The sequence below is a fragment of the Castanea sativa genome, chromosome 6 (genome assembly GCF_040712315.1).
Source record: "Castanea sativa cultivar Marrone di Chiusa Pesio chromosome 6, ASM4071231v1".
NCBI classification, from domain to species: Eukaryota; Viridiplantae; Streptophyta; class Magnoliopsida; order Fagales; family Fagaceae; genus Castanea; species Castanea sativa.
Genome location: NC_134018.1, coordinates 60,745,532 through 60,817,620, shown reverse-complemented (window position 1 = coordinate 60,817,620; position 72,089 = coordinate 60,745,532). Strand labels below are relative to the sequence as shown.

Sequence of the window (72,089 nt, the reverse complement as noted above, 5' to 3'; positions counted from 1 at the left end):
AAAGTATACATACATACATTATGACCTATACCATCATTTTTTTATATTTTTTCATGAGATTATTGCATTCATAGTACTATACTGATCTAGCAAGCTAGAAATTCTCAAATATTTTGAGTAGAGAATATTAATAAAGATAATGTATGTAAGAGGAAAAGGTACGGAAATAGAATTGACATTTCTATTTGAAATTACCTCTGCTTGCATCTCTGCAAGTTCTTTTACAGTCTTTGATACAATTTTTTTAGCTCTTTTGTCAATCAAAATGAATGTTGACTTGGATTTGTATCCTATAGTTGTTTCAGTTGCCAAGTTTTTAGTATAATGTATATTTATATTGTGTGTGCGTTTGTAAATTTACAAATAAACTTTTTCGTTTACCTTGGGACTGTAAATTTCAATTATCAATTATGCTATATTGAAATTGTATGAATCCCTTTGATACCTTTATCTCTAAGCTCCACTCCAAGTCCTTTATTTTCGCTATTGTTTTTCATTATGCAAGGCAAGTTCTCCATCCAGTACTTCACGTAGTCCCCTTAGAATAATCTGTGTAACATTTATGTCCATTGTGGTGTTTAATCTATGCATCAACATTTAACATGATTTTCTGTTAGTTTGCTAAATATTTAATTTTCTTATATTTAAAAAAAAAAAAGAAAAAAAAATAGCATGGCAGTAGTTACTTGTTTTGAATTTTTGTGAGTTTGGGAATGTCAAGGTTGACGTTGAGCTTTGTTGCAAAAGTGGATGATAGTTGATAGTCACCTACAAAAAATTGTAAAAAGTCTATTAGGATTTCTAATACTAAATGCTATATTCTTGCTAAATTGTTTAGTGGAATGTTACCTACAATCCATATTCCATCATAATTTAACTCTCCAAAATTCCATCAAGATTTTTCCAAAATGCATATTATTCACACATTGCAAGGACAAAAGCAAAACAAAAGAGAGACCACCACACATTGATGGGTGGCTGTTGGACTAATTTCCTAAAACAATCTTCAGTAACAGGCTGGCAATTAAGGATCGTTTGTCAATACATCAAGGAAATCTTAATCCTGGCATAGAGGCAATAATGTACTTATTTTACTGAGTGTAGACTGGTAAAACTGACACCTCAACTTGCCAGAACTGATCTAATCTATCACATATGAGATCATGTTCTCTTCATAAAATAAGCTTATCTACAATCCCAAAAGCTTATAGACACAATAAAATCAAAAAGGCCTATTAACTATTAGGGGAATGGTAAGAGAGAGTTAAGAGCTCTTGCACTTATATATACAATATTCTCTAAACAACTTCCTTAATATACTAATGGATGAAATCACGAAACCCCATTGACTCATTTTATAACCCGTTGATAGATACCTTTTAAGTAGAAAATCAATCAGACATATAGATCATGATAGCATATTTCAATATCATAGTTACAAAATCAAAAGGTCCCAAAATATTTTCACCAACCAACTTAAAGGAAAAAAAAAAAAAAAAAAGAACCAATACAAATTATGTTAGGTTCAAACAGTAATATAACAAACGGTAATTTACTAACATCTTACATAAAAGATGGTAGAAGACATCTTAATTGAATTCAATTGAGTTCACATAAGTGACAATCTAACTTATATTATCAACAATTTCAAAATAATTTTAATGAACAGTATGTATTACGTCTAGGTAGACCATTCAATATTTCTTTATATACAATATTAACATGGCAGGTTTAACAATAAAAACAAATGATAAAAAATATAAGCAAAGCTAACAACAACAACAACATTAAAAAAACCTTGCCAATAATCTGAATCTAATAGCCTGAGCAGTACAAAAATTAATAGAATCCAAGTCTAATAGAACAATTTGGAATTATATGACAAATTATTCTTAACGCAAAGGACCAAGAGTAATTTTAATGACTTTTTTAACACAACCACAATATATGTAACAAAATCATAAGATACCACATACGGTTTCTCCAAAGGAACCATAAAGTAAACAAAGTTGAGCCAATCTCCAAGCATGTTTGATAATATTTAAAAGAAATTAATAAAGTACCAAAATATAATGTTATGTTGACCTTAGGTATATGCAAAGAAGAAACGGATCTATTTATGACTTGGATGATATTGTAAATCTACTCATGCATGCACATATCTTGAGCATCAATGTCTAAGTTCTACCAGCAAAGTATAAACAACATTTTTGCTTAAATATTCACATAGCCAACAGTATATCCTGCATACATATTTAAAATTTTTGGAAAAAAACAAATATAAAGCATAAGACATCAGGAAGAAATATGGTCTAATTTAGGTAAATACAAATTTATAAATTACATTTTTTTATAATGCTTATATAATGACAAACTAAAAGTTCTAAATGAAATACTCAATGAGATTAAGTTGGTGTGCATTCCAAGTCTGATAAGCCAACTCAATGGTAGAAAAATGTTCTTTATAAAATTAGATAGTAACATATTACAAATGGGGGAAATTTTTTTGTAAGTCTCTCTTGTTGCTCATATTCTGCAATATACAACAAAGTGATTTATCTATCTAGGTACAATGGCCAATAGCATTGTCTGTTTTTAAGCACAATTCAATACAGACAAATGAGATAGAAAAGAAAAATAGTAACATAACAAATACAAAAAGTACCATTGTTCCAGCCCTCCAAAACTCCATAAACAAAGCCCTTTCCTAGCCCAAAAATACAAAAAGTTCCCCCCTTTCCCACAAACCTGAGAGGGTTGAGACCACCAACAACTCCCCATAGTAGTCAGACCAACATCTTAAAGAAACCTAAAGAAAGCATGACCAAAAACATATAAAGCTTTCTCCTTTTTCTTATTGAACCAAGAAACCCAGTAAAGACAGCTCCTTTTCCCATTCACCCTCAACAACCAACAGAACAACCAAAAGCAAAAACATATACGGCAAAGCAAGCGGCAAGGAATGGGAGCAAAAGTAAAAAAGGGGATATGAATAAAAAGCAGGTTAAAGAAAAGAGAAGAGAAAGAAGCAGCGATGACCCAATAACATTACCCCACTTCATTCTTAGTTTCCTTTGTTTCTTCTCTATATTCAACCATTGATGATTAAATATTAAGTTCCAACAGATATGAAAAATGTTTTTTAGATTTATGTATCCATTTTTTTTAATATTATTTTCAATTTTAAACTTACCTCTTTGTCAACCAAAATCATAGCAATAATGATCAAATCATGGTTGTTTGCTATGTTAATTGCATCCCACATTCACTGATATCTGCTTCAAAGTTTTGTACTCCATTGTAATTTGAATCTGTAATATTTGAACATTCTAAACATCAGCAAATAGCAGAGTACTGGAGTTGTTCTTCCATGACATCTAAAGACCAAAACCCACAAACACCAAAAAAGAATAAATGCTATAGAGACCACAATCATAAATCAACAATCATAATGTATATGTGAGAAAAAACTCACAAAATCAAATTGAGTTCAAAACTTCAAATACACAGGGAAAAGAAATAAAAGGAAAAAACAAATTTAATTAAGTATCCTAAAATCCAAAAAATCATATATAAGTATATAACCCATATAGGCTCTTATAGAATCAAAATCCCATAACCTTGCTAGCAAGAAGAGTATTAATCATGTTTGTATATATTATATTAATACTGTAAGGACACAATTCGAGTCCGAACCCACAGTCAGAAAGGGATGGGCCTGAAAGGCCTTTTACAATAAAATTTGTAGAGAGTGGCCTTGGAATCTAGGTTTTAGTGATGTTAGATAACAAACATGATGGGCTTTCTTACAATGATACACACAATGAACTGTTTATATGAAAGAATCTTTTTCTCGGACAAGAGCCGAGGATCATTTATATTATCTCTTCCTTAGATAGATTTCAACTATGGATTATGAGGTATACAATGTTGTTTTTCTCTTTCTTTTTATCTCACTTGCTGAAAGTCCCTTCTTCCTTTTATATCCCCTCCTTCTTCTCCTCTTCATCCTCCACGTCAGGGTTAGATTGCTGGTTTAGATACTTGTCTCATCCACCTTCCCTGAAGTCTTTGGAGACAAGAGCTAGGCTAAACTCTGATGCTCAAGTCTCATTTCCCTACTAATGCAGCTAGAATTGCAGTTACAGAGCATTCAATGCTGGGCGGTGGTAGTAGCTTTATAGATATTCCTCCGCCATTCTTCTTCTCTTCCACGTGTACCATGTTTACCTTTACCTATAGGATTTTCTAGAACATTGCATGTGGATGTTAACCAACCTTTTACCAACCTCGGCTTTAAATAGCCGAGGACATAATCCTCCACGGACCATCTTCTTTGACATACTTGTTCAGACATTACCTCTTTACTATTTAGTACTGCTTTGTGAGTTGACATTCATACATTCTTGGATCATTCATTGTCCTCGGATTGGGCCTTTAGCCCAAAGAATACTCTTGGGCCACCCCATACATATTCCTAGGCCCAATGACCCTACAAATACTATTAATATAATATATACAAACATGTATAAGAACCGTATACAGATATAAAAAGAAACCAACTTGAATTAATTGATCCTAAAACCCAAAAATTCATATATAACCCAATTGGCAAATTATGGTCTTTTAAGAGAAAACCCCAGAAAATTTGCAGCAACCACTATTTCAATATGTTAGGATAGTTAACAAACATGAACAACGAAAATTATTCAATAATACTAAACAGGTAAATATCATAAAATTAGTATTTTAAAAAATTATCTCATTGGACCCATTATAATAGCTTGACATATCAATGGCCAAAAATATCATTCAGATGCAATTACTAATATATCAAACAAACATAAACACACCAAAAAAAAATTAAACAAACAAAAACAAAATTTCTTCTTTTTTAAATTTTCCTAATAGTTTTAGCCATAAAACTAAATCATGGTTTGAGTAACATAGCTGTTCCATATTAATGAGCTATTACAATATTAAAAAAATTTATTAAAAAAAAAAACTCTTAAAAACTCCCAATCTAAGAACCAAACACAGAGGCAATAGTTTGACAAAGCCATCCATAAATGGGTGAGGGAAAACGATTGGGAGACTAAGAAAATAAGGAGAAAGAATTGTGTGAAGAAGAAGAAGAAGGTCTTGGGAGTGCATTATAAAGAGAAAGATAGTTTGATCAGGTGGTTCTATTATCCAAAAGAAAAACCAAATGTAACACAGATATCTGATATTAAAAACCATTCTATCCCAATTCCTTACTCAAAACTGAATCTAAGCCAAAACCCAAATGCAATCAAATCTAATCCAATACAATCAAATCCAATCAAAATACCCAGACCTAAATCATATTTAAACAGAAATTTAAAGAACAAAAATAAAAGAGACTAACTGATAGAGGATACAGATCTAACGGTCTGTCTCTCTATTTCTCTGTATCTGCCTCTATATATCTCTATAGCTCAATACCTCTTGGACCTTTCCTTATGACCGATGGTAGTTCTTTCTAACCGGTTTTTTCATCACATGCGTTTTTTCTTCTCCTTCCCCTTCTCTGTATCGCTAGGTTTTTTTTAGTTGCAAGGCTTTTTTTATTTTACTTTAACCCATTTTTTTATATATATACACAAAGACTATCAAACGATGTTAATGCATGGAAACAATATAATTTATCGCTTTTTAATGCAATCTTCTTAGTACCCTTTTGACGTTTTTAAAGCATAATTTCTATAAAATTGGCTAAGCCACAATCAAATTGTCAAGATATATGTGAATGATGTTAGGAACATATGTCATTTAGAATTGGCTAATCTTTTAACAAAACGTACTCTACTTGTAATTGGGTAGATCTAAGATGTGTTTAATACTTCAAGGAATAAGAGTTCAAGTCCAAGTATTAAAGCCATGCAAATCTGTCCAAGAAACAAGTGAAGAAGTGTTGAATTTTAAAGCTTGACAACTAGCTCGACAGATAGCATCTATCGATATTTAAAAGGCTACTTTAGCCCGATACTCGACAACTGCTCGATAGATACCATATCTATCGAGATTTACGAAATTCAGCTTTTCAGATTTGATTTCACTCTAATCCATGTGTACATGTTTAGCCTTTCTTTTCTCACAACCCTAAACATATATAAGGATTATTTTAAGGACCGTCAAAGGTTGCGCAAGTATAGAGCAGAGTTTTGTTCATGCAAATTGTGACCGAAGATAGAATTTGCCCTAGTTCATCTTTCTCTTGAAGAAGTTACTGCATTTGTACGCTGTTGGGTTTTGTGACCAAGAAGCCTCGTGATCTTCATCGTATTGATGAACTAAAGAACTTTGTAGCCAACATCTTTCTCAAGATGATGCTAAGATCAAGGCGGCTAACTTCAAGAGCAGGGCATTGAATGTGTTATTCAGTGCAGTCACGAATGAGGAGTTTAAGAAAATATCCTCTACTGAAACTGCCAAAGAAGCCTGAACCATTCTCTAGACAACCTATGAGGAAACCAAAGCTGTCAAAGATTTGAAGCTTTAGAGGCTCACTACAAGCTTCGAAGAGATCAAGATGGAGGAGGATGAGTCGTTTGATGAGTTCTATGCCAAGCTCAAGGACATAGTGAAATCAGCCTTTAATCTTGGGGAAACTATTCTTGAACCTAAGATTGTTAGAAAGGTGCTTAGATCTCTACCTGAGAGACTTCATGCCAAGATCACCATGATTGAGGAATCAAAGGACATCGACAAAATTCCTTTGATAGAGCTAGTTGGCAATCTACAGACCTATGAGTTGGGTTTGACAAACATCGGGAAATCGAGTAAAGGAAAGAGCATGGCACTAAAGGCCAAGAGCAGTGATACAGATAAGTCTTCTGACGATGAAAATTCTAAAATGAAGTCCTACATCACAAGACAATTTAAGAAGTTCATGAAGAATGCCAATGAAAAGGGTTTCGACAATGACAGTAGGCAATCTAGTTCCTCTCAGTCTAAGAGCCAAGACAAAGGGAAGAACGATGCTAGGGATGGCATTTAGTACACTATTCTCTCAAGACCTAAGTGTTTCGGGTGTCAAGGTTTTGGACACATGAAACAAGAGTGCCCTACGTATCTCAAGATCATTGGAAAAAGCAAGGCACTTGCTGCTACCTTGAGCGACATCGAACTTGAGGATGATTTCGAAAATGAGGATGATGGAATCCTGAATGCCTTCACTGCCACTGTCAATCCGATTGAGGCGATTGTTGAAGATGTGGATGAAGAAGAGGACTTGGCGGAGTCTAAATTTGAAAAAATGGATAAGCAAGATGATATCTACACAACCTATACAAAATTATACATGGTCTTAGAAAAGCATGAGAAGTTGTATAGGTTGGCCACCAAGAAGCTCAGTGATGTGGAGCTTGAATGAGAAGAAATCTCCACAAAGTTTGATGAAGCTAATCAGATTATTAGAATACTGAGGTTTGAGAACAATTTCTTGGCTGAGAAGACCAAGAAGCTTGAGGCAGAGCTGTTCCAAGTCAAAGGTCAAGTGGAGAGGACTTCAAGTGCAAAGTTTGATGAGATGCTCAACCTTTAGAAATTTGCTTCTGATCGAACTAGTTTAGGGTATGATTTCTCTTCTCCTAATATTGCTTCCTCTAGTACTACTGTTTTTGTTTCTCCTACTAACAATGCAAAATCTGAGAACACTGATGTCAAAACTGTTTTAGTTAGTGAGAACATAGACACCACTATTGTCCGCCAATCATGAAATGACATCTGTATGCTTTGGCATAGCAAAAGTGCAATGTCAAAAGTTAAACATAATTGGGTATTTCTTTTCACTCTCTTATATGCCCATGCATGATATGCTTAAAAAAAATATGCAAAGAAAAAAAAAAAGAATCAATATGCTTTATATATGATTGTAAGCATGTCTTTTAGGAGATGTAGGAGTTATAGGATGTACCTCGAAGGTGATAATCCCCATCAAGCAGTTATGATCGTGTGTGAGTTAAATTGATTTGCTCATATCTCAAATCGTCATAACATATAGACACTTATGCAATCTTGCGATGTTTTTCATACACAACACGCAACATTCTTTGCTACTTTGGATACATGTACAGGTACAATGTGATTTGGTCATCACAAGGAATACATGTGTTAATGTATGCTCACTAAGCTATTTTGACTTGTTTTTGAAATATAAAATTGGTTAGACTTGTTTAGTGTGTGTGTGTGTGTGTGTATTTTAGATCTATATGCTTGACATTTTTCTTATTAAGAGACGTTTTTTAGAGTTTAAAATGTTGCTTGAATCCTTGGTAGAGTAGCATGTTTAATTGCATTCATGTCTGTGTTTTTTCTCCTTTGAAAAACTGTTTTTATCAATCTCAACAGCTTCTCGATACCTCTCGGTAGCTAGGCTATCTATCGAGCTCTTAATCTTCCTTTCTCGACGGCTGCTATCACAATTTCGATCCATTGAAGTTTTTGAGAATTTGTCTCGATAGCTTCCCGATCCATCAAGAAAGTTTATGTCCCCTTGATAGCTTCTCAATCAATCGAGGTTCTTTTGTTGTGGACACCTTTCGATAGCTCCTCGATAGCTCTATCCATCGAGATTTAAAACTCGACACCTCTTGACACCTCTCGATCCATCGAGCTTTATAATTTCTATATATAGGTTTCAGCTCGTGTTTCTCTCATTTTCTCTGATTTCTCTCGACTGGAAAAACGTCTCTCCTTCTCCTAAACACCTCTCACTCAAACTCTTCACCTTCCCCACTTGATTTTCGGTCGAATCCTTGTGTTCTTCATCTGGTATGATCTCTTTTCTCTCTTGTATCATGCATTTCATTCATTTTGACCTAAGTTTTTGGGGTTTTTGATAATTTTTGGGGTTTTTTAAAATTGATGAGGTTTTTGCAAAATTTTTGGGATGGGTTTTGTTTAAATAATCCTATATGTTCATGCATTGCATTACATTTGCATTTTAACAATGTTTCATGCATTTTAGATGTGTGTTTACTTTGTTGCAATGATGTGTGCTGGTAAGTTTGGATTGGGCTAAGCCCGTGATATTTTTATTGTTGCATGTCACATGTTCATACATTATTCAAGTATACGTACCTTCCTTTTTTCTATCTTTTGATATTAATTGTGTTGGTACTTTTCTTCTTCTTCTTCTTCTTCTTCTCTCTCTCTCTCGGTTAGTCTGCTTCATGGCACCTAAACGTAAGTCCACTCCATCCCGAAACCCCCTTCATTCTGGGGCATCTACTTCTGATTCTACCCCTTTTCACGTTCGGTTCCGTGATGAGAAAGCCCGCAAGGACTTCTCTGAAAACTTTTTTCGACGAGACATTCATTCGAAATGCCAAGTCTTCCTGTCGGATTTTTCCGATACTGACCTTCCCACTGTCATCTACAGTAGGGGTTATGAGTCATTGTGTGATGTCTTGATCACTTGTCCCTCCGTGATCATACAGGAGTTTTACTCCAATATGCACGGATTTGATTATTATGTACCTCATTTTATCACTTACATTCGAGGTACGTGCATTATAGTCACTCTGGATCTTATTTCCGATGTGCTACACGTACTGAGGGTAGTGCATCCTGACTACCCCGGCTGTGATCGTCTTAGGACTGTGTCTAAAGATGAGCTCATGTCTCTGTTTTGTGAGACTCCTTCTTCTTGGGGTGGTCGTCAAAACACTCGTTACTCGGCCTTTGCTAAAAGTCTGAGGTTCCTTAACATGGTGATGACATTCGTTCTCCATCCATTGTCTCACTATAACTCTATCACAAAGCCTCGTACTTGATTTTTGTTATCCCTCTTAAAGGACCTTACTATAGACTTCCATTCTCACTTCATTCTCTCCCTTATAGATGTATATGGGGATACAGTGACCCGTGATAAGCTTATCTTTCCTTCTGCTATCACAAGGATCCTTCGCCACTTCTTCATCATGTGTGCCATTGATGAGGCGACCGTTAGACGGAGTGTGGCCCAGCTTCGATCGAAGCGGCCACAGACCAAGACCGTGATTCCTCCAACTTCTTTAGCTCCATCCACATCCGCTCCATCTTCTTCTGCGGATGGTGTGACACTAGAGGCGATCATGGAGCAGCTTCAGCGCATGGATGCTCGCCTTGACACTCTCAGCGATGAGTTGTGTCAGGTGAACACCCGTGTCGGTTGTATTGCACGACGACAGGCTCGCCTTGGTGGCTTCGTAAAGTCTCCCTCTCCTTTTCCAGAGGCTTCTAAAGACGAGGACGATGATGGTGACTCCGTTGGTGGTGATGCTGATGAGGATGATGGTGCTAGCTTTTTCGATGACGAGGAGATGACTGCTTCTCAGTGACTTACCCTTGTCATTTGTGACAAAAAGGGGGAGTAGTTTTGGGTATGAGAGTAGTCATGTGCTTAAGGGGAGAGTTAGTATAGGAGATATTTTTGTTAGGGTGAGTGTCTTTGTTTTGAGGGATGTAGTGAGAACTTTTTGTATCTTTTATTTTCTTTCTTTTTAGATACATTTTTCTTACATTGTAACCTTGTACTCATTATATATATATATATATATATATATATATATATATATATATATATATATATATATATTGAGGTTGTTATTACATTTTCACCTATCTCTTCATGTGTTGTTTCTTTTCTCTCTTTATGCACATGCTTCTTATTACTTGTATACAATCTTTTATTTCTGTTTCACACTAAGATGCGGTGATGAGTTTTGTTTAAGTGTTTCAGAAATACAGGTTGTCAAAGTCTTTCTTGCCATGAACTCTCTTCTTGCAAAGTTTTTCAAGAGTTTGTGTGAGGATACATTTTATTGTATTCAACAAGTGAATATGAGTTGAGTGATTTATGACTTCTCTCATATGTTTATTTGTTTGTTGTGGTTTTGTCTCGAATTGTCAAATGGGGAGATTGTTAGGACATGTGAATGATGTTAGGAACATATGTTATTTAGAATTGGCTAATCATTTGACAAAACGCACTTTAGTTGTAATTGAGTAGATTTAGGATGCATTTAATACTTCAATGAGCAAGAGTTCAAGTCCAAGTATTGAAGCCATGAAAATCTGTCCAAGAAACAAGTGAAGAAGTGCTAGATTTTAAAACTCGACAGCTAGCTCGACAGATTGCATCTATTGAGATTTAAAAGGCTGCTTAGTCCAATGCTCGACAGCTACTCGATAGATACCCTATCTATAGATACCCTATCTATCGAGATTTACAAAAATTAGTTTTTCAGATTTGATTTCACTCTAATCTGTGTGTACATGTTTAGACTTTCTTTTCTCACAACCCTAAACATATATAAGGATTATTTTAAGGGCCATCAAAGGTTGCGCAAGTGTAGAACAAAGTTTTGTTCATGAAAATTGTGACCGGGGATAGAATTTGCCCTAGCTCATCTTTCTCTTGAAGAAGCTGCTGTGTTTGTACACCGTTGGGTTTTGTAACCAAGGAGCTTCCTGATTTTCGTCGTGTTGATGAACTGAAGAACTTTGTAGCCAACATCTTTCTCAAGTTGGTGAATAAGTCGCATATTGGGATCCGTGTATCAATTGGTTAGTCACGTACTAGGAGCCGTACATTGAAAATGAGAAATTGTCACTATAGAACAAGTCTAATTGTGTATTAGGGTAAGAGTTCAACTGTAGGTTGGTATAAGGTACTAAGATTCCTTTACTTGTAACCGCTTGTTGTGATAATAGTGGATTCTTGGGAGTGGTGACCTTAAATTCACCTGGTGGGGTTTTACCTCGGTGGTTTTCCCCATTCGTAAATAAATCACCATGTCAACTTTATTTTCCGCTCCATATTAACTGAGTTGGTGATTTGTTTGTGCTACCACGCGTTTTGTATGTTAATCGAATTAATTAATTAACTTGGCAAATTATCGGTTAATTTATCACAAGGAGTCAATACATTCTTGGCCTATCACAAACTATCAAATATGCTGAAACTCTTAACGTTAATTAAGAATTTAAGAACAACAATAAAAGCCTCATGTCACACCAATTCTTATTACAATTTACTAAAACCTCGAGTCCTTATGATTAGGGGAAAATACAAAACAAAAGGGATTGAACCCACATAGGGTAACATGAGAATTGTAGAGAGTAAATTGCAAAAAAGCAAAAGCAACAGATAGCAATGCAGCTAAACAGAAAAAGCAGTGCAGAGCAACCCCAATGAAACCAAACGGCACACAAAGGCAGAGCAAGAGTAATAGCAAAATCGAAAACAAAAGCCAATACACAATATCATCTACCCAACGTCGATATGATTCTGGCCAAAACCCATTAAGCAAATACAACATAGCGTCTCCCCAATGAAACTGTCTTAGTCCTTGAAACTTGATTTGTCTTAATCGTCAATTTGTCGACATGCCAAAAATAGTGTATACCACCGATACTCAGACATTGTGAACGCCATCCTAAACCTTGTAAACGGTTTGAGATCTTAGGAATGGAAAACATGTGGTGGTTGGGGATGTTGGAGATGCAGAGGAAGGGTCTGAGGGGAGATTTATGAGGTTTTGAATGGTTTATTTGAGATTTGGGCAATGAAGAAGAAGAAATAGAAGACAGACTGGAGGGTTTTGGGCTGCGTTGTTTCGGATAGAATAAATAGAAGGGCACGAATGGTTTTGGGCTGCGTTGTTTCAGATTTTGTTTTTTGACGTGTGACTGTTTTTAAATGGTTTTTTTTCCTTGTAAAGAGTCCTCAAACAATGTGACGTGCAAGCCTTTGAACTGTATACGTGGCAGATATTTAGATGGGCATTTTTTTTACATAGCAGCACCTCCTTAATTGCAAGAAAAGGTTTCTGCTATCTATATATATAATAATAGGTAAAGCTGAGAGAAACTCAAATTAGAATTCCAAATTAGAGCTCCAATTTTGTGTCATGTATCTAGATTTATGTGGGGACTACATCATAACTATTATTCCAGGTGTTCAATTCAAATCTGAATTTTGCAACACCTGTCGAATTTAACTTCTTAATTTGTGTTCCAAGTGAGTTATTATGTCAAAGTCAGTAGTTTTAATTTTCATGCCAAACGTGAAAACCAAATAACCAACGTAATAACACTTTAAGAGTCACTAAACTTGAACCAGCTTTTGTAGACCGTTGAAATGCATTGTTTCACCGTCTATATTGAAATCGGGAGCTGGAGAAACAATCGTAAGACACTAAGAGGAAGAGAGGGCACTTAAGGCGCAGAGAGAGAGAGAGAGAGAGAGGGAGAGAGAGAGAGATCAGAGTGCCACCACTACCTTCAAGCCGTTCTTCTATTTCTCTCCTCGATCGTGATGCCGCTTGCAATTATGAGTTAAGTTGTTTTGTTTTTGTATTTTAAACTTTTTTGTGATGGATTTATATATGTTGGTTTGTGGTTGGTATGCTTTGGGTGGGTGTGTTTGAGGTATTTTGAAACGTTTGAGTTGCTTTGTTGTAAAAAAGTTTTGTGATTCTTCACTCATGTTTTGTGTTGTCTTCAGTGAGAGAGTCGCAGTTGGATGTTTCTTGAAACTCCCTGTGTATTTTGGAGATGCTTTCAGCTGAGAGGTACGGAAATTTGTGTTAGAAAGTGATGGGGTATTGATTTTGCCTATCTCCAAGTCGTCCATAGAGGTCATCCGTAACCCGTCTGGAACTGTAAACACCCTTTGGAACCTACTTGCAACTACCTCTTCCAAGCAAGAAGAGCTCTGGACGAGGTAGGCACCACCAGAAAATAGGCACTCGTCCAGAGCGCGGATAACCTCGTCCTGAAGGAGTGTCTGTCAGACGAGGCAGCCTCTGCGCAAGTGCCAAAACATACTCAACTAAGGAATTCTAGGACGAGAGTTCTCCGAATATAATGCGGTAATTCCTTATCCCACGCATAACTGTCAGGTATAAGTTGTGAAATAGAAACAATAGCTCTTAAACAGTTATGGGAGTTGCATTTTACCCTCGCGCCTCCTTGAATCCAAGGGAGGTTCCAATTTCCATAACCGTCTATGAAGGCACTATATAAAGACTAATTCAGACAAAGCACAGGTTTGTGAATTCTTCTCCCAAAAAGTTGGAACTCCAAAAATAATAGAGAGAAAAACTAACTTTACCATCGGAGGGTTTTTGGCCGGCAGCCCCAGTCGCCTTTGATTGGCTTCTCTTTTTTCTTCAGGCCGCAGAGAGAGCAAGTGGTCCTTTCAAGTCTGAAGCATCCAGCCTACTGATCTTCTTAGCATCATCAGTTGGCGCCGTCTGTGAGAAACAACAGTGTTCTTTTCTTTCGGTTATTTGTTCTGTTTTCAACGATTAGCCTTTCCCAGACAAAAGGCTGAATGGTTCGAACGAGATCAAGGGCTACAAGCCCAGGCCACCAGGAGAGTAGGGATGCTTCTAGCAACCCCATTCGCGATCGCAGGTCAGCGCCTGTCGTGCAACCACCCTCCATTCAACATATACAATCTATGGCTGCCGCTATGGCGAAACTGACACGTCAAAACTAGGAGTTGAATAGGGAGATCAATCTCAAGAGGCAGCGCCAAGATGGGCACGCGGATAGACAGGCATCGAGTCAGGAAGGTGGAGGAGAAAATGTCGAATCTGAAGATCAAACAAGGGGTACCGCTTCAAGAAGGGTGCCGCACTTGGAACAAGAGATGGACCAGATGAGAAAAGCCATGGATGAAATGAGGGAAAATATGAGGTGAGCGAACCCAGTGGATGATATGGTTCACCGAACGGACTCCCCCTTCACGGCTTCCATCAGCAATCACCCCTACCTCCGAAGTTCAAAATGCCTTCTTTGGACTCGTATGATGGAAATCGCGACCCTTGCGATCATATTGCAACTTTCAAGACGACCATGCACCTACAAGGAGTCCCGGACGAGATTATGTGCAGAGCTTTTCCCACCACACTTAAGGGACCGGCGTGAGTGTGGTTCGGTAAAATACCCCCAAACTCGGTGGGATCCTTTGAAGAGTTGAGTAAGTTGTTTGTCAACAATTTCATTGGAGGACAGCGTCACAAGCGTTCCTTCTCCAGCCTACTGACCATAGAACAAGGGGAAAATGAGAGTTTGCGATCCTTTATCACCCGGTTTAATAGGGAGGCCTTGACGGTGGATGAGATGGATGACAAGTTATTATTGGCCGCTTTCCACAATGGGGTCCATTCCGACTTGTTCATTCATAAGCTCTACGAGCAGGAACCACAGACCATGGCCGATCTCGTCCATTCAGCCCAGAATTTTATGAACGCTAAGGACCCTATCATAGCCAAGAAAAGAAAAAGGGCAGAACGTTCAGAAGCGGGTCACCATCGTTATTCGGATCAAGGACCTCGTCCAAAGAAGGCTCGGGTAGACGAGAGAAAAGATAAGGATGGTAAGAAGGCCAGTTCCTCCGCGAGGAGTCAGCAATACACGCCCCTGACTATGCCACTAGAGCAGGTTCTTATGCAGATCAAGGATGATCCGTCCTTGAAATGGCCGGACAAAATGAAGGGAGACCCCAACAAACGTAATAGGAGTAAGTACTGTCGCTTTCACAGGGACCATGGGCATGATACGGACGAGTGCTTTGACTTGAAGCAGCAGATAGAAAATCTCATTAGACAGGACAAATTAAGGAACTTCCTTGGACGAGACCAGAGAGATGAGAAAATGAAGGCCAAGGTAGAAGAATCATCGCGGCCCCCACTAGGAGAGATAAGGGTAATTGTAGGAGGAAACTCGACGGCGCAGTCGTCTAAGTCAAGGAAGACATACCTGAAGGTGGTGCAGAACATCCAACTGTCTGGACGACCTCCTAGGACGAGGGAAGTAGACCAGCAGGCTGTTACGTTCACGGACGAGGAAGCAGGACGACTTCACCACCCACACGATGACGCGATAGTCATCACCCTGCTCATCTCTGACTACATGACCAGGAGGGTGTTAATAGACAATGGCAGCTCTGCAGACATTCTCTACTACCCCGCATTCCAAAAAATGAGGCTAGGACGAGATCACCTTCGACTAGTGAACTCGCCGTTGGTAGGATTCGGAGGAATGAAGGTGCAACCTGTGGGCACCATCATGTTACCAGTGGTCGTTGGAACGCATCCGCAACAGATAACCAAGGAGGTAAGTTTCCTCGTTGTTGATTGTGAATCGTCATATAATGCAATTATTGGAAGGCCAACTTTGAATAGCTGGAAAGCGGTAACCTCTACCTACCACCTGTCCATCAAATTCCCAACTAAGCACGGAGTAGGCCAAGTACAAGGGGATCAGCTGGCCGCTAGAGAATGCTACTTAGCTATGCTGGCCATGGACGAGCACATGCAGGCGATGAATATAGACGGGAGAAGGGTCGTGGCGGAGCCCACTGAAGCGTTAGAAGACGTCCCTTTGGACGATAACCAGCCCGAGAAGTCTACTAGAATTGGGGCGAGCATGGAAAAGGGGGCAAAGCACGCTTTGATTCAGTTTCTAAAGAAAAGCCTCGATGTCTTTGCATGGAGTCACGAGGACATGCCTGACATTGATCCAAGTGTCATTACTCATAGCCTGAACGTGTGTCCCCATTCGAAACTAGTGCGTCAGAAGAAAAGAGTTTTCGCTCCCGAACGAGACAATGCCATTAAGGAAGAGGTGCAGAAGTTGGTCGCCGCAAAGTTCATCCGAGAAGTTCATTACCCAGATTGGTTGGCGAACGTGGTCATGGTCAAGAAAGCTAATGGCAAGTGGCGAATGTGCGTGGACTTCACTGATCTAAACAAAGCTTGCCCCAAGGATAGCTACCCATTGCCACGCATTGACCAGTTAGTGGACTCAACGGCAGGTCACAGGATACTTAGCTTCATGGACGCTTTCTCGGGTTATAACCAGATACAGATGGATGAAGCGGATCAGGAGAAGACCTTATTCATCACGAGCCAAGGGTTGTATTGCTACAAGGTAATGCCCTTCGGTTTGAAGAATGCGGGGGCGACCTACCAAAGGTTGGTTAACCATATGTTCCGTCTTCAAATCGGGCGAAATGTGGAGGTTTATGTGGACGACATGCTGGTGAAGAGCCAGGACGAGGATAAACATCTGGACGACCTTCAAGAGACTTTTGATACGTTGCGACGGTACAACATGAAATTAAATCCGAGCAAGTGTGCTTTTGGGGTTTCATCGGGGAAATTCTTAGGGTTTATGGTGTCGCACAGAGGAATTGAGGCGAATCCAGATAAAATCCAGGCGATACTGAATATGGAGCCACCGAAAAATAACAAGGAAGTCCAATCTCTTACTGGACGAGTCGCCGCCCTCAACAGGTTTGTATCGAAAGCTCTTGACAAATGTTTACCATTCTTTAAAGTCCTTAGGAAGGCTTTTGAATGGACGGACGAGTGCCAACAGGCCTTCCAAGACTTGAAGACGTATCTTATGACGGCGCCACTGTTGAGTCCGTCTGTACCTGGGGAAGAGTTGTATTTGTACTTGGCAGTGTCCCCACACGCAGTAAGCTCAGCGTTGGTCAGAGAAGAGGGGAGAATCCAGAAACCGGTCTATTACACAAGCCACGCAATGAGAGGGGCAGAAGGACGATACCATATGATGGAGAAACTAGCCTTCGCATTAATCACGGCTTCCAGGAAGCTGAGACATTATTTTCAGGCACACGTCATCAACGTCCTAACAGACCATCCCATAAAAAAGGCGATGAGCAAGTTGGAAGCTGCTGGACGGCTGGTACAGTGGGCCGTTGAGCTCAGCGAATTTGATGTCAGATACCTCCCAAGGAGTACGATAAAGGCTCAGGCATTGGTAGATTTCATCGCAGAATTCACCCCCAGCCAGGACGACCTGGACAAGGACGAAGGAAATAAAATGTGGGTGGTTAATGTAGACTGATCGTCCACACTGTATGCAGGAGGGATTGGAATTGTACTGAAGTCCCCTGAGGGTGACAGGCTGGAGTACGCGGCCCGTCTGCAGTATCAAACTACCAACAATGAGGCTGAGTACGAGGCTCTACTCAAGGGATTAGAATTAGCTAAGTCCTTGGGGGCAGAGTCGTTAACAATCAGAGGAGACTCTCAACTGGTCATTAACCAAGTGAATGGGATGTGTGATGTTAAGGAAGATCGAATGAAGAAATATCTCAACAAAGTGAAACGCCTTGCACGAAAATTTTCAGCCATAAGTTTTGTTCAACTTCCCAGGGAGGAGAATGCGGAAGCAGATGCCTTGGCGAAAGCCGCTTCGGCAGGGGTCATAGACGAGTTCGACAACATCCAATATATGCCAAGCATAGACATCCCTGACATACAGCAGATAGGAGGAGGAGAGAATTGGATGAGTCCGATAATGATTTACCTCAAAGATGGAAGGCTTCCAGAAGACAAGGACGAAGCGAGAAAGTTAAGGGTCAGGTCGGCCAAGTATGTCCTCATAAATGAAGTGTTGTACAAGCGAGGTTTTTCCCAACCTTACTTAAGATGCTTGGCTCCTGACGAATCAAACTATGTTCTAAGGGAAGTTCATGAAGGATCGTGTGGAAATCATTCAGGAGCAAGGTCGCTAGTCCATAAAATCGTCTGTGCCGGCTACTAGTGGCCTACAATGCAGGCAGATGCTAAAGCTTATGTCAAGGTATGTGACCAATGCCAGCGCTATAGCAATGTTCCTAGACAGCCGTCAGAGTACCAGACCCCAATGATGGCCCCATGGCCCTTCGCACAGTGGGGACTGGATATCCTGGGCCCTTTCCCCATGGGAGTTCGACAGATGAAGTTTTTGGTGGTAGGAATAGATTACTTTACCAAGTGGGTAGAGGTCGAGCCTCATGCAGCAATCACTCAGCAGAATGTGAAAAACTTTGTGTGGAAGAATATCCTATGTAGGTTCGGAGTACCCAGGGTATTAGTATCTGACAACGGACGTCAATTTGACAACGCACCCTTCAGGGACTTTTGCAATCATTTTGGGATCAAGAATCACTATTCTTCACCCTCCCATCCACAGGCAAATGGACAAGCAGAAGTAGCAAACCGATCCTTACTGAAAATCATCAAGACTTGGCTTGAGGGGGCAAAAGGGATATGGCCAGACGAGCTACCAGGTGTTCTTTGGGCCTACAGAACGACTGCACGAACTCCGACAGGAGAGACCCCTTTTAAACTAGCCTATGGGAATGAAGCTGTCATACCAGCGGAGGTCCATATGGCAAGTCACCGAGTGAGGGAGTACCAGGAGGAAGACAACGGGGAACAACTTCGTCTTGACCTCGATCTTATTGATGAGGTAAGAATGGATGCGGAGCAAAGGACGGCAAGGTACAAAAACCTCATGGCCAGACAGCATAATGCCATGGTAAAACCCAGACGGTTCGGTGTGAGGGACCTTGTCCTTAAAAGGGTTTCCTTGGCGACCAGGAATCCAGCTCATGGAAAACTGGGACCCAATTGGGAAGGACCCTACAGGGTAATCAACTGCAAGAGGCAGGGGTCCTTCTACCTGGAAGCCCTGGACGGGCGGAAGTTAGAGCATCCTTGGAACGTGGAACACCTGAGAAGGTACTATCAGTGATGAGTAGGGACGAGAGGAAGTCAGTTGCAAAATTACAGCTATGATTGGCGTGTGTGCTTATATTTACTTTTGCTTTTACTGCTATTATGGTGTGTTATGAATAAAAGTAGTGCACTAGTTCTTAAACTTTTGCACTACTTACAGACCAGCTTATGAAAGACGAGGCTATGTACTTTAGTATCTTAATAAGGCACTAGCTTATAAGCATGTGCCAAGTTTATGAACAATGTTCATGTAATAATATGGTTGGGATTTCTTATGTATTTGAATTCCAGTTTCCCTGATAATACCTACAAACGAGGCAAAAGCCTTAGACAAGTAAAATCTCTGGACGAAGGCAAACTCGTCCAAGCTTTCCTTAAAAAAAAATGAGGATAAAGCAAAGGGAAAAATGCTAAGGCATGCTCGTCCAAGCTTTCCATAAAAAAAAAAAAAAAGAAGGATAAAGCAAAGAGAAAAATGCTAAGGCATGCTCGTCCAAGCTTTCCTTAGCCAGGGCCCACTCGTCTAAGAAAGGAAGTAGGCATTAACGCATGACATCCCAACAACGAGCATATGGTCGAGACGATTATGAACTCGCGAAAATACGAGTAATAATCGCCTAAAGGGCAAGCAAAATGATCATCATCGTCCTAAGCGAGTCGTCCATAAGGGAATCGTGTAAACGATCACCCAACACTTGGGAATATTGCTTAAAAGGCAATGGAATAAAAAATAAAAATGCGTAAACTCATCCATGGAACAACAATAATGATAATCGAAAATAAACATTCATTAGACATTAAAGGGTGGACGACCATCGTCCAAAAACCCTTAAGAAATAAGCCTTGAAAGGCAATTGTTTATAAACTCATCAAAAGTACTCCAGATGAGATAAGTGTACCCTTATACATTTTTTTTTTAAAAAAAAAAAAAAAAAGAGAAGAAAACACTTGAACAAAGAAAATCTTCAAATAACAAAGGCATCAGGTATCAGGGTCGTCTTGAGCAGGCTTGGTCGAGGCATCGTCTTCAACGTTGACATCTTTAGAGCTAGTCTGAAGAAAAGAACTAGCAGCACCTCCAAGTTGAAGGACAATAGGACTGAAATCAACTTCTGGAAACTTTTCTTTCACCTCCATGCGAAAGTCTTCAAATCCAGCCGCATAGTTGGCGTCCAGAAGGTCAGTAAATTGCTTCGAAGCCTTAAATTCCTCCACAGCTTCGTCCTTAGCCCTTACAAGGGAGTTACTTAGCTCGTCGATCTTCTTCTGAAAGTGGTCAAGACGAGAGTCTTTTTCCACTATATCAGCCTTTAGCTCCTTGACGAGGTTCAGCAAACCCTTGGCCTCGTCCTTAGCCTCGGCAGCCGTCTCAGCCCAGCCCTTGCAATCATCTTTGACCTCCTTGATCCTCCTCTCCAACAGCAGCCTCGTCCTGTCCAGCTCAGTAGCCTGCCTGGATGTAGCTATAAACTTGGACATGGCCTGCACAAGCAAATAAGAATTTTCGTATTAAGCAAAGTAAACAAGCATAAAAAAAACTAGTGACGAGAACATATTCATATTAGTTACCTTGAAAAGATCGTGGACACTCGAGTGTTCAAAATCTTTCAGGGACATGTTATAGCATGCAGCCACGTCCTCGTCAAACACTGCTTGTTGAAACCTCTCCCAGGCCAAGCCCTCACTCTCAAGAAGGTTAGGCACAACGTCAACGGGAGGCTGGGACGAGGCAGGAACGCCGGTCTTGGACGGAGGAGTGGGAACAGGCTCAGACGTCTCCACGTCGAGGATCTGGACGGACGGTGGTTGAGGAGGAGGAACGGGGGCAGCGGGAGAGACGACCCCAGGCTTGGACGACTTCCTGTGCTTGGCTCTCCGGCTGGGGAGGTTTTCAAGATTGATGGCCTTTGACAGCCTTCTCTTATCGCCAACAGCAGGACGAGCCCTAGTCTCGGTGTCTTGCTTACCACGCTCGTCCGCGACCCCCTTGCCTTTGTTTTCCTTCATGGTAGCCATCCCTAAAATAAACAACAATAATAATGAATGTAGGTGAATAAGTCAACAAATGCGTCTAAGACGAAAGAAAAAAAAAAAAAAAAAAAGGGGAAATGCAAGACGAGAACTCACGACGACGATCTGTAATCTCGTGGGCTAAGGCTTCTAGAGAGGGCTCTGGGCCAAGTCCCCAAGTCGTAAGACGCTGGAGGGTGACCAAGGAATGGAAGTCCCTCTCTGGGTGAAGACGAGCCTTCTGAACGCGTCCCAGATAAAACTTGTTCAACGACGGCCTTCTAACACCTGCAATAAAGACGAGAAGTTTAACAGAAGGATATGTAATAAAAGCGATGTTACGGTAGTGGTAAGCATACCTTCAGGACGAAGGTTCCCTATGTCTCCTGTATAGGGGGGAAACGAATCCCTGCTCAACTCAATAGGGCGTCCTGCCCAAAAGCCGGAGACGAAGAAGAACTCCGTCTTCCAACTTCTATCTGAAGTAACCAAAGATTTTATAATCCTACAATCTTTTCTCCTGGCCGTAAACTGATAGAAGCCACGAGATTGACTAATTTCAGAGGGTTTATAGAAAAAAAGGAATTCGTCCACGGTAAGAGGACAATCCCCTTCAAAAACCTCTCTCCACAAAACTTGCATAGAAACGACTAGTCTCCATGCATTAGGATTTAGCTGACACAAACCTATACCTAACCTGGTAAGCAACTCCCTAGCGAAAGCGTTGAGAGGAAGCCTAAGACCCCCTAGGAGATAGGCTTCATAAACCCCAATGCCAAAGTGAGGTTGACAACACCACTCATCACGGACAACCAATCTAGGATTTAGCTCGTCTGGAATTTGGTACCAGCTTCGAAGAGACGCTAATTTTCTCTCGTCTGTCCTGGCCGGAACCCCTACAGCACAGCTGTAAACAGTCTCAACCTCGTCCTTCTGAGTGGATAAAGGCGCACTAGAGGGGCCAGCCTTAGACCCTGACATCACTCTCGTCCTAAACTCCTCCTGGAAAACTTCTAAGGGAACCCCAGGAACCCCAGAAACATACTCATCCGTAGTATTGCCATCGCTACTACTGCTATCACTACTAGAACCACTGTAGCTAGTTGTGTTGCGATATTCGTCTATCTCCCTATTAACACTATTGCTAGACGAAGAAAAAACCTCAGACATTGTGGAAATGTAAGGGAAGCCTAAAGACGAGTGTAGAGAAAATACCTGGCTCTAGACGAAGGAAACTAGGGACGCTGGAATACTCCTAGACGAGGCGACGGATGAGAGATGTCAAACAAGGAAATTTGAAAAGTGGAGAGGGTATGGGAGGAAATCCACTATTTATAGGCGTTGAAAAGTGAGACCCGAAACGAAATATTCAATCAGGGAGAACCACGTGGCAACTTCCTCAAAAACTCAAATCGACATGACGGTTAACCAAGTAAGTGATGACACGTGGCACAATTTGGGGGCCATTGGAGCCCCACCCTCTACCTTGAGGCACGTGGGATGATATGTTGAAGCGTGTCCAAAAACCGAAGAGCTTCGGACGACCCTTAAACAGGGGGCAACTGATGGGGTATTGATTTTGCCTATCTCCAAGTCGTCCATAGAGGTCGTCCGTAACCCGTCTGGAACTGTAAACACCCTTTGGAACCTATCTGCAACTACCTCATCCAAGCAAGAAGAGCTCTGGATGAGGTAGGCACCACCAGAAAATAGGCACTTGTCCAGAGCGTGGATAACCTCGTCCTGAAGGAGTGTCTGTCAGACGAGGCAGCCTCTGCGCAAGTGCCAAAACATAGTCAACTAAGGAATTCTAGGACGAGAGTTCTCCGAATATAATGCGGTAATTCCTTATCCCACGCATAACTGTCAGGTATCCGTTGTGAAATAGAAACAATAACTCCTAAACGGTTATGGGAGTTGCATTTTACCCTCGCGCCTCCTTGAATCCAGGGGAGGTTCCAATTTCCATAACCGTCTATGAAGACACTATATAAAGACTGATTCAGACAAAGCACAGGTATGTGAATTCTTCTCCCAAAAAGTTGGAACTCCAAAAATAATAAAGAGAAAAACTAACTTTACCATCGGAGGGTTTTTGGCCGGCAGCCCCGGTCGCCTTTGATTGGCTTCTCTTTTTTCTTCAGGCCGCAGAGAGAGCAAGTGGTCTTTTCAAGTCCGAAGCATCCAGCCTACTGATCTTCTTAGCATCATCAGAAAGTATGCTTATGTGCAAGTTTGTTGTCTGGCTCGCTTTATATCCTTCATAAAGTTGGTGCTGAAATTGAAAGAGCATGTGCAACTTAAATTAACGGTTTGGGTTTTGAGCAAGTATTTTCCCAATATGAAAACCTTTGCCATGCTAATGACGTTGATCATGACCTTAATTTAGAAAAGGCAGAGGCTATAGCTGTAAGTTGTCTTCTGCCCATGATTTATCAATTGGCTGAGTAGAAGAAATCGGAAAAATTATTTTACATGTCATATTTCCTACTTCTCACTCATGCTTTCAAATAATTTATAAGTTGTTTGAGAGACCTTGGAATCTAATGTACAATTTACAGACTCTGTTCTTGCTCAGGTAAATAACTTATATATCTCTATAGTGAGTATAACAAATTGCTACAAAATAAGTACTGGTTTTTCTTTAGTGCTATGACATGTTTTTGATGTTGTTGAATGATGGCATGTAATGCGAAAATAATTGGGGTGATGAAAACCATATGCAATTAACTGAGTTGTGTGGTTTATAATTTATGGAGAAGAGATATTATTCCCTTTTTATTTGTTATGCAGAAATTATTTCATCATGTAAAGGTGTTGTTTACCACAATACTCTTACAAATATTGACATTATGATAAATGAGCAAATTGATTAGGTTCTGGGTTTGATTGGTCCAAATAAAAGTATCATTCTTCTATGATGCATTGTAAGATAGCTCATGGGACTTCGTTCAAGATTTTGTGTGTTTAAGAGGGGGCAATGGTTCTAGCAAAAGAGGGAAGAGGGAAGAGGGAAGAGGGAGGGGAGGTGGTTAAGCCTACTGAAAGGTGCGTTGGGTTATCTAACCTCCTTTAAGTACTAAAACTATAATATAGATGTTCGATGGTCTGCACTAGGATTTTTAGAAAATAACACTATTACACATTTAATGGTTTCTTTGCATTTGAACAAGAAAGCGTATCAATATTAGCATATGCAACAGAGTTCATCATGCCAGGTATCTCTAATAGTTCCTAATTTGTAAAGGAATTAATGAATATGAAATCAACATGAAACTTAGGGAATATAAAACAGATAATTTAAGGATTGCCAGATTGGAAATAATGGAGTTTGTTTGCAAAAGATGGTCTAGGAACTCCAGGTGAAATTGAAATATTTAATTTAATTAGATTTTCAATTTTTTACCACGTGTCCTATTTAATTTTTAATTTTGTGCTAAATAAATTATTAAGTGTAAAAATAAAAAAATCCAAATTCAATTAGATTCTAAATTAGGTTTCAATTGGAGTTTACTTTTCCATCACGTGTCTATTTAAGTTTTTTTATTTTTGTGGCAAGCGAATTTTATATATATATATATATATATAACATATTTTAGAAACGCAATTAATTATTGAACAAGGACGCCGTTGAAATCATAGTTTTATAACGGGTTTCAAATGATTGTAATTTTTGCTAAAATCGTAATTTGAAATCACAATTTCAACTGCTGCCTTGTTTACTCATTATCACTGATCCGACGGATTTCATTCTAACCTCGTGATTTCAAATAGCGATTTCATCCTTTCCTTTTAATTAAGGATTTTAAAATTTGAAGTTGCTCCCCTCCCCTTTTCATTTCCTCTTCTACACTACACACTCTCTTTCTCTCTCTCTCTCTCACAAACACCCACTCACCGGCCGGCTGAATCTCCGGCGGAAGCTCCTTCACCGGCGACCAACGCACATTATCACGGCAAGTTTATTTTACAGTCAAATGACTCAAATTTTGCTGCAAAATCATTTCTTTTCTGTTTGCGATCACACACTGATGAGGCTACTAACAGTGTTTTGTATTTAGGTTTTGTTTTGGTTGGAAATGGAGCTAACCACGACGACAACGACGTCGTCTTTCCCCTCCACTCCTCGCTGGAACATCGATCGCCCCTTCCTCACCGGCCGATTCCACCAGGTTCGCCTCACCAACGCCACTGCTCTCTTTCAAATTGAATTCAATGATTTGTTATTTGTTTGTGGAGAGGGAAAGTTGTATTCTTTGTAGTTAACGATTGGCGGATAACTTTTTCATGGATTTGCAACTCTAGTTGTACAATGCAGGTTTACTGAGTGAAATGCCATGAAAATTTTTTTTTTTTTTGATAGTGTATTTGTGAAGAGTTAGGGTTTGTGAATGTATGAATTTTGATGTTGAATTAAACAACCTTAGTGGCGTGGTCTGCGATTTGCGTTTTTAGTTGTGCAAGCAAGCACAAATTTTAGGCTGTGTTGCCAAACTGCCAAGAGCTTTATAGTTCAATTGGTATCTCCTGGTTTCCAACGGAGAATGATCGATTGAATTATCAAAAAATAGGTAATGTGGTCGAACTTGTATGCTAGATTTTGTACATACTCATAGTGTGTTAATTTTCTGAAGGAGCTGAATTCTTAGGCTTTTTGTAGCATTTTACCTTTCATGAATGAATGTTCTCTTACGTCACCAAGAAATAAAGACATTTTTTTTTTTTTTTAATTGTGTTTTTGTTGGTAAGTGGACCTATTTGATGTTGTAGTTAATGTATAATGGGTTGTCTTTCATAGCTGTTTTTAGTGATGCAATCCTGGCTACATTTGATCCATGTAATAAAGTGTAGATAATTTCCTTTCCCCTGTTTTAATTGGTTACCAAATGGTGAATTTCGAGCACTGAAGATCTGATTTTGGGTTTTGTAGGAAGCAAAGGCAACGTCTCGGTTTGCAGAAGCAAAGGGTTTTTCAGTGGATTCCTTTAGGTATGGATGTTGTGCTTTTTGTTTGTTTGTTTTAAATTTTATACAAGGGTTGGTAACTTTCAAGTACCTGGTGGGTTTGAGGTGCCATTTGAACTAGAGTTCATTGGCTTAGTTAGGCTTTAGTTGGTTATATTACCATTATTATTCTATTCATACCAGTTAAATTTTTACCATAATTTTTTATTGAATAAGTTAGGTAAGGAAACTATAATCATTTCAGAAACATAAAAACAATATTTTGATTATATGTTTGTGATTTTGCATGTACATAAGCAGTGCTGGACCGGACAAGGCCATTGGCTGCTTTGATGCTGCAGTGCAGGTATGTTTTACACATCCTAAGATAATGTGAATGGTGTTGGACGCCTTTTTTTGTGCTTATTTTCTAAATTTTCTCCTTAAAAAAAAATATTGTCTCTGAAACTCAGAATAGCTTTGTGGGTGGGAGACAAATTCTTGACTCGGTTCTTATTGCGAATGAGTGTGTGGATAGCCGAGGAAAGAGTAGGGTTCCTGGAGTTATTTGTAAACTTGATATTGAGAAAGCTTATGATCATGTGAATTGGGAGGCTTTGCTGTATTTGTTGAATAGAATGGGCTTTGGAGTGAAGTGGTGTAAGTGAATCTGTACTTGTATTTCCACAGTTCAGTTTTCTATTTTGGTTAATGGGTCCCCAGCTGGTTTTTTTGTAGTTCAAGGGGTTTGAGACAAGGGGATCCGCTATCTCCTATGCTGTTTTTGATTTTGATGGTGGTGTTCAGTAGGATGTTGAGAAGAGTGGAGGGAGCTGGCTTGATCCGTGGTTTTAATGTTGAGGGTAGGAGGAGTGGTGGGGAATGTGTTTCACATCTACTATTTGCAGATGATACTATCCTATTTTGTGATGCAGATGTGGAGCAAATTCTTCATATTCGGTTGTTGTTACTCAGTTTTTAGGCGGTAACAAGTTTGAAGGTCAATGTGCACAAGAGTGAAATGGTTCCAATAGGGGAGGTTGATGATGTGCATGCCCTGACGGAGATTTTGGGTTGTAGAGTTGGAACTTTGTCTATGTCTTATCTTGGCATGCCGTTGGGGGCTCCACATAACTTCCCTTCAGTTTGGAATCCTATTTTAGAAAAAATAAAGTGGAAACTAGCCAGATGGAAGAAGTTGTATTTGTCTAAAGGGGGTCGATTGATGTTACTTAAGAGTACGTTATCTAGTCTTCCTACCTATTTTCTATCTCTTTTCACCATTCCTACTTATTTGGCTAATAAGATTGAAAAGTTGCAAAGGGATTTTCTATGGGGTGATAGCAAGACTCATCTGGTAGGTTGGGATAAAGTTTGTGCACCTATAGCAAATGGTGGCTTGGGGATAAGGAAAATTACTACTTTCAATAAGGCTTTATTGGGGAAATGGCTGTGGCGATTTGGGAAGGAAGAGGGTTGGTTATGGAGGAGGGCGGTAGCTTCAAAATATGGGGAAGAATGGGGGGGATGGACCTCAAAGCTAGGTAGGGGAGTTCATGGGTGTGGTTTGTGGAGAGGCATTTGCATGGGATAAGAGGATTTTAGCAAGCATTGTCAGTTTGCAGTTGGGTTGGGGAATAGAGTTAGATTTTGGCAGGATGGATGGTATGGGGATCAACCTTTCCAAGTGGCCTTCCCAAGGCTGTATGGTATTGCTATTGATAAGGAGGCATCTGTAGAAGCGTCTTTGTCAAGGCAGGGGGCGGAGGATAGAAGAATTTGGGATGTTCGTTTTATTCGAGAATTTAATGATTGGGAGACGGATGAAGGGCTGCATTTTCTTCGTATTTTGGGAGCTAATACTCCTCCAATGGATATTGGAGATCGGATGAGATGGAAGTTGAAGCCTAACGGGGAGTTTGATATCCGGTCGTATTATAACAAACTGCGGGATTCTCCCTCAATTGTCTTTCCTTGGAAAGGAATATGGAGAGTAAAGGCCCTTAGGCGAGTTTCATTTTTTGTTTGGTGCGTAGCTTGGAATAAGATCCTAATGGATGATAACCTGAGAAAATTGAAGGGACTGGATTTTGTAGACTGGTGCATTATGTGCCGGCAGTGTGGAGAGACGGTAGACCACTTACTTCTTCACTGTGAGATGGCTTATCGGGCGTGGAGCTTTGTCTTGATAACCTTTGGTTTGTCTTGGGTTATGCCTAGATCGATTTTAGAATTGCTTTTTAGCTAGTGAAATTGGTTGGAGAAGCATTTGTCTCAAATTTGGAACTTAGTTCCGTTGTGCATCCTTTGGTGTATTTGGATGGAACGGAATCGGAGAACTTTTGAGGATTTGGATAGTTCCAGTGTTTAGATGATTGCTTCTTTTAGTGGGACTCTTTTTGATTGGTCTCGAGCATGGGGACTCACGACCAGTGATTCTCTCCCCTCTTTTCTTAGATCTCTTTCTCTTTTGTAATTATTCTGTTGTTTGATTTCTTTCTTGTATTTTCTGTTTTCTTCTTCTTGTATTTTATGGGTTGCTTTATCTTCTCCATGCATAGAGTAGCCATTCGTATATATAATATTCTTACTTATCAAAAATAAATAAATACTAAAATCAATGTAAAAAAATGGTGAAGAGCTTAAAGAGATGTTTTCTGGAAATTGATCCATATTACCCTATGTTGCATAAAAGCATTTGCATAAATTTTCTTCTTAGACAATATAATAGATAATCTGATGTAAGTGTTTTTTGAAAAGTGGTCATATAAAATAGAAAAAGAAGATTCTTATGTTAAAATAGACATAAACTTTTGCAGAAGCTGATGCAAATGCTATAAGATTGGATAGAAATATTGGAGCCTGACAAGGGTAGAAGGTGTTGGTGGTTGAATTTCTTGGAAATAGTATTAGCTTAATATAGATTCATGCACACACAAGCACACCACTCCACTTTGAATACTTTCTCTTTTAAACAGCCACTGATAGTATAGAGTTCACTGTTTGAAATTATTTGAAATTAGTTTCATAAGCTGTTAATATTGTTCGAAATTATATATGGATTTCAGTTATTTTGTCTGTTCCGACGTGTAGGAGCTTATTGTTATTGATGATCTTCTCTCTGCTATGGTCGGAATTGAAGGATGATACATCTTAATCAAAAGAGTTCGTGGAAAGGAGGATAATGTTACCTTCCAGGTTGATCCATCTATGGATTTAGCATTACAGGTATGAATCAGTGAGGTCTCTAATTTGTTTCGACAACCTTTTTTTCTTGTTAGACTTCTCTGTTATAGTGTTCAGGTTGATTTTTTCATCACTTGTAAATGCTATGCTGTAGCTTTTACTGTGAAATGAAATGTGGCTTTGTTAATACTGATTGTCGTATTGGGGTGGTGGTTGAAAAAACTGGAGGGCTTGAATCGAACTGAGTTTCTGTGTGAAATCATTTGAACAAAAGGGGTTTGTTCTATGACTTGGATTTAGACTTCTGCCTCTTTAGTTGTGGAATATATTATAGCTTGCAGAGGCATAATAAAAGTTCTTTTCCACAGATTAATGATAATCAAATTATGTTCTAAAATAGAATTGGAGTATACTTGGTGTCTTTGGAAATGGATTTGATCATTGTACGCATGAAAGTTTATAGAATTTTATAAAATTGGCAAGGTGCTTGAGAGAAGAAATGACTTAGCTGATATAGTATTTGTAACCTAAAAGGGTTTGCTGTCCCTGGTCCCTATGACTATAATAGTTTTCTGGGTACTTCAAAAAGTAGAGAATTTGATCATGCATATTATGGTGTTATCAGATTTAAGCATTAGCCTTTCAAAATTGTTTGAAGTTTGAATACCAGCACATATTATTGCAGGAATTGGCCAAGAAGATTTTCCCTTTGTGTGAGAGCTTTATAATGATTAACCAGTTTGTTGAGTCAAGGTCCCAGTTCAAGAATGGCCTAGTGAATCATGCCTTTGCTGCTGCACTCAGGGCACTCCTTCTGGTAGTTTCTGTCAAATCATGTGATTATTTTATATTGCTTTGTATTTGAACAATGTTTGTTTAGTTCAATATGTGAGTGAAATATCAACTTTTTATGCCATTTATTTGTTCTCTGTTGACTTTTTAATTATTATAGGTTTGAATAGCCATTTTTTTCCCTGATCTGAATACTCCCTTTTATTACATAGTCCAAATACTTATAAAAAAATCTATATATTCCAATCAGAAGTCAACAGCATCTAAAATGCAACTTTAATGGTATCAGTTTTCAATCAACATTCCACTTGGAAAAGAACTCTAAAAGGTAGCACAATCAATTGGGGAACACACCTCATGAAGCAGAGGCCACTAATTTGAATCTCTCATTTCCCTTCCCCTGGGGCCAAACTAATAAAAAATAAGATCTACTTGGTAAAAGAAGAAAGACAAGAGGAAGAATGAAAGGGAGTCCCTCAACATGTATGAATGTAGGGAAGAGACAGTATAAATTGAAGGGCCAAGAGAAACGATTACCGAACCAAGAAGTGTATAATCTTCATTGCACCTACTGTTTTCTATCCAAGTTTCAAAATGGTCATGGGTGGGTTTACTGTCCTCTCAATACAATTTTGCATCTAGCTACTGAGAAGTTGGATAATTTGGTTCTGAATGAATGTCAAAAAAAAAAAAAAAAGAGTATGTGTCGGTATTTGAACTATAGAATAGGAAAATGTCCATCACTCTAACTTTGCTGTTACTATGTCTTTGGATTTTTTGGTTTGTACCTTTCATGCCCATGATACTTTATTAAGTTAGCTGGTCATTTGAGACATGCCGGTGAAAAATCAGCTGCTGGGCTTTTCAAAGTCCTTTTGTTTGGATCTATGGAAGAATATAGTTCTTGCTTGTTTGGTTGAAGAGGTCTTCAATAAAAGCAGATGTGTTAACTCTTTTTTTTTTTTTCTATTAATTTAGAATTCTTGAATTAATGAGGATGGCACCTCTGGTCTGTTTTTTGTCTGGATGAACTTGATATATGGTGCAATTAAATTCAAATATTCATTGTTGTTTCTATGGTATGGATGCCTTTATTTGGAAGATGTTCAAATGGATCTCTGTAAATTTCAAAACTTTTGTTCATTATATCTTCAATTTTGAACAATCGTTTTAATCCCATTGAACAATAGTAGAGGTAGTAAAGGAGAGTGTGATTGCTTTAAAATTCAGGGAGGAATGGGGGGGTGGTTCTCTAAGTTGCGTAGCGGGTCACATTGGTGTGGTTTGTGGTGGGGTATACAGAAAGGTTGGGGTTGGGAGAGTTTTATTAAGTTTATTTACTTTGAGATTGGGATGGGAGGTAGGGTCTGGTTTTGACATGACTGCTGGTGTGGAGATCACCCGTAACCCGTTGAAAGTAACTTTCTCGGCTTTATTTGAGATTACTGCTTATACGGAGGCATCTGTGGCAGAAATGTTGGTGAGCCATAATATGGAGGAAGGGATGAAGGGTGGAGTTGGGATATACGATTTCAACATGATTTTAATGATTGAGAGATAGAATTGGTGGGGGCCTTTTCTCAGACCTTGGAGTCACAAAGTCCTCCAAGTGTGAACGGGGTTAGGATGAGGTGGTGCTTAGGGTTGAAGGGGGAGATTGACACTAAGTCCTTTTATGAGGTGGTCCTTTTGTTTGGACAAGTTGCATGGGGGAAGATTCTCACAGATGATCATTTGAGGAAAAGGGGCTTCACTATTATGGATTAGTGTTGCTTTGCTGAGATAGTGGGGAGAGTGTTGATCATCTCCAGTTGCATTGTGGAGTGGTATCTTGGTAATGGAGTTTTGCTTTTAGATCATTTGTTGTTACCTGGGTTTTTCCTAAGAGGGTTATTGATTTATTGGCCGGTTGGAGGAATTGGTTTCGCAAGCACTCATCATATATTTGGAATTTGGTAACAAATTGTGCGATGTGGATTATTTGGAGGGAGCAAAATAATCACATTTATGAATATTTGGTGCTTCCTGGAGACAAGCTCTTAGCTTTTTTTGCTGGAACCTTGTTTGATTGGTCACGTGTGTGGGGCCTTTCCTCTTAGCTCTAGGGAATCCATTCAGCTGTTCTTAGATTCCCTTTCCTCTTGTACATAATTTTCTGTTTCTGTTTTTTGATGTTGCTTGTAAATATTTTCTTTGCCTACTTCATTTTTTTGATGGAGTAGTCTTCTATTTATATAACTCTTCTAACCTATCCAAAAAAAAAGGAGTAGAGTTACTTAAAAAGGACATGTCAATTAAGGAAGTAATGGAGACTATGACTTCAAATAGAATAGAATGGAGGAAAATATTACGTGTGGCCGACCTTGCCTAATTTGTTGAGTATCCATGGTCAACCCAAAAATTTAGGACCAAGGCTTTGTCATTTGTTTAATCCCATTGAAGGATTAGGTAATGTATTCTGGATGTCTTGTAGATTCACCAACTTATTTAATTTCTTTGGGTGCAATTTAGATGCCATGGACATCCATTTCATTTCTCACCCCACTTTGATTATCTTTTTAAATAAATGATAGGATTTACCCCAATTTCCCAAGTAGTTAAATTTAAACTTTATTGGATGAAGTTGATTCAATCATTGAGTGTTCAGTTTGATTATATTAATTTTCTAAGGTTCTGTGACCGTTCTTACTAATTTCACTTTCAGTTATTCATATTCTTGAATAAATATAATGTTGAGGAAAAGAATTTTTTGTTTTAAAAAAAATTACAAATCATATTCATGAAAATTTTATTTCAGTATTAAAATGTCTACTAGAGAAATTAAGTATAGAATGTTTACAAGCAAAATAGTCATACTTTTATATCCTGTAAGAGCAATATGTACGTCTTTAACTGTCCTTTGTGACCAATATTTGAGTTAAAACACCAAGTATATATAATCTTGGTTTTGCATGTTAATATTTGCAGCTTCCTTGACTTTGTCATTTACTTGACCAGTTCTTGCAATTCCATTTCATTTTAGGGCACCATGCCGTTTCAGTTAAATGTCCTTTTCTATTTATGGTATTTACAAATGAATCTCCTTCATTTAAAAGCTTGTTTAAAAATTTCTTATCAGGATTACCAGGCCATGGTGGCACAGCTTGAGCACCAGTTTCAACTGGGAAGACTTTCCATGCAAGGATTGTGGTTTTACTGTCAGGTTTGATTTTGTCTTAAATGTGCTCAGCCATTCCTAGGATGCTCACTGAAGGAGTTTTCACCATTTGTTGCAGCCTATGATGGGATCTATGCAAGCATTATCCACTGTAATACAAAAGGCTTCAACTAATAATTTTGCAGGTTCTGCAGTTCTTAACTTGTTGCAAAGCCAGGTTAGACCTTATATCCGAGTTGCCCCTGTTTTTGTTTAAGTAGTGAAACTGCTCTTAGATGGCTTTTCTTCTCAGCAGTTAAACTTCACAACTTGTTTAGCATTAACTCTCTCCTCTGTAAATGTTTTCCACTTTAGAAAAATACAGTTCGGAAAGTTGCATTAATGTTATGTCATTTACTTGTCATACTAAAGTTCCAGTCTTGCCCCTACTTTTACCTTTAAATTTGCACTGTAATATAAATCTCATGTTTTTAACTTGATGGAAAAGTCTATTATGGTGGAATGAACATTTTTTTCTTCTTCTGCCAAGTAACAAAATATTTTATTGCTGAAAGACTACAAGTACAATTGACACAAAGGAGTGTAAAGAATTACACATCAACATTATTTTGCACAGAAATACTCTGACTTTAAAAAGGAACAAATATAATGGGTCATCCGGAAATGGAAATGTTGACCATTATCATGGCATGGGGGGTATATGTTTTCTTAGTTCTTTACATTGCTTTTCCTACATTCAGGCTAAGGCCATGGCTGGTGATAATGCAGTGAGATCATTGCTTGAAAAGATGACACAATGTGCAAGCAATGCATATCTTGGCATATTGGAAAGGTATAATTTGCAGCATCCCTGTTTGTGCTTTTGACAGCTTCTGCTTTGGTACTATAATGAACTCTAAACATTAACTTATTTGACCACACTTGCACAGATGCTTATCTTTATATGCTGTATTTGTCTTTGGCATAGGTACCTTGTTAATATTATTTAAACCCATGGACTGTCTTTTTATAAATCGATGGTTTATTTCTTATCCTTTTTCATAAATATTCATATAAAGGGGAAAAGGCCACACATTTTTTTATTCCCTTTTCATTGTAAGTTTTGAATCTAGGATAATTCCAATGCCAGCTCACCCTTTATTCTTGAGGTAAAAAAGGCCTTAAATAATATATTACAATTTTCTGTTATCCAGGCTCTACCTGTATTCTTTTCCTTTTTCTTTTTTCTTTTTTCTTTTTTTAATTAAAATTTTTGGGATAACTCACCTGTATTCTTTTTATTTTTTGTCTCCACTTGTAAAATAATCAACAGGTGTAGTCCATACAGAAACACGTAAACATGGACAACAATATGTTACTCGTGTCCTATTTTCCCATGAATTGCCCTGTTAGTGTGTCTCTGTGGTGTCATATCAATTTCTCTTGTTCTTGTCCGTTCTTCATAAATTCAAAGTTCAAAGTTAAAGCTTGAGATATGAGGTCAAAAGCTAACTTGGATTGTGTTTTGATTAAGTTGAATTTGCTTACCGCGCACTCAATGACCAGGGCATTTTAGACATTTAAAAAAAAAACTTCAGTAAATTGCAGCTCTCTCTACTTCTGTTATCTTCATCAGTTCATTGTGGTTTTATGATTCAGTCTAATTCATTTTCTTGCTCAAATGGAAAACAAACAATTTTAGGTGGGTCTATGAAGGAGTGATTGATGATCCTTATGGTGAATTTTTCATTGCGGAGAACAAATCTCTTCAAAAGGTATTTTGCCTCTATTTGCAGAGTTCAACAAAATCTTTCTTTAGATGCTTACAACCATTCAATTTTTATAGGAGAGCCTCACTCTGGATTATGATGCTAAGTTTTGGAGGCAACGATACAGTCTCAAGGATGGGATTCCTAGTTTCCTTGCAAATATAGCTGGAAAAATTTTGACCACAGGAAAATATCTAAATGTCATGAGAGAATGTGGGCATCATGTTCAGGTTTCGTTATGAATAGACTATTAGTGTTGGTTAAAAAGCAACAATAATAAAATAAATCTTCTGGTCTTCTATGTGGTTTGTTAGTACATGCCTCTGATCTGTTCTTATTTGTAGGTCCCTGTATCAGAAAATTCAAAATTAATGATTTTTGGCTCAAATCATCATTATCTTGAGTGTATAAAAGCTGCATATGATTTTGCAAGCAGTGAGCTCTTAAATCTTATTAAAGAAAAGGTGAGGTTTGGTCAGTATCACTAAATAATTTCCTTGCATATAGACTCAGTTGTTTATGGTTCTGCTCATTTGCTTGTCATTTATGGCAATTGGTATACATTATTGCTTAATCTTCTGTTGACAAATTATGCTCTTATCATTGTAGTATGATCTAATTGGAAAGCTGCGTTCAATAAAACATTATCTTCTTCTTGATCAGGTATCCGTATCTTATAAATTTATAATCCATTTGGTCTTTTACTTTTATTGTTCATATGCCTATATTTGTACATATATTGCTTTGGGAAATGGAACTCAAATATGAATGCAAAGCAATTATTTATGATTTGTGATGTGCTATACCATGCTTTCTTTTCTACGCACATGATTTAACTAGGCCTTTTTGTTAAATATTTTAATGTGGGAACAGCATGTTGTTTTAACACATGGGAGATACTTCTTTTCCTAATACAAAGTAATTATGTGATTATATTACAGGGTGATTTCTTGGTTCATTTTATGGATATATCTCGAGATGAACTAACAAAAAAGATTGACGAGATTTCTGTGGAGAAGCTGCAGGTTGTCCTTTTTTCTCTTTTCTTTTTTATCATTAAGCGCCTTGAGGCACATAAATTTTCTATAATTATATTAGCAACTTGAAGAACTTTTTATTATAAGAGCTATGTTAAACTTAAATCTCTTTCTTTTTTTCCCCTAAATAGTCCCTACTAGATCTTGCTTTACGTACCACAGCAGCTGCTGCAGATCCCTGTAATGAGGACTTAACATGTTGTGTGGTAAGCCACTGGCAGCTTCTGTGAAGTTTAAATTTGTGGAGTTGAGTTTGCCTTATTTCTCATTTTGCCTTTTTGATTTCAGGAAAGATCATCACTGCTTAAAAGATTGGGTGCACTCAAAGATCTTGAAGTTAGCAGGACTTTCTCTGATGGTAATAATTTAGAGGAGCCAGTGAGCGTTACTGGTCTTGAAACATTTTCTTTGAGCTACAAGGTATATTCTTACGGGATTTTTTATTTTTAACTTTTATTTTTAATTTTCCTTTCCATTTCTAAGTTTGTAATATATGTCAATGATGGTCTTAAGATGGGCTGTCAAATGTTTATGTAGTTAACATACACACAAGTTGACCTACCATTTGGTGAACCTGAAACTCTGAAAGAAGATATGCTTAGAACAAGTTCCATCCTTATTGTTTCTTTAACTGCGTCAGGCCCTCTTTTCTGATGTGATGTAGTAGATGGATCCTTGTAGTTTCTTGATCACTGTATTTTTGGCCAAATGTTGTCGTTGGTGTCACTCTTCTCAATCAGGGGTTCATGTCTTTAGATGATGCTACTCTATACTAAACTAGCCAATGGTATCACTGCTAGTTTCCAATATATATTTGTTTTATTTTCAGGTACAATGGCCATTGTCTATAGTTATATCAAGAAAAGCCCTAACCAAGTATCAGTTGATTTTTCGGTTTCTTTTTCACTGTAAACATGTTGATCGCCAACTCTGTGGGGCGTGGCAAGTGCATCAAGTATGAATAAAGTTCCTTTAATTTATCTTGAGACATTACATGCCTCTTTGTGCTTTTCTAATTCAACTGCAATTTAATTTTCCAGGGTGTTCGTGCCCTTAAGATGCGAGGAACTGCAATCTCCAGATCATCACTGCTGTGTCGTAGCATGCTCAAATTTATTAATAGCCTTTTGCATTATCTAACATTTGAGGCCAGTCTTACTTTAACCTCTACAGCAAATTTTGTTTTGAATGCTAAAGACATCGTTTATACTGCTTCATATATGCCTTTTGTGTTTATTAGTCTATTTCTTGTTATTGGATTTTTTTTTGTCTCATCCCAAGGTCCTTGGTTGAAAGTTGAAATAACATTACGTCAGGTGGTGTGTTAAACAACACTACATCGGGTGGTGTGTTACTGGACCTTTCAAAATAGAGAAGCTTTTGGAAAACAGTTGAATCTGATGCTTGGACCTAGTACTGTTTGTTACATAGTTACATAGGTTTAATTGTACTTTTGCTCTTTCTCTTTTTGGATACATAACTTTTACCTCCTCTTTGGTTTTCCCTTAATCTACCTTGTGACACTTACATTACACCCATGGTTGGAGAAATGGGATAAATGGCTAACACCATTAATAAAATGTTTGGAATTACTACAATATTCTCCTTTAAATTTCCTATTTTTATCTGATAAAGGAATGATCCCTCTATTTGAGACATTTCTCTCTCTCTCTCTCTCTCTCTCTCTCTCTCTCTCCCTTTTTAGCTGTCTAGTGAGGTAATGAAGGAATTTTGTGGCATTTTGTCTTATATTTCTGATCATATCCACCATGTGCATATCACATCCTATATTTCCTTTTATGTTAGCCCTAAAGTGTAACGGAGATAACTGCAAGATGTTTAATTGTCACAAAATAAACCACTAATGGAGCTCCATGTTTTAAGGGACAAACCACAGGGGGGGTAACGATAATTTTCCCTTTCTTTTCCTATAAAGCCTTTTTTTTTTTCTTTAAAAAAGTTCTCCTGCGTGTTTTCCCCCCTGCCATTAGACCTTGAATGTTGCATGCTCTTGCAAGTTCTATTAACAGGTAATAAAATGGAAATCTAAGTAATTATCTCTGACCTGCCAAAACTGTCTTGTCATGCTTCAGAAGGTTTCTGGTCGGTTGAGGAGGTCTGAGGTTCAAATGTTTTCCTGTTGATTGGGGTGGGGCCAGTACATGCCCTGCACCGGGAAAGGGGGGAAGGAGAACATATGTTCTGACCCTAATGTGAATTCCTTTTGGTTTCTATATTACTTTCTAAGTTCAATTTTTATTTTCATAGAATTTTTTTAAAAGCTAAATGTACTTATGTGTGTCAGGTTCTTGAGCCCAATTGGCACATAATGCATAGCAGACTTCAGACTGCAAAAAGTATAGATGAGGTATGGTCTTCATTTACTAATATGTTTATTTCCCACAGCCAAAGGAAGATTCTATAGGACTAGAATGTCCTCCAGATGTACAATCTCCTAAGTAAAAGTTGCATGTGTTAGACAGAGAGCTGTGTATCATCAAATATTTGTTTTGAGTAAGGGCTTCATGTGTGTATATCTGATAATACTCTTTTTGAAACAGGTTGTACAGCATCATGATTTTTTCCTTGATAAGTGTCTCAGAGAATGTTTGCTTCTTTTGCCTGAAGTGCTGAAGGTTAGTCTTGTTTTTATTGGTGATCCTTTAGTGCTAGTCCAGTTACCTTTTTTGATTCATTCCAAGGATGGTTATTAAATATTACGTATCTATAATCTTAAAAGGTAAAGGAAGGGGGAAAATGTTGGGAAAAAAAAAGATCTTTTGATGTAAAAGTGAAAATGTGAGAAAACTCCTAATCAGCATGTTAAGCCCAAGAAAACTTGCAAAGAGTGGCTCCCTCTTTGGTACAAATTTTCCCCAAATACCACATTTCTAAGTAAAAGAATTGTGGAGAGAAAAGAAATCAGTGTTGTTTCAAGCCATTTAAAGGTTTTGTTTGTATGCTTATTATAAATTATTACTGGCTTCGACTTGAGATGTCAATGTACTTTGATAAAGACAAGCTTCTTATCAGAATCTGAAATGTTCATTTAGAAAAGTAATCTGATGATAACTGGGCACCACCATTGAAGAAGACTGTTGAAAGGAGGAATACAAAATTAATTTGTTATGCCAATGTTCAGAACTTGATTTCCAGCTTTCATGGGTCATCTTTGAGGTTTATTCTAATTAAGCTAGATTTTGAAATGCAGAAAGTGGAAAAGCTGAAATCACTGTGCCTACAGTATGCAGCAGCAACTCAGTGGTTGATATCATCTTCCATTGACATTCCCAAACTAGATGAACTGTCTGATGGTTCAGTTGGGAATTCAAGAAGTCCATCAAGGGCACTTAAATTAACTACAGGAAATCCTTCAGTTGCTGATTCTATTCTGTAAGTGACACATGCAGACTTCGCTTTTTTCTCTCGCAGTGTGTGCGCGCGCGCGCGTGTGTTCCTAGCTGTTTGTCTCTTTCTTATTCACATTTATTGCAGCAAATTTGAGAAGGAATTTAATGCTGAGCTTCTGAGCTTGGGACCAATATTGAGCAGTAGTTCTCAAGCAGAGCCATACTTGACTCATCTTGCACAGTGGATCCTTGGTGTAGGAAAAGACCAATAATTTATGATATCAGGAATTTCTTTGGACAAAAAAAGTGTAAATATGTTCAACACGCAATGTATGTTGGGTTTGCAATTTGCGTGTACATTCATTTTATAGATAATGTTTGTGTTTAGAGGCTGCTATTTTTTTCATATCTGCAACAAACACGAAAATCTTTTGAGTTTGTACAGATTTCAATTATTGTTATGTATTTGGTATGATATATGTGTTTCATTCTGCAAGCCACCGTTACATATCTAGCTGCTAATGGAGATGTGTCACCTTTATCCTTGTTATGACGGGCCGCAGTGGGAGATGTGTTTTCAAGTTGATGCTAAACATGGAGAATACAAATAAATAAAGTACATTAAAAAAAAAAAAAAATCATCTTGTGTATTGACAGATTAATTTTGGCGACAACCTGAGAAGTTAAATTGAACCAAATGGGGAAAGGTTTTAACACAAAGGCTTACTACCAACTACTCTAAAAAACCATGGTAACTTTTATGGTTTGTTTGGATTGAGGGCTCCCAATTACTCCCTCTCAATCCAAACAAGTCATTAAGGGAGCGTGGAGTGAGTTATATTACATGCAACATACTCTTATACTTTCTTATGCAACATGGGACAATTATTTTATTTTATTTTATTTTTTATAATTTTGAGAAAGAAACTAACATTCAAGGGTGAGGAAAAAAAGGATCTAACACATTGTGTTTTTTCAAAAATCTCACGATTACTTAAGCGAGTGTTGTGTCATGTGTGAATAAGTCATTAAGGGAGCGTGAAGTAAGTTATATTACACGCAATATATTCTCATACTTTCTTAAGCAACATATGACAATTAAGTTATTTTATACGCAATATACTCTCATACTTTCTTAAGCAACATAGGATAATTATTATTATTATTGTTATTTTGAGAAAGAAACTCACACATTCAAGGGAGAGGGAAAAAAGGATCTAACACATTGTGTGTTTTTCAAAAATCTCAAATTACTTAAGAAAGTGTTGTGTCATGTGTGTAGTATAACTTGCCCTACCCCACTTTAAAAGTTTTCATGCCTATTTTAGTGGAATTTGTGGTGTGCTTGTGTTAGAACATATTTCCTTCTTTCTTTTGTGTGTATGTGTGTGTTTGTTTCTCAACCAAAAAAACCAAATAATTTTGTTTTGCCTCTCCCCTCCCGAAGAATAAAAAAGCTAAAAATTGGTGGAATTACAAAGTCCAAATGTCAATGGGAGCATGTGATAATAGCAATGCTACACATGAAAAATTTGACAATAGGTGAGTTGGCAAGCTTATACTTTGAAATCATAATTTTTGTTTTTGCCTCCCACGTCAGAGAATTAAAAAAAAAAAAAATGATGCAATTACGAAGTCCAAACGTTAGTGGGAGCATGTGATAAGAGCAATGCTATGCAAGAAAATTTTGACAATAGTTTAATTGGAAAGCTTATATTTAAAATTACTTTTTTACTTACCATTAACAATTTGTCACATCAACAGATGTCAAAGTTTTTGTCTATAAATTTTCTCATGTGATAATATTACACCACCACTTAAAAGCAACTGAACAGTCTGAACTCACTACACATTAACTAAGAGCTTTCTTTCTAGCGTTTAGAAAGACCTCTGTTTTTGTTTTCTTTCTAAATTTTTTTTTCCAAAGAAGAAAAGAGCTATGTTCAAGCGTTTAGGGGTTTCCAAGATCAATTAGATTGGACAACTTTGGCTCTTTTTATAAGCCACCATATCAAGACCAAATTTATATAACTTATGATTTTTATTTTTTGAGGAAAAGGTATCTTGATTGAAGAAAATAAGTAACTACAGAAGTATTCATGTCAGAGTCCACCATGGAACCAATACAATGATGAAAATCCTCCATCCAAGCTTGATAAAATTTATGACTAAATTATCTGATCTAGAAACAAATTATTAAATTCAAACCAATTTTTTAACATATAAACCTAGACATAACAACAACAATAAAATAAAATAAAATAAAAATAAAAATATCAGTATATGATTACTTAGAATCTTCAATCTGTAACCAACAGAAACTTAAATTTGTATAAAAATTTTGGGTCAAATAGAGTTCAACAATTAGCTTGGACAAAGTATTCCCACCCTTGATGTATGAGAGAGAGAGAGAGAGAGAGAGAGAGAGAGAGATTTCTTGCAATGTCAATAAACTAATAGAGAAGGATACATCACAAGAAGTTTGCAGTCTTATTTGTTTCCGGCTTTTATACTATACCAATTTACCTTCTATTTACTTCACTATCATGTTATACAAAACATTTACTTTGTGTTGTATCCATACATAAAGTGGATGTATCCAACCATTATCAGAGGATGATCTACAACATGATGGGTAAAATCTAGAGCATCCATTGGGAAAAGTGGACTTCTTTTTCCCCTACATCAACCTGCACTAGCAACTTTGTACATGAACTGAAGCTGGAAAAAACATACGATTGTGTTTCACAGCTTGTAAAGAACATTGAGCCACCAGCTTCTTTAGATATTTGGAATGCACCATCGAAGTTCCAACTCATTTTGAACACTAGGTTTGTGTGTCCAACATTTCTTTTCTAGGCCTGGCAAAAGCATGGCACAATGTTTTCCAACTCCATTAGATTTCCTTATATGGGACTTGCTCTTGATGCCTGCAATGTAAAGCAAAACGGCTTTGATAATGTCATCTCCAATTTTATCGTCATGTAATACACATTATAGTGATAATAACCAAAACCTACGGAGAAGTTGAGGATATAGCTCTGTTCCTACTTCTACCAGGATATCATAGCTCTAAGTAACAAATGCATGGAACAAAATATTGCTACTCAGTCTCTATCTCTACTACTGGGTCAACAAAAGGAAATTGCAATTCGAATTTTGAACAGTGAAGCAGCATGCCATCCTTTCAAATCTACTCCATGTGACTTCCTTTTTTGCTAATAAACTCTCAAAGAACAAAGTTTTCTTGAACCCATTACATGAAGATTCACTAGACTATCCACATGTATTTTAATCACATAACTCAGTTTTCTAAACAAGTCACGTGACTATCAAATAGGTTATGTGATTATAAGTACACATGGATACTCATTTGAGTTGCCATGTAGGGGGGGTTGGAGAAAAATCCTATCAATCTAAATATGTGACTAATGAGATAAAAGGATTTCAGACAGTATAAGATACAACATGTTGTGTTCAGTTAATTGCACAATAACCAAACAATTTCTTCAGAGTAGTGGGGCAATAATGTCACACAAGAATATGTACTAGGTATGAAATAGTCATATTTTTTTGCCTCCTATTGGCATCTAAAGGAGAGGCTAGTAGTGGTGAAGGTTCATTTTACCATATACATGAAAACATATTTAAAATAAATAATATAAAACTAATTATGGGTAGAAAAAAGCATCTCTGGATTTTAAATTTCAATTTATTCAAAAGCTTCATTGTATATTTGCTTCAGTTTTAAAGATTCACAGGGCTAAAATGACGTGTAGCAATCGCCATAGAGATTTGAATGGAAGCAAAGTCCCTAAGAATAAGAAAGCAGGAAAGCTTCAAATGGAATTTGAATCCTACTGGAAAATCCTTGGGTAGCCAGCCTAGGGATTTATCACCATAGTTGTCAGTTGAGAATTGGATGAGGGAACAACACATGCCCATGAGCTCAAAATTTGTTGTGAATAAGATACTAGACTTCGATAATCAACCTGAGATGGCAAGATTAAGTATGAATATTTCCAATGAACTCAAGCTGAAATGCCATCTCCCCCTTCTAATTTTTAGGAGCAAGATGGAGGGTAGGTCATGAATTCAACAGCATTGGGTGTGTATATTTAATAAAAAATGAACTATGTACAAATTTAACTCTAAACTTAAATTTCATATAAAAAATGAAATGTTATATATTATTAGTATAATTGATCAGTCAAGCAATATACAGAGGATAATGTTAAAATACATTGTGGAAGGGACAAGACTTGCTCAGATATTTACCTACAGAACAAAACAGCAAAGAGGAGAAAAAATGCCCCAGAATTCAATACATTCTCAATCACAAAATCACAGCCTAAAGGTCATGTTTGGGAGCAACTCAAATAAATAAATAAATATACATACACACACACACACATACATACATACATACATACATACACATATATATATATATATATATATATATATATATATATATATATATAACATATGGAACCCTTCTAAAGAAGAGTCCTTTGGACTTGCCTCACCTAAACTCAAATAAATATTTATATTCCAAAAGAAATAGTGGGTGATAGAGAAACCTGATTTTTTGAACTCGTGGCACTGGTCCAATGCTGAGGAGGACGAGTGGCCACTGCTTCATGGCTGATAAAAGCGATTGCTCTTGATTGTTCTTGTTTCTGAATTTTGATTGGTGGTGGCAGTTCTCTCATATTCCATAATACAAAAGCTGAAGGCACCGAACAACCTAACAAGGATAACCTCATAACTTAATTAAAATGACAGAAATGCTAACTCTTTATTGAGAATGTCAAATTTAAAAATGCAAGCAATAAACACAGAATTGTGTACCTTCAGCAATAAATAAAAACTATTGTACTATCCACAAAAGATACACACAAGCACCATATATGCACAGTAAGAAATGAAAGTTGCCTTAGAAGTTTCTATTGGGATAAAGCTTAAACTACATTGAAAAGAATAACAATAGCCTTCTTCATTAGATAAGTTGAAAACCAAAGTTCCCCCAAATTGTTTTACAAGCTCACAGAAGCATATCCTCACATCATATGAGTACAATATATGTGCTTCAATGAAATGCGTTTGATCAGCTCACTATCCGACAATCACTAATTCACAAACGATAGGTTTCATTTCCATCTCATGGAAAAACTTTTGCTCTGCTTAGTGATATTGTCTGTAGGAACCTATTTGGCCAAGCAACTATTGAAAAACTCTGGTGCTCCTTTGGTTGCAGCATTTCTGAACAAATTCCCTAGTGACAATCTTAAAGGTTTTTAAATAGTGATTAGTGGTGGAGTTGATGATAGTGACAGTATCAATTATGACCTTGATAAGCTGGAGCTTCTACTTAGAATTAATGAGCAAGTTATGGGTAATGATGATTGATATAAACTGAATTTATATCACCTTCAATTTGAAATATCAAGCTTCAACTGTATAAAATTCTCACTCACATTTTCTGAAAGGATTAACAAATGACATTATAAGCAAGATAGGCACGATAACCTCTTTCCACAAACTTCAGGGGAACTTCCTACACAATCCGTGTAATTATCAATGTTTTTTTTTTCCTCAACAGAGTTGATACTCTCCACTACAAATGATGTACATTTACGTATACATATATGCATATAAATTGGATGTTTGTCTGTAAAATAGCTTTTTTGAGCTATAACAAGGAAAAGTTTTTAGGAAAAAAAAAACCAAATAATGAGGATTAAGAGTGAGAATATTTTTACAGTTAAAGTAACATATAATTGAAACGAATAATCATGGCACTATCTCTAACTTCAACTCTTCTCTCAGTTCCAAAATGACCCAAGGGAAATAATGAATATGTACAAATGAAATGACATACGAACAAACAGAAAAGAAAAGAAACTTAGCTGATAATGTTGATATACAGGTCATAAGCTCCAATTCAGTTTGGAAATGATATTGATGTCAAAAAACTTATAAAGCACAGGCTAAGGTAATGTGTATAGTGGATACTAATGTGAACCAAATTTTCACAAAACCATAATATTCAATTTTTTATTAGCCAACAAGAACCACAAAAGGTAGATGAAAGTACCTATAAAGTAGTACAGAATCAGAAGAACAACTTCTTTTACTCTATTTATTTTCTTCAGATTCCAATGGTAAAAAAGCTGCAATAAGTTTAGAGTGATGTCAGAAAGGTAGTTTGCATGCTAAAATCAGGAATGCAATCGAGGGAATAGTAGAAGGTCTATGGGCCAACAGTCTTACAGGAATATCTGTCAGAAGAGCAACTGATGCACTTGATGTAAAACATACAACAGAGACAACTGCTAAACCAGCAACCTGCATGTGGTAGCAAATTTTCCAAGACTTCAAATTTATTCAATAGTTCTGCCATTTTATGCAAGGCTAAAATTTATTTTCATGCAAATGAGTATTGCAAAGTCCAATAAAGTAAGCACAATATGAAGTTTTTGACAAGAAATTCTATTAAACTAATTGACAAACATAATATTAATAATAAATTTTTTTTTTGGCTGAAAATAATAAAAAATAGTTTAAAATAGAATACCTTCCACACCTCTGATGAACCTTTCTCAGACCGTACTTTCTTCAATTTAAGGAATAGCATAAGACCTGAAATATTATAATGAATCAAGAAAAAGGAACGAAGTTAAATCACTGACAGCACACTCAAGTTCTTATTGTCAAAAGGAACAAAATATCACCATTAACAAATCCAAATTCTAAAAATTGGAGAAACAAAAAAACAATATAATAAAGTACTAGAGTGCTGAAATTGGCATTCAAACATTCAAGGGTACTTATGTAGAGACCATCCAATTTAAAATTCAGATAAATATGCTATCAACATTCTCTGTCACCCCAGATATCTTATAATAAACAGAACTATTTGACCTGTTGAAATTTTCAAGTGAATCATATAAACCACCGTAGCTTCCCATGCAGTCCAATAAACTTTCACCTAAAATAGCTATTTTTGCATCCCGAAAACCATGACATATTTTGCCATAATAGAAAGTAGGATTAACAAACAAGAACTAAACCAAAATCAACATAAAGATAGATTACATATAAAAAAATTGGGCACTATAAGGTGCATGATTTGAGCATTGTGATTACTAAGGGGGTGTTTGGCACATGCACTTAAAAACTGAAAACATGTGTGGAAATACGTGTGGGTGAAAAAGTGTGTGGAAATACGTGTAATGTTGTTTAAAAACTGAAAACATGTGTTTGAGTGGGTGTACCAAACCGAGCCTAAGATTGCTGTTGTGTTGCTTAAAAGAGAGAAAAACAAAATTACAAGTTGAAACTGACATTTAGACATTGCAAAAGTCATGACCATTACAGAATATATTAATATCTAGATTAAAAATTTTAGCCAGTCTGCCAGCATGCTCCGAAACAGCAAGTCATTGAATCAACAAGTCCACATAAAGAAATGTGATTATAAAAAAGGCGGATGCTTGCAAGGAATTTAAGGATATAAAAGTATGAACTTCCTATCACAAATGCACAACATACTAAAAACACAAAACTCTGGTGAAATTTACTCACCATAACAGCCTAATGCTCCTCCCAGAGAAAGGGAAGTTACAGCAAGAAAATCTTCAAATACCTGCACAATAATTGCGTTATTGTCCAATAATAACAAGTCATACCAAACGAATACATAAAAGACCAAATCCAAAGATTTAATAAAGATTTTATTAAAATAACAACTCAAAAAAAGCAAAAACGTTTCCTTCTCGTGCCAGCCAGCATCAATGTTAAGAATGGCCCATTATGCAAATAAAACCATGCACCACTCAACATGTTTTAGCACAAGCAAGAACAGGGAAGAATGTATGGTCAAACTCAAAAATCAAGAATGTACTAGATACTTAGCTCGAGTAAGGGTTATTAACTAAAATGAATCACAAGAGCTATCACTGAATCACCAATATCTATATACACTTGTTGATTCATAACTGAAACATAGACTGATAAAAATGTATACCGAAATAGCCAGCAAAGCCTGAGGGTTTGTATGTACCAAAAAATTCTTTGAACTTCCAAAAAGAAAATGATGCCACACCATGAGAAGATAAAGAATCGCCTTCATAAAAATTAGTTTCTTTCATATACTGATATTAAAAAATTATCAAATAACAAAAAGCTGACCACATAAAAAAGCTGGAAATAAAGGACAGAAGCTTTTAGTTTTTCTTTTTATATACAATTCACGGAAACAAAAAAACTGTGATGAATTTTTCTTAGAAGATTGTGCATAACTGTGCTACTTTAATCTTGCTAAACATTTTATATGTCGTTATCACTGATTACAGAATATCAAAAGCTACTAAATTGTATAGCTTATAGCTGTATAGCAGTACTTTGACACCAGATTTAGGTTCCTTTATTAATCAAGTACAAGATAAATATTTAATTTCATGACCAATAAATTATCACTTGTCCAAAAAGTTTAAGCTGTTAGGAAATGATGAATTTAATCACTTAACCATAATTCTAACACTCTCCTCACGTGTGGGCCTAAACTCCCTCTTAATAATGGGGCCCAACATGTGGGAACATTTTAAATGGGAGGTAGAGAGGAAATAAGGATCAAACTCAGAACCTACTACTATTACATCATGATAAATTACTGAATGACCCAAAAACTTAGGCTATTAGGAAATAGTGAATTTAATCACTTAAACATAATTCTAACAATACTAGAAAATAAGTAGTGCCTAACCCATTAACACTACTTGGTAACCCAATGAAGTCAAACCTCAACTGAATGATGCCAAATAACTTATCTGCAAAGGTGATATTAACATAGCTAAATCTTCAAATCCCAACAATATGTGTAATGTATAACAAAATCAGGCAAGCCTTATTGGTCCAAGTCTTTCTCTCCAACTAAGAAAAAGGAACTGGCTTCAGCTGAACTATATTTACTTAAATTCATTAACCCCTTATTGCTTGATTATATGAAATAAGCAAGCTTCCTGGTTTAAATTGTTCAAATTTAGGTAAAAAGACATATAGATTCAATGGACTTAATAATTGCATGTTAAGGCAATTTCACACATGATAGACAGAAAAATATACATACCCGAGCAACCAATGAGGATTCAATAGGATTCTTTCCCGCACCAATCCAGATTATGACAGCAAATGATATCATTAAGGCAAAAACAAGCATAACAACCTAGAGGGAGAACAAGCCCCAAAATTAGATGAACCCAAAAATATTCCACAGCAAGCGACTAATAAAACCCAAGAGAAAGAAGAGAAAAAAAAAACTGAAAATTTCTATTTCCATTACCGTGATCACAAATTTTTGCCTGGTTCCAATATGAATGCCATGAAATGAGCAACATCTCCAATGACCATCTGTGCTTGATGATCTAGGTTTACTCAACTTTTCCAACAAGGTCTGCTGAATGCTAGTCTCATCATCATCGTCCTCTTCATCATTTGCCTGATGGCAGAGGTCGACCCTATAAAATCATTATCCATAGAAACATAATTTCATTGCATTGTGTCAAGTATAATAATTTGAACCTACTAGCCCGAGAGGGATAAAGTACATGTAGACTTTGCAGATTGTATCAATATGATTCATAAATATGCACTACTGCATATTTAATTTTCTATTTTATTGATGCAATATGAACATGAGATAATATATAGACTTCAAAAACCAATTTCCTTTCTATGCTAAATGCTACCAATGATGAGTTTGAAATATTGAAGGCAACATCATACAATATAGATGTTAAAATTATGGTTAAATGATTAAATTTACCATTTTTGAATAGCATTAGCTTTTGGGATGGTAATTTATCAAGTTATCAGAGCGGGTGGTCCTAAGTTTGAACCCTGTCTTTGCTCTAGCTCCTATTTAAAAGAGTCACATATTAGACCTCATTTATGAAGGGGGAGTTTGGACCAACATGTGAAGGGGATTGTTAAAATTATGGTTAAACAATTAAATTCACCATTTCCTAACAATTAAAGCTTCTGGTACAATCGGTGATTTATCACTAAAATATATTCAAAAGCAGTATAAGACTCATGATAAGCTTCTAATGCTGAGATACAATAAGATCAATATGTACAACACGTACAAACAAGAGAAATCTAAAATGATTTTTTTTTTTTTGACAAGTAAAAAGGACTAAAACGATAGAACCTGATATCATTCAAACACTATTTACTAATGCAAAGGTGAAGTTTGCTAATCCTTTAGAATGGTAAGCTCATAACATATCAAGTCATCTTGTCTGCAAAACTTTTTTTTTTGATAAATAACGTAAGAATATTATTAAAAATAATAAAGAAAAAGCCAAGATGAGTACATTGGGGATGTACTATGGGTACAAAAATCAAGAAACAAAAGAACAACGGTCAAGAAAAATAGAAAAGGAAGAACAAGAAAAATGAGAAAAAACCACACTCCATTCAAAAAGTGTGTGTAAGAAAAATGACTTAATCTCCAGCAAAGATCGTTCACAACCCTCAAAACTTCTAGCATTCCTTTCTCGCCAAATGCACCAAATCAAGCAGTGAGGTACTAATCTCCAAACATCAATGTGACGATGTCGCGCAAACTTTCCTTGCCAAGCCTCAAACACCTCGATAACGTCGAGGCATAACCCACTGAATGCCAAACAAACAAAAAACCAAAGACCACAACTCCCAAGCTATGGTGCAATGAAGTAGGAGATGATCCACCGACTCCCCACACCTCTTACACATAAAGCACCAGTCAAGAACTATCACTCGTCTTTTACGAAGGTTGTCTGTTGTTAAGATCTTACCTAAGGAAGCAGACCAAGAAAAGAAGGCTACCCTTGGAGGCGCCTTCGATTGCCATATCATTTTCCATGGAAAGGAAACAAGATTATTAGGGTAGAAGGAACTGTAATAACTTCTAACCTCAAAACTTGTATTCCTTGTAGACTTCCAACAAACCTTATCTGGACCAAACCCTCTCGGTGACGAGGAATAGACTAGCCCCATGAACCGGTCAAAAGCTTCCTCTTCCCAATCTTGTGGTGGACGACGAAAATTGCACGTTCCAATGAAACCTCCCGCAGGACCAACCCATAACTTCAGCCACTGAGGAGTCCTTGGACCTACTAAGACAATATAGCTCCGGAAAGGCCTCTTGGAGAGTACAATCCCCACACCATACATGCTTCCAAAATTTTACTCTAGTACCATCCCCCACATCATAAACAAGAAGTTTAGAGAAGTTCAACCAACCACTTCTAATATATCTCCACAAGCTGACCCCATAAGGACTTGTCACCTTCTTCGTACACCAACCACCCCACATGTTCCCATATTTTGCCTCTATAACCCTCCTCCATAAAGCATCAGTCTCGGTACCATACCTCCACAACCATTTACCTAATAAGGCAGAATTAAAATTACTCAACTGTCTTATACCCAACCCCCCATCCTGCAAAGGCCTACAAACCTTGGCCCAATGAACTAAATGAAATTTAGGTTCACCACCAATCCCATCCCACAAAAAATCTCTCTGTATCTTCTCCATACGCTTAGCCACCTTACCCGGTAAAGGAAGAAGGGAAAGGAAATATGTAGGTAAGGACGAGAGTGAACTTTTAATGAGTGTCACCTTACCTCCTTTAGATAAATACATTCTCTTCCAACCTGCTAATCTCCTCTCCATTCTCTCAAGAATAGGGTTCCAAACAGATAAGTCCTTGAATTTTGCACCTAAAGGAAGGCCCAAATATTTCAAGGGCAGAGAAGACTGTCCACACCCCAACAAACCCACCAAAGCCTCCAAATTGGGTACCCCTCCAACAGGTACCAACTCAGATTTCCCTAAATTAATACGAAGCCCTGACACCTCCTTAAATCTAGCAAGAATCGCCCTCAAATTAGCAATCTGAGAAGGTTCCGCATCACAAAAAATCAATGTGTCATCCGCAAATAAAAGGTGAGATACCATTACTGAAGAACCAGTCATACTGCCCACAGAAAAGCCTGAGAATTGCCCAGTGGATACAGCCACATCCAACATACGACTCAACGCCTCCATCACAATATCAAACAACAATGGAGATAAGGGATCCCCTTGCCGAAGTCCTCTAGAACTTCCAAAGAAATCAGATGGGCTACCATTGATCAAAATGGAAAACTTCACAGTTGAAATGCAATACCTTATCCATTTTCTCCATTTTTCTGAGAAACCACAACGCCGCATCATATACATTAAAAAATCCCAACTCACATGATCATACGCCTTCTCCACATCCAACTTACATAGCACCCCCGGAACTCCCGACTTCAATCTACTATCAATACATTCAGAAGCAATCAAGACGGAATCCAAAATTTGTCTGCCCTTCAAAAAAGCATTTTGTGAATCCGAAATAAGTCCATGCGCCACCCTACGAAGCCGATTAGCCAGCACCTTAGAAATAATTTTATACATCCCACCAACTAAGCTAATAGGCCGATAATCCTTGACCTCCACAGCATCCACTTTCTTAGGAATAAGGGCTAGGAATGAAGCATTAAGACTCTTCTCAAACACCGCCTGAGTATGGAAGTTGTGGAATACAGCCATAATTTCATTTTTCAAAACACCCCAACAAGACTGGAAAAATGCCATGGAAAAGCCATCCGGGCCAGGTGCCTTATCACCATTAAAGTCATGGATCACCTGAAACACCTCTTCTTCCTCGAAAGGCCTATCTAACCAACTCGCATCTTCCACCGAGATGCTAGAAAAATCTACATCATCTAAGACAGGTCTATGAGCCACCTCCTCAATTTTACTTCAATTCCAGTGTTTATATATGAAAAATACAAGTATATAGTTAGAACCATGAATGATACCAATTAGCTTCTTATATGATCACCAGCCCATCAATTATATAATTACTATACAGGGAATTTTCAATATTAGCAACAAATGTGTGATTCATCCTTGTATGTTCATTTGTCTGGAAATTCTGATATATGAATTTAACATGAAAGATATAGGATTCAAGAAGTACAATGGGCAAGAGGCTTGAATGCAGAACATAAGCATTATGCCAATCTGTTGCCAAATGTACAAGCAATGATATATGTTGATGGAAGCACATAATTAAGGAAGACAATTCACAAACACAATATTGATAAAAACAGAGATGATTGCTAATTCACAATATTGAACGAAAGAATTTCTATGATGTCCAAATTGTACTGATGTCATATGATAATAATCTTCATTAAATTCTGTTCACATAACTAACGTACACAGTTTTTAATCCAACAGAAAATGCAAAAAATATCAAGTAATGTCAAAATTAATATTACAGAAATATATAGCTTCCATTATACAAAAATAAAGTTGTAATTTTAAATACAATAAACCTTACCAGAAGGATAGGAGGAGGAGAAATGCTGCAAGAAATAGAATTTTGGGAAAAGCTGCAGCAATATTTTCATCATTCAGAACCACCAGTGGACCCTAAATTAAAGGATTTCAAAAGAAGATATTTATACCCGCATAGCAATTTCTAATGACTAAGGGAAACATACCCAAGAGTAAAAACCCACACACGTTAGACCAGCAAAGCCACCCTTCGCAGGTAGCAACAAGCGCAGATATAAAGTATATAAAATAACCTGCAAAAAGAGAAATCAGATCCCATGACTAAATTATGCCTACAATATTTAGGCCAAAAAAAAAAAAAAATACAAGCATGACACGTTAGACAATCTTTTATGTTCTCTTATTCAAAAGTACTCAGGCATTATAACAAGGTTTGCATTTCTATAAACTGGTTAAGTGTATCTAAGAATCAGTAGAAAGAAGATTTAAAATGGAAGCTATGGCTGGTCGTGAAGGTTATCTTCATGGGATATGTTTTCAACACATTACATATTGCTGCCAACGAGCTATGGCTAAACTAGCACTTCCTTCTCTTTTGGTGAGGTTGTGAATGCAAGACCCATTCGGTGTGTACAAGTTAAAAGGTTGTACCTACTGCATAAAGCTCCTACTTTTGCAGGGTCTACAAGAGGTGATTGGTAGGTAGTCTTCGCCCCAGTGTTTTTGGACAGGCTGATTCCTGAACTTGAATCTGTGACATGTTACTTTCAATGGAAGGCACTTGCCATTGCACCAATGCCTGACCTCTTGTGGTGTGACTTATCAATGCAAGGGCCTGACCTATTGTGTGTGTAACTTATCAATATAATTTTTTTAAAATAATAATCATAATATGAATTGAAGAAGAGTACATAAGTGTATGTGTATAACTTTCTCTTCTCTTATTTGTCTTTACTTTTCTTTCATTTGTCACACACACATATATCAATCCCAAGTCTTTGTCATGGGTATGTCAACAGAACTAGGACAATTGTCCAATTCAATCATCCAGCAGCATCTACGAGAAGAAGATTTAATGTGCTCAATGCATTTAGTACATTAATTCCATATTTGAGTGGAAAATTTAAGCGTGCTACTTTATACATCAAATCAATGCTACATCTAAAATGATTGATGCTCAATTTGAAACTGAGACTTAACATCTAATTAACCTATGCAAGGCTATGTTTTGAAACATTTTTTAAAATTCCAAAACATCTCTAAAATGACCCAATTCAATCTAAATTAGGGTTCAGAACCTTGAATTTTATTCCAATCAAATGTTATGTAAGCAAAATTATCATGATATATACCATGACGTCATCCTTACCCAAGTTGGAAGAGCCGATCATGAGATGGAGTACCTGCAAATGAACATTCATTCCTGTAAAAGAGTATTTCTAAATAGTGAAATGATATACAACTAAAATCACTATAAAAATAATAATCATAATTATACTACTACAACAACAACAAAAACAGTAATAAATAATAATAAATTGCCAAAAAATGAGACCAAAAGAAACAAGAACAAAAAAAATAACCACAGACACAAACGTATAATTCTAGTTTAAAAATAAATAGGCATAGAACCTAAAATGTCACCAAATAAAAAGTGGACATTGAAAAAAGAAAAAAAGAAAATCCATAAAATTGCCTCCTAAAAATACCTAGAGTTCCATGCGCTATAATATATTCATTTGTAAGAATAAACAAAAAAATTCTAACAACTTAATCCAGAAGTGACTAACCTTTTTGTTCTATATGAAACTATGCTAAAGAAAGAGAGAGGGAGAGAGATTATAAAAATCATGCACTAAGCTTACAGATATGTACTACTAGAATAATGAAAATCCGATCTTCAAATTACTCATTAACTAGTAGATACTCAGAAAACTGAGAAAAGGATCTTTACAAATTATCATGAAGAGTAGAAGCAATGTTATACCCAATTCTTAAACCCAGCCCTTGCTATTAGCCCATTGACTTCCAACTTTTTTACTTTAATAAGAAATCATATTTATTGAAGTGTACAAGAAGGGTTGCAACTCAAGTAGACAGGAAATTTGCAAGAGAAACCTCAAATGAGAAAGAGTAAAAGAGAAAAAGTAAATTTGGACCTAAAACTCAAAGATCAAAACAATAAAAACAAGAAGGGAGGGAAAAGCAATTAGATTACTTAGTAAAGCAATCTAAGAAATACAGACTTCAACTTAATCATTGAAAGCTCTATGCTGTCATAAGTTGAGCATTTCTTTTGTGCAAGATTCACCATGAAATGCACAATAAATAATGCTTAAAATTATGAACACAACACCACCTACCAAAGCTACCTTTCCAAAACTCTGCCACAGTCTTGGGTATAACCCACAAAATCATAACCAAGGAGAAAACAAGAGACAAGAACTCCCCCACCCCTCTTTTTTGATGATGTAAAAATTATTTCATTAAGACAAATGTAACAATCTGAATGCACAGAAATGCGTACAATACTACACCTAAGAAGAAGACAAGAATGAATACTGCTAAGGGCAATCATCCATTCATAAAAACATCCCAGAGTGGACTTTCTGACGATGTGGCTAGGAAGCTTGACCCCTTCAAATGTCCAGCTATTACACTCATGCCAGATAGCCCACATAACACATAACAGAGCCATCTTCCATATTTTTCCGCCTCTACAAGAGACTAAAACTCCCAGGGGCAATGAAGTAAAAGATGGCCCTTTATGTCCCTTACTACATTTACAAAAACAACACCACTCTGAGAAAATATCTTCACAATTTCTTAGATTATCCAGCATTAGGAACATACCCGGGGCCATTGACAATCGAAAATGACACTTTTGGGGAAACCTTAACTTGCCAAATTCTTTTCCAAGAGTATCTGGCACCCTATTTAATTACTCATTCTATGCCCCACAATAAAGAAATTTCTAAGAATGTGTCTTTTAAAGGGCCTTCCTACACCACAAGTCATGGAAAAATTGAACTCCAACACCATCACCTATTTTTTATAGGATGATTAGTGCCTCCAAGCCCCTTCTAATACTACTCTTCAACACATCCCAACCACATGCAGTCCGCTCACTTCAACCAAACACCACTGTCCCCACCCACAAGTCACCTCAACTACCTGCCCATAGAGTTCCTCCTATGTACTCCAGAAAGTGAAATTCATTATTGCAATCAACAAAATTCCAACTTTAGGCTTTTAAAAGTTTGAATATCATGTAGTGATGCTAAAAATGTTACTTCATTATAAAATTCATGCTTCACCCCCCCCCCCCCCCGGTTTTAAGCAAATCAAGTCTGAAAAGTAACAGAAAACGTCACTTACTTTTTGACGTGTCCATCCATTTTGTTGACTCCGCATATGAATTCTGATGAGCTGGCAAAACAAAGTGCAAAATACATCACAAGATTTGAAAAAAATAAAATTGAAACAAAATAATACTTTTGAAGCATTTAGTGACTAAATTAGCAGATGAATTAGTATCTATAGCATCAACAATATGAAAGAAAATTTTCCAAGCCCCTTGTCCTAACAAAAATAAGCCAAACTGGTAAAATTAGAAATTAATGGGAACTCAAAGGTAGGTCGAAATTGAGATGGTTGACAGACCTCTTCTGCATCTCCTTCAAAATAAACTATAGATTTGATCCTAGGCATTGGTCAAGTGGAAAAGAGGTGGGATGGGATCAATATTTGTCTTCAATTCTAACCAATGAAAAAAGTGTGTATGTTGTTTTGGGGGGGGGGGGGGGGGGGTGGGTGGGTATACTATAGTGTTCTGCTTCTAAAGGGAAACTCTTTACTTATAGCCATCAGCCATATGATCAATGATTCCACCCTTATAATGCATTCTAGCTATCTATCCCAATTGCACACTAGTAGAAAATGTGATTAATTATGCAAAATAGATTAATTGAAGGAAAGGATCACACCATGAGTAGTGGTTTTTTAGTGAAGGGCTAAAGACACCTCCATTCAATGGTGAAACCAGAATTTTTTTCCAAAGGGTGCCAAGCTTTAATATTGATTTGAAAAACTTTAGTGTTAGTTACTTATCTACTATTCTATTTCAACAATTTATAGTCTAATGACAAGGAGATATAAGTCACAAACTAATTTAATCTTATGTATGTAAGCACGAACGTAAATTAATGCATACTTTCTTGGTGTGCATAACTCATTAAGAAGAAATTGATGTCACATCACATGAAATATAAGCAAAATCACTGGCAAAAACATTTTACACCAAATTTTAACAATGCCTCACATCTCATGATATATGTATATTGGCTTTAGAAGTAAATGTCAAGAATAGAGTTTGTGAAAGGTTTGTCAACATGGTTATTTGTGAAAATAACATTATTTTTAAATAGTTCTACGCTTATAGAATGTAATCACATGACACACGTAATGGCAAACTAAGAATTTATAATCCCAAATGATAAATAATTAGTTATTATTTTTGAAAGTGAAAATGAATAAAAAAGTACGTCTTAAAAAGAAAAAAAAAATCAATTTAAATTAGAAAAGATTATGAAAACTGTTAAGAGGGGGGGCTCCCTCCACAATTTCCTCCCTTAGCTCACTTTTTTTTTTTTTTTGTTGATAACCTGCGATTTAGATTAAAGAGAAACTAATAGGGGGGCAATCACCCTTACAGACAGACTCTAAGACACGAGGTAGATTGCCATTATAGAAACAAAAAGACTTGAGACACCTAAGAGAAAGCTTACTTCACAACTTATTCATAAAAGACAAATTTAAAGCACCCACTTGGTGTATAGATTTGGACAAGCATGACGTTTTGAAGTTCAATCTCAGGTCCAATTCACACGAATCTTCTACAATCAAGTCGGCTGCCACATATACCAAGATTCCCATTAGATCACTACCCCACTGTTTGATGCTCATTTCTCAATCAAGAAATGGTTCTCTTTTCTTTTCATAACCTTCTAACCAATTCTTTCCTAAAAAACCAAAACACACATAGTCTAATGCTCCATTTAATTGCCCACAAGATGGTAATCAAAGAAATGAGAATTGGGTGTCTCTCAATAAAAAAGTGGGGAGAAAAACACTTCAAACTGTCAGAGCAAGCCCTCGTAAAATTCCAGAACCGTTCATTCTCTTATATTCTTCCTTAAAAACCAAACACAGCACAAAATTCAAATATAAACTATCTAAATTCAATTCTAATCAAAACCAGGACAAACATATGCACAACATTTCTCATCAAGAGACAAATAAAGGAAAAAACTTTTACATCAAGAGCCTAACAAAGCCAACAAACAAAGAGAATAGAGAGATTACAAAAGAGAATTGGGTGTGCAAAAGAAAAAGACACCTGAGAAAATGCAATAGTAGCAAGAATGCCATTGATGGAAGCCAGGACAATATCGAGGATTAGCAACAATTTCCCATGAAAACAATCTCTGGTTTGCGCTTCTGCTTCCAAGTCCAACATCATCATCCTCATCATATTCCTAGCTCAGGAACACACGCACAGAGACACAGAGACAGAGACAGAGTTTGGTTTGGTTTGGTTTGGTTTGGTTGTTGTATAGTTTGTTGTGTTTGGTTTAGATGGAAGATGGGGATTAAAAGTGTGTGTAATGGTAGACAAGACAGGAAAATAGAGTTTGAGTTTCTGTTTTGATTTGTGAAGTGAAATCTGGGAGTTTTTATTGCAAGTGAATCAAGCATGCACCTTTAATAAGGATAACAATCAACAAAAGACTATGCTCATTGACCCATTTGGAGGCTTATTATTTATACACATTTTACATGGGAGTTTATATATTTATATTATTTATGGGTGTTGGTTCTTTGTTGGATCAGTTTGCTCCTCCACCAGTGAAATTTTGTCTTATATATAACTATATCAGGTTCACTCAACTGGGGACATGTTGGCAAGTACATGCCTTACAAAGGGATTAAACAATGCCTTAAATAATATTTTTTTTTTTAGATAAGATAGAATTTCTATGCATGCGCTGTGGCTAAATAATATCTTTTCTTATTTTTGATATGTAAATAATATCTTTCTAATATTATTAGTTAGTTAAATTGAATGTAACATTTTCTTTAAAATCATGTTTTAGGAACTTCTACATGGTAGTTTTTATATGAATTTTTTTTAAAAATAAATAAATATTATTTGAAAAGTTCAAGAGAAGATATAAAAAAAAGAAACCAACACATATGCCTTCAATAACTATTTTTAATGAAAGAAAATTCTCCAATATCTTCATTGTTCTTTTGATTGTATTATATTTATGATAATCATAACCTGTATTTTTTTTTTTTTTTTGAAGAAATCATAACCTGTATTTTTAAATGTTTTAATCTCCGCTATTATTCATTAATATAAATAAAAAAATTAAAATTAAAATGCTTCAAAGTTTCGGTAAACAATTTTGATCATAGTTGGCCAAATTTAATTTGGGCAATTTTTTATTTTTAAAATTGCATGGATGGAAGAAACTCCATCTCTCATTTTCAGCCTAGTGGTTAAGGATAAGGATGTACTCGTTGTATAATAAATATAAATAAAATAATAAAATTAAAATACTTCAAAGTTTAGAGAAACAATTTTGATCATAGTTGGCCAAAATTAATTTGGGCAATCTTGTATTTTAAAAATTGCATGGATGAAAGAAACTCCATCTCTCATTTTCAGCCTAGTGGTTAAGGATAAGGATGTACTCATTGCATAATTTGGTTTCCAAATCAATAATTATTATTATTATAAAAAGAAAAAAAAATATCAGTTATCTAAAGAAAAAAGTCATGTCATAATTTGTGTTTATTGAACTTTGTAAAATACAAACTCTGAATATAAATTTCTCATTAAAATCAATACAAATATTTTTCCATAAAACCCAAAGTATTATTATATCAGTTTAAATTTTTTTTTTTTTTGGACACAAATACTGCAAAATGAGAGAGGCAATTTTCAATAGAGGAAAGAGAATCTCCCAATAACTTGGTAATTCATTTATGACAATGTCCTAAGATTATCACTTCATAATAATTCATGTTATTTTTAATCCAATATATCAATTAAGTTTGACCAGATCAATTAGTACAAATTTAAAGTAATAGTTTTTAAAAGAGATATTTTTACCTTAAATATCACAAAACAATAAATAAATATATATATATAATAAGATAACTTCCTTTTCATTGAAGGGAAATATCTATCAGAGCCCACAGAGATAATTGGTACTAAAATTACGGCATTATCTGCAATACGCGGCGTTTGTGAGCAACGAGGGCCCAAGTAATTTGACTACTTTCTGATTTGAGCAACGTATGAATGATACCAAAGATATACATATATGATCTGATAGCAAGGTTTTGTTGGGCCACAGAGACCTATACAATTACTACAACCACAAACTACAAAGGGCTAAAAGATACGATTTTGTTTGGGACACATGGTCCTCATTTATGATTCTGACCCTTCATCATTTCTAACATTCACTAAATCTCTTTGCCTGTCAATTTCTTAATTATCAAGAAACTTATAATAGAGCATAGAAATCTATAAAATAAAATAAAAAATAATATCTGCGTGACATTTTTAAAATATTTTTGCACCAAATTTGATGTCGTAAGTTGTTGATTTTAATTTGAACCCATCACAAGAATTACTTTTTTCCCACTAATAACAGTTAGTAACAACCTACTACTAAAAATTTATTGTAAAATTATTGTAAATATAACATTTCTTGTATTAAAAATAGGTATATGATGTTTAAGTTTTGTCTACCATCATCTATTTATTCTATGACCAGACTAGTTACTCATGGATCCCACAAAATGTTGTATGTATCTTTGTCAAAAAGTGGTGGGTTGCATATTTCTGTCATGGCATTTTCATCAAATATTCAAAGGCAAAAGAAAAAAATCTTATCCTGGTAATTGTGTGGTATATATAGAATAGAGTAACTGCATCCACAGCAGTGGAGCTAAAAAATTAGCTTTTTAGCTCCACCAAAAGTTACTTTATTTATTTTACCTATACATATCTACACACATGCTGCAGCAGTGGATCTATTTTAGCTTTCAACACAATAAAATAATATAAACATCACAATAAAATAATATATCTCACAACTCAAAAAACATTCACAACACCAACTACAATAAAATAATATTTTTTTTGTTTAGCTCTCATGAACAGTGCACATCTATCTATAGATGTGCACTGTTCATTAGAGCTAAAAAAAATAGATTTAACTCCACTGCTAGAACATGCTTTTTGGTGTTTGAAGAGCTAAAAAATACTAATATACCAATATACCACCACTGCTGTTAGTAAAGCCTTTAAAGAGCTATGAACACATCATATGGAAAAAATTGTACCCCCACGAGAAATACTATTGAGAGCATTAATTGGGATGCACGTGTAACACATTCTTGAAGGATAAATAAGCTTCCATGTGTTTAGGCTGGCATTGATGAGAAGGCTGACCTAATTGGTATTTTGGAGGCTACTGTAAGGTATGCTTCAGGCCAACCTAGGCTTAGGCCACTTAGGCTACTGCCTAGGCCCTTTTTAGATGAAGGCTCCAAATTTCAGAGTAAATATTGATATATTTAAAAAAAAAATTAGAGATATAAGAAAAAAAATTAATTTTCTAATTTTTCTCTACTTTTAAGAAATCTCAAAGTATTGAGTAATATTAGAAATAATACAACTTTAAATATATAGGTCTTACAAATAGAGTAATGCTATAATTTTACAAACTATTTTACAACATTTTTATAAATTGTTGTTGTGGCCAAATTCTTATTGGTTCTCATATAGGCCCACCAATAACAACATTTTTTTATTTATTCATAATCATTCACCACACCATCTATTTGTAAAAGTTTTTGTAAAAGAATTTGTATCTCTAGTATTTTCCCTTACAAATATATGTGTCACTAATCGCAATAAATAATTTAGATAGGAAAATGCTAGAAATATTATTAATTTTTCTTGAAAATTTTACATATAAATGTGACAATTAATATGATATGTGAACGTTAATAACCTATTAAATGCATTTTTGAATTATTTTTGTGATTAATGATATATCTTTGTAAGTCTCATGTTGTAAAATTTATAATATCTCTAACATCATTCATTCAAATACTTGTTCATTATCTACTTGAAGTGTCACTAATCGTATTTATTTCTATATCGTTTGAAAGTTTTTTTTAGTAAAATTTGTTATAACTTTAGCATTTTTCCAAAAAAAAAAATTACAAAATAAAAGGAGTAGATTTTTGTTATAAAAAAATTATGATATAAAATACTAGTTAAATATTATTGAAGTGATAACGAAAATACCCCATTTAAATATATCGCCTTAGGCCTCTAAATTTGTTAGGCTGCCCCTGGTATGCTTAGATGGGTCCTGAGGCGTAAGGGCAGCTCAGATTAGGTTATTGAGAGTTTGATATTTGATATTAGTATTGCTATTGAGTCCTTTCCTACATGTTCTTTTGTTTGGGTCGACAGGTCTTGCAACAATACTGCCCATGTAGCTACAAAGTTTGCAAAAGTCTAATATGTCTTGTTTTTTCATTTTGGGCAATCTTCCTCCTGATGTAGTAGATGCTTGTAAGAAAGATGCCCCTCTTTGTTTCTTAGTTTCTTAGTTAATATATATTGAAGTTTATAAATTAAAAAAAAAGTCAATAATAAAAAGTTTGATTTAATTTTCAATGCAAACTAAGTTTGATCTCATCACCAAATAAGATAATATATTCAAATTTGATTAATTTTTTTTCAAACAAGTTTGAAATTAATCACGAGCTACTTTATTAATTTATTATTTTTCTTATATATAGTAAAACTATAACTAAAAATGTTTACCCTTTTACAAATACATGAATTTTTACTATGAATGGACTTTGTATTATTTATTAGTTAAAAATAATAATTTGAAATCAAGTGAACCAATTTTCAAGTTTATGCAATTCAATCTTAGGTCCATATAAAGTATATTTTTAGACATGTATAAATATAAAAATATAACTTTATATATAGTTGTAAGATCGCAATTTGTACCTAAGCCCAACAAGAGGAAGGGTATAGGCCCAAAGAGCCCAATACAATAAATTTATAGAGAGTAGGTCAGAAATCTTGTTTTTAATGCGCTTAAACAATAATAACAATGGCCCAAGATTGCAAAATAATAGAGATGGATTAGTTTGTATGATGAAAGTTGTCTTCGGACTTAAGCCGAGAAACAGATTCTTATATTTCTTTTCTGTCAAAGATGGATTAGAGATATTCAGTCTACAGCGTTTTCTCCTTTCTTCTCCGATCTCTTTTTCTCTAGGACCTTCTTTCTTTTTATACTACCTCCTCCCTCCCATTTTTGTCCTCCACATGTAGGTCTAGATTGCTAATGTTGATATTTGTCCCATCAACACCTTCCGAAAGTCTTTAGGTAATAGCTGTAAGGACACTGTTCAGATATCACTTCCTCATTAATGCGGCCAGAGACTTAGGTACAGAGTATTCAATGCGGTGGTAGCAACTTTCTCTTAGATATTTTCCAACTGTTCTTGCTTCCTGTGCCCCTATGAAACATATTTTCATTTATAAGATTTCGTAAAAGATCGTTGTAATCAACATGGCGTACCATATGACCTTTACTTTGCTTAGCCGAGGAGATACCCCTCCTTAGATTACCTCTCCATTAGTTTCTTCTGCCACAATTTGCTCGTGAGTCTCTAAGTCTGATATCTTTATCACTACCAATTCGTCCTTAGACAGGTAAACATCCTCAAACAAAGCCCATGACCCAAAAACACATCTTGGTTCTTTTATCCCTACAATAAGCCTTAAAAACTCTATTTTTCTCTCCCATCCAAGGAGAAAATTGGGGTTTTGACCCTGCACAACGGCTTCTACATGCTTCCCCAACCTCTACACGTGAGAATGTCGTTTCCCACTCTTGTAACTATTTTTGACGCTTCGAAGCCTGTGATATCTCATTAAATGCTCCAGGCAGCGCCCTGTCCTCCACATTCAATGGTGCAATGCAGATCCTAAGGTCAGAATTTCTCCTTGAATTTTGAGTAGGATAACTCCCACTCAATCCCGCCTCTCATATTAAACACTTGGGAGATCACAATGTTTCCATTATTTCATAAATCGGTTAGCCCTTAAGAATTCTTCACTTTGCTAACTCTCAAGAATCCTGAAGAGTCATTTGTTCTTTCTCTCGTAAGTTTTCAAGCTCCAAGGTTCTTTTCTCCTCGGCCACTCTTCTCGGCTTCCTAATCCTTATCTTTTTTTCAAAATCTTCATTTTTATTTTGTTCAAATGGGTAGATTCAAAGATCTAGTAGACACTCCCGCCAGTATGGAGGGCTTTAGAGCCAAATACCACATTCCGCAGGGAGTTGGTTTGAGGTATTGTACCCCAGATCAAATACTTACCAATAGGATAAGGGAGGTCGTTATTCCTATGATCACCTTCATAGAAGGAGGAATGACACTTCCCATAGGGAACGTAACTTGAGACTACCTGTATAACCATAGGTTGTGCCCCTACCAATGTGAGTCCAACATATTTAGAATTTTAGGTAGCGTCGACGCTCTTAATGAGCAGATGGGTTTGAGACTCACATGGCATGATGTTGTCCATTTGTATGAGTGTCACTCACTCGCCGACTCGGGGTATTACCTCAAGTTTAGGTCCAGCATTGTTAGACTCATATCGTGCCTTCCCAAGTCCAATAAGGGCATGAAAGACGACTACCTAATTGCCTTCGGGGAGTGACACGACAGTATTTACTGCCCAATACGGGAAGGAACACCAGGTGTGATTCCATAGGATTAGGTCCCTCGGCACGAATTTAGTTCTCTTAGTTTTATCGTTCATTTTTTTGTCTTTACAAACATTTCCTTTTGATGACGGACTTTATTGGTCTGATCATAATTTGCTCCTCAGATGTTTTGCAGACAAACAACGCGTAGTGACTTGCTTAAGCCTAACCAACGTCGAAGACCTTAATAGAGTTTTACAGTCCGAGGTGTTCATGAATGAAGACAGGCAGCTGAGGGTAGTCCATCTCATCTTGGGCTTTAAGCCAATATCGGCCATTTTCCAAGACGTGGGTAACGCAATCATAGCGGGCGACCCTAGGCGCCAAAGAATAGACGTATCTAAAGCAGGATTTCTTGCCCGAGTAGACCTACCCGACGAGTCTCCTCCCCTTCTTCTCGCACGCCCAATAACAGCAATTCTCCCTCCTGTACATCCCAAAGTAGTAGCTTCTAGAGAGGAATCTACCTCCTCACGCTTGCTTCTTGAGGAGGAAATAGACCAATTCCAACTCGAGAAAGAAGAAGAGGAGAAAATCAATCCAATCGACCTCTCAGATTTCGAGAGTGAGCTTGATAGATCAACAGGCCATTTACCTCCTTTGATAATCGCTGAGGTAGATAGCGAAACCGAGGAAGAATCAATGGCTTTAAATTTGAGGAAAGGTTTGAAGGATATAATGGTTGCTAGGCATAAAGGGTCGTCATCCAAGAAGGCCTCTAAATCCCAACTACCACCCACCCTTCCACCTAACATTCCTCCTTCTATAACCACAACTGGCCTGCTTTCCATGGAGAACCTAAAGAAGAAGAGGAAGGATCAGGAACTTGAGAAGGGAGAAGTGGTCCCTCCAAAAGGGGCCAAGTAGCAAAAAATGGCAAAAGATAAACAGGTCTCCCCCGCGGACAACAGGGAGGATCCAACTGCAACCGAGGTGCGCTAGCAACGAGTTTGGGCTCCTCGACTGGAGTTGGATGGCACCACCATCCTGTGGAATTCTTCTATTAGAGAATTCCAGAGAGGGCATTCTGCCTACCTTGCTAAGGTTTTGGAGCAATCCATCCTCTTGCCTAGAGACATGGATGCTGTGAAGAACATGAGGTAGCAAGACCTTTTCATGTTGTTGAAGAGACCTCTTGGCATGGTAAGTTCTGCTATCGCTTATGTTAGATAAATTTTAGGGCTTCCTTTTAATCCTTTGCTCTTGCACCCGTTCTCTTTTTCTCCTTTACTGATTTATCTGTCATATTTATACAGGCTATTCAAGAAGTTTTTATGGTCGAGGAGTGGGTCAAGGATGTTCGAAAAGAGACCTAGGCTGAGGTCCAACTCCACACCCAAGCCATTAAAACCCTAGGGGCTATGAAACAAGAGAAGCAGGAGCTGGCCGACAAACTGATCGCTAAGGAGAGGGCGCGTAAGAGCGCAAATTTGGCTTAAAGGGCGCCTAGGATCAGGTTGAGGACCAGCGCAAGCAGCTTCATCTAAAGGAAATTAATCTGGCCACGCAAAAGCAACTGGTTCTAGAGCTCAAGGTGGACTTGGAGAAAACCAAAGCCTCTGCTTGAGCGGCCAAAGAAGCTGCAAAGCCCGCAAAGCAAGCATCCTACAACCGTGTAGTAGAAGAAACTAAGATCCGGTTAGCTGAGGAGCTGGCCGAGGTGTGTAAAGATTACTGCAAGGAAACTTAGGAGAAAGCCCTTGACCTTGCAGGGGTCTCTGCTTCCTTGGAGTGGAGGCAACCTGGAAAAGTGTACTACCATCCCGATATTCATGAAATCCCAGTTGCCCCCACACCTTCTCCTACCACTGCCCCAGATTCTTCTGAGCAACTCTTGGCTGCGCAGGGTCTTCCTCAGCCCCTTGAAGCCTCCAAAAAATCTACCCAGACTGGTGATGAAGGCCAAAAGGGCGAAGTGGGCAAGGATAGAGGTAAGGGCAAGGAAGTCAAGCCCCCTTTAGAGGCCAAAGATGCTGCCAATGCCAAGGATGATGCCAAGGCTAAGGATGCTGCCAAGGCCAAGGATATGGCGGCCAAAGTGAAACAGGTAGAGGCAAAACCTAAAGAGGTCTATCCCACAGTCAAAGACACTAATACCTCTGAATCAAACAAGAAAGAAGACCCTCCTCCTCCAACCAAAATTTAGCTCCTAGGGTTTTATTTCTTTCGCGGCCATTTTTCCTTTCTTTTGTAATTTTTTCTTTATATGTTTTCCATGATGATGGCATTTTACCACTATGTAATTGGTTTTTTGTAAGCAAATTGCCTCTTACCGAGAATTAAGTCAATGAAAATTACAAGCTCTTTATTCAGGATAGTTATGTTTACATCCTTTCCTTGTGTAGTTTTTGTCTTTCTTAGTACCTAATTAGGGGGACAATGAGTCATTCCCCATTTTGTTGTCTGTATAAGGGATAATACCTTCCTATCTATCCAACAGAATCAAGCAACAATATTAATAAAATACCCTTGCAATTTTAAAATCTATACATTACAACAGAGAAACCGTTCACATCATTCCCCATAAGCCTAAAGATTTTGAGGAAGTAATCAAATACTGACCAAGCAGCAGATATATATTTAATATGGTTATAAATGCTTTAAGTGATGCTTATGAACCTCAGTTTTTCCAGATCACTGTGGTCCGAAGAGAAAATGTAACCAAAATCAATTCCTACACTTAGAAAAATAGCAGAATATATCAATTTTTCCAAGGTATATGGTTCGAGGAGCCAAGCATAACCTAAGTTCTGTTTGATACTTAGAGAAATAACGGAAGATATCAATTTTTCCAAGGTATGTGGTTTAAGGAGCCAGACATAACCAAGGTTCTGTTTGATTCTTAGAGAAATAATTGAAGATATCAATTTTTTCAAAGTATGTGATCCGAGGAGCCAAGTATAACCAAGGTTCTACTTGATTCTTAGAGAAATAATTGAAGATATCAATTTTTTCAAGGTATGTGGTCTGAGGAGCCAGGCATAACCAATGTTCTATTTGATTCTTAGAGAAATAATTGAAGATATCAATTTTTCCAAGGTATGTGATCCGAAAAGCCAGCCATAACCAAGGTTCTGTTTGATTCTTTGAGAACTAATGACTGTAATGTATAAAGTAATAGGCTATATATATAACAGAAAAGATTTTCATTAATAATAATACCTTCGCAGGTTATTTACATTCCAGGGATACAGTACAACATTTTCATCCAGGTCTTCAAGATAATAAGCCTCTATTCTAGCTACTGAGGTGATGCGATATGGCCCTTCCCAGTTTGGCTCTAATTTTTCCCAAGCTGGATTTTTTGCAGTACCCAAATCCTTTCTTAACACCAAATCCCCTGGCACGTTTGAGTCATCACCCTGTTTAAGCTTATACTGATAATATGCTACTTGAACCATGACACTTTTCCTTCGTTCTTCAACCAAATCCAGACTCCTTTCTAACAACCCATCATTATTACTCAAACTAAAAGAGCTCATCCTCAGCGTTGGGAAACTTGTTTCGAAAGGAATTACTACCTCAGCCCCATAAGTCATTGAAAAGGGGGTCTCTCTTGTGGACCTACGAGGTGTAGTCCTATAGGTCCAAAGGACGTGTGGCAGTTCTTCCCCCATTTCTTCTTAGTATCGTCCAATCTTTTCTTAAGCCCATTAATTATTACCTTATTAATAGCCTCGGCCTGTCCGTTCCCTTGTGGATAAGCTGGGGTAGAATATCTGCTTGTAATGCCTAGATCGCAAAAATACATTCTAAAGGCCTTATTATCAAATTGGAAGCCACTATCTAAGATAAGTGTATGAGGAATCCCAAACCGAGTGACAATATTTTTCCAACCAAATCTTTTTGAGTCCAAATCCCTGATATTTGACAGTGGCTCAACTTCAACCCATTTAGTGAAGTAATCCATGCCGACCAGCAGCTATCTCTTGTTCCCTACTGCCTTGGGGAAGGGTCCTACAATGTCCAAGCCCCATTGAGCAAAAGACCAAGGACTAGATAGAGGATTGAGGACGCCTCTTAGTTGGTGAATGTTGGGAGCAAACCTCTAACACTGATCATACTTCTTCACGTACTCTAGTGCTTCCTTCTACATATTGGGCCACCAGTATCCTTGGGTAAGGGCTCTATGAGATAAAGATCTGCCTCCTGTATGACTTCCACAAATCCCTTCATGCAATTCTTCTAGAAGTAACTCTGTTACTTCAGAGTGTATACACAGCAGGTATGGTCCAGAAAAATAGCGCTTGTATAAGTTTTGATCCTCGGACAACCAAAATCAAGGAACTTTTCTACGTACTTTGTCAGCCTCAAATTTTTCCTTAGGTAAGATATTCTCTTTAAGGTACAGTACAACGGGGTCCATCCAACTAAGTCCCACTTTGACTTGATGAACACAGACTATGTCCACATTTTTCTTAGCAGGCATACACAAATCTTCCACTAAAATGACTTGAGGTAAACTCTGTGCCGAGGATGTTGCCAGGGTGGCTAGAGAGTTAGCATGAGTATTTCTGTTTCTAGAGATTTGTACTAAAGTAAAGGATTCAAAATTTGATTGCAAACGTCTAACCTGACTTAAATACTTCTGCATCCTCTGATCTCTAACTTCTAGCTCCCCTTCCACTTGGCCTACAACCAATCTTGAGTCCGAGAACATCTCCACATTTTTCCCTCCCATTTTCTGAACCATGGTCATTCTTACTAATAGAGCTTCATACTCGGCTTCTTTATTTGTGCCCGAGAAACCCATTCTCAAAGATTTCTCAATGACGATCTTGTCTGGGGATATTATAACCAGCCCCACTCCTGATCCTCTTTGATTTGCTGCACCATCCACGTACACCTTTCATGATAGAGATTTTTTCTTAGAAATCATGCCAATTGATTTTTCATCCATTTCTAACTTCTTCGTATTTTCTTCTAACGAGGGCTCCGCGAATTTGGCCACTAAGTCAACAAGGACTAGCCTTTTACAGGGGTGCGTGACGTATACTTGATATCAAAAAACCCCTAGAATTGTTCCCCACTTGGCAATTCTTCCTGTATAATCAGCACTCCGAAGTAGAGATTTAAACGGAAGTTGAGTTAAGACCACGACTATGTGAGACTGGAAATAGTGGGGAAGTTTACAAGTGGCATGCACCACTGCCAAAATGGCTTTTTCCAGTGGTAAGTAACGAATCTCAGCTTCATGCAATGATTTACTCATGTAATAGACTGGCATTTGAACACCATTGTCAGCCCTTATCAGCACTAAACTAACAGCATGGGCAGCCACAGCAATGTAAGTAAATAATACTTCATCCACCTCGGGCCTAGACATAATAGGTTGCCAAGAAAGATATTCTTTAAGCTGCTTAAAAGCCAAAGCACACTCCTCAGTCCACTCGAATCCCTTCCATTTATTTAGCAGCTGGAAGAAAGCCCTACATCTGTCTGCGGACTGAGAGATAAATCGGTTTAAAGCAGTTGTCAATTCCGTCAATTTCTGAACTTCTTTAGGATTACAAGGTGGCTGCAAGCTGTTAATCGCCTTAACTTGATCAGGATTGACTTCAATTCCACGATGTGTAACCATAAAACCTAGAAATTTACCAAACCTTACGCCAAAAGAGCATTTGGAAGCATTTGGGCTTAACCTATGTTTCCTTAGTACCTCGAAGATGTTCCCAAGATTCCCAACATGCTCGGCCACCACTTTACTCTTCACCACCATGTCATCCACATAAACTTCAATACTCTTCCCCAGCTGTGATTCAAACATCCTGGTCATCATCCTTTGGTAGTACATGGCTAAATTTTTTAGGATTAAACAAAACTTGATAATTGTCATAAATAAAATTAAAAAAAAAAACAACAACAAAAATGCCCAAGAAAAAATAAAAGGTAGTTGTTAAATTTTAAAATCTCTTTTTAATTTTTTGTTATAGATGTGTCATACATGGCTAAATTTTAGGATTAAAACACAATATTTTAAATAATAATAAAAAAAACACTTACAACAACACCCAAACATAAACAAACGTGGATCTTGGATGCTTTTCATTTAACAAAAATAAAAGACAAAAAAAAAAAAAAAAAAACCTAACACAAAAAATGGCAACCTTTTACCATAATAAAAATAAATAAAAACTATTAAAATTTTGTACTTTATTTTGTTATGATGTCAGGATGTGTACTAAGTGGCTACATTTTAGGACTATCATAAACAAATTAGCTTCTGAGCACATACTCACACACATGCTTAGAGGTTTTTCTATTTTTTTGGAGAAAAAGTTAATAATTTACATCAACTATAATTTAGGATTAACTTTTTCCAATCACAAGAAAAAAAAAAAAACTTAGAGGTATGATGAAAAGCATAATACTTATCAAGCCTTTTTTTTTTTTTTTTTTTACTTTTGCCGTGAATGTTAGGTATCTATTTGAAAACAACTTATTTAATTTTTTATTGAATGTTTTTTTTATTAAAAGTGTACTCAAATATATTTTTTTTAATGAAAAAAAAAAGTATAAAATAAAAAATAAAAATGAAGTTCTAAAAACTGTAAAGACACTACGTGTCTTTTTACAAGATCAATCAAACAGCATATAATATTGGACAACACAAGATTTTGACTCATACAAAAACAAGATCCAAATCCTGCGCTTCTTGTTCTTTCTTTCATCACGTGTACGTCCCCAGTATTTTCCTTCAAAAAATAAGCATCTTTGTAAGAAGCATGGTTTAACACGAAATCATTATGGGATTTGTAGCTGCCACTTGGGCATGTGAATTAATTTGTGATGGTTACGTTAACACTTCAAGAATTCCCCGGGGCAGAAGAAGGTTTCTTTGTGTGTGCTATGAATGAGTTGCCTCTAGTTTGTATATAAAATATGATCCCTAGCTCTAGCTTATTAAGCAATTACAAAGCCGACTCACCTAACATACTATTTTAAACAAAAGTAGATGGGCCCTGGCTACATTATATTAGGAAAACCGTCCTATGGGTTAATTGTTTCACAATTATGGGCCAAACTGG

The 72,089-nt window shown here is 36.8% G+C and overlaps 3 protein-coding genes across 4 annotated transcripts; 1 reads left to right on the top strand and 2 right to left on the bottom strand.

Moving 5' to 3' along the window:
• The first annotated feature begins 26,834 nt into the window (after window positions 1-26,834).
• Window positions 26,835-40,279, top strand: LOC142641098 (gamma-tubulin complex component 2). Its single transcript, XM_075815482.1, has 19 exons — window positions 26,835-26,880; window positions 29,607-29,741; window positions 30,385-30,516; window positions 33,610-33,693; window positions 33,767-33,865; window positions 34,389-34,480; window positions 35,330-35,402; window positions 35,474-35,626; window positions 35,741-35,860; window positions 36,006-36,059; window positions 36,338-36,421; window positions 36,565-36,639; window positions 36,722-36,853; window positions 37,263-37,388; window positions 37,474-37,581; window positions 38,739-38,801; window positions 38,995-39,069; window positions 39,645-39,826; window positions 39,929-40,279. Exons 2-19 carry the CDS (start codon window positions 29,724-29,726, stop codon window positions 40,053-40,055), a joined length of 1,797 nt encoding a protein of 598 aa, XP_075671597.1. The 5' UTR covers window positions 26,835-26,880; window positions 29,607-29,723; the 3' UTR covers window positions 40,056-40,279.
• A 1,937-nt stretch (window positions 40,280-42,216) lies between these two features.
• LOC142640723 (tobamovirus multiplication protein 1) lies at window positions 42,217-58,873 on the bottom strand. 2 transcript variants are annotated; one of them, XM_075814948.1, is made up of 13 exons: window positions 58,569-58,873; window positions 56,549-56,599; window positions 54,540-54,573; window positions 53,377-53,463; window positions 53,214-53,265; window positions 49,130-49,304; window positions 48,917-49,012; window positions 47,374-47,434; window positions 46,364-46,428; window positions 46,060-46,134; window positions 45,884-45,959; window positions 44,367-44,533; window positions 42,217-42,713 (listed from the first exon to the last, which is right to left on the bottom strand). In XM_075814948.1, exons 1-13 carry the CDS (start codon window positions 58,701-58,703, stop codon window positions 42,690-42,692), a joined length of 1,098 nt encoding a protein of 365 aa, XP_075671063.1. In that variant the 5' UTR covers window positions 58,704-58,873; the 3' UTR covers window positions 42,217-42,689. The 2 variants fall into 2 exon arrangements, with proteins under 2 accessions (XP_075671063.1, XP_075671062.1); XM_075814947.1 differs by having other exon boundaries at window positions 53,214-53,305; window positions 53,399-53,463.
• An 8,855-nt stretch (window positions 58,874-67,728) lies between these two features.
• Window positions 67,729-68,678, bottom strand: LOC142640308 (uncharacterized). Its single transcript, XM_075814371.1, has 2 exons — window positions 68,254-68,678; window positions 67,729-67,735 (listed from the first exon to the last, which is right to left on the bottom strand). The coding sequence occupies exons 1-2, from the start codon at window positions 68,676-68,678 to the stop codon at window positions 67,729-67,731; spliced, it is 432 nt and encodes a 143-aa protein (XP_075670486.1).
• Window positions 68,679-72,089: the final 3,411 nt, after the last annotated feature.

Bases quoted from the DNA above. Each gene is read 5' to 3' on its own strand.
- LOC142641098 (XM_075815482.1), top strand. The intron at 34,481-35,329 runs GTATAATTTGCA...AAACAATTTTAG, and splicing joins TATCTTGGCATATTGGAAAG to GTGGGTCTATGAAGGAGTGA. The intron at 37,582-38,738 runs GCCAGTCTTACT...TATGTGTGTCAG, and splicing joins TGCATTATCTAACATTTGAG to GTTCTTGAGCCCAATTGGCA.
- LOC142640723 (XM_075814947.1), bottom strand. From the start codon at position 58,703: ATGATGAGGATGATGATGTTGGACTTGGAAGCAGAAGCGCAAACCAGA. The intron at 49,305-53,213 runs GTAAGGTTTATT...ATGATTTTATAG, and splicing joins CTCCTCCTCCTATCCTTCTG to GGTCGACCTCTGCCATCAGG. The intron at 44,534-45,883 runs GTACTTTCATCT...TATCCTTGTTAG, and splicing joins GATTCTGTACTACTTTATAG to GTTGTTCGGTGCCTTCAGCT.
- LOC142640308 (XM_075814371.1), bottom strand. From the start codon at position 68,678: ATGGGGGAAGAACTGCCACACGTCCTTTGGACCTATAGGACTACACCT.